We start from the raw sequence: 72089 nt of genomic DNA, 5'->3' as shown, positions 1-72089 counted from the left end.
AAATATGAATTTTTTAAGGTAATTTTTCTAAACCCACTATTTTATTCATTTTGAACATAGAACTAGTTTTAATTAGTTCTAGGTTGAAATGTATATTGGGCATTGCTTAGATTTTAGTTTAGAACTATAATCTACAACTAATTTCATCAAAAACACAAGATTTTTTTAAATGTTTTGAAATTTTTGAAATTAAAAAGAATCTAATTGTTGTTTTTGATTTATTTATGTTGTTTTCATAAAAACTATACGTATATTGATTTTTCAAACACTATTTTCAAAAATAGTTTTTTCAAAATTGCCCATTAGGATTATTTTTAGAGAACCTTGAAATAATGAGGACTCATTTGAGTTTTGAGATTGATATTATTGCATACATGTGTTTTAAAATTGCAGGTTAATCTTTTCTATTCCGATTTCCTAAGTAATGTCTCAAAAACGCCCTAGGACGGCCACTAGTCGAACAAACCAACCTCCTAACCCACATCTAAATCCACCTCCTATCCAAAAAATTCCTAATCTCAATAATTCCGTTATGACTATTCGTGATTCATGCTTCAATGAACCTGGTCGTAGACAAAATCTCTTCTTTAGATATTCTTTGATTCATACAAAACCTGGGAAGAACGAATTCCATCTCTTCAAGCTATGTTAGAAATAAACTTTAGATATCTTCCTACTCTAGAAGCTTGGAAGTTTGATAAACTTTTTCACCTCGAACAAGTTGTTTACCAACAACTTGTTCGAATTTTCTACTCAAATGCCGTTTGTATTCAAAATCGAGCTAAAATCAAAACTATAGGAATATGATCCTATCGTCTAGGTTGATTCATCCATATTGATGCTCAGTATATAGCAGACGCATTTGGTTTAGACAATGACGGCTTATACAATGAAAAAAATAGGTTTTCTTTATAATGTCAAGTCTAGTGCGAGTGTATTAGATTACCAAGATCGTTTTCTTCATTTGATGATCTCTTGGTGGTTTAGACCATCTGCAGGCAAATACTCCACTTTTAGAGCCTTAGACCTTTGGTGATTACATTGTATTCAAATAATAGAAAAATTAACCTACCTAAAATTATCTACTCTGAACTCGTAGAAACCGTAAACCTTGTTCCTAATAAGAAAGTCTGTGCATCTCTAGTTTACGGTTGTCTTTTAAGTAATATGTTTGTTAAAGTTGGGCTTAGGGTAAAGCTTGATGTAACATTTCCTCTCAAAAATCAAATTAATCTTATTTCCTTAACAAAATCGGAATGGACAAAGGATAAGAAAATCGGGCAATAAGTTCAATATGTTGAGAAAACTCCGGGAGCTAGTTCTTCAAGAGCTCCACCTCCATAGGCACCGGCTGCAGACGATGATCCAGAATTTCAACAGCTTATGCAAGACATTGACGATGTCCCCGACGATGAGTCGGAGCAGCACGAGGAACAAACATCGCAAGAAGATCAAATGCCTTCATATTTTTAATCTTTTATGGAGACATTTGACTTTCGATATGCATCCATGGATTCACGGTTTACTTCCATAGAGTCCCATTTATCCATCATAGGAGCTTAACAACTGGAAATTCTCCGGGAGATGCACGCGAACAACGAAACAACGAATGAACACATCAATGCGCTCACACATGAGATGACCACTATGTGAGCTCATTTTCCTCATCTCGATCCTCCTACGGATGCTTGAACCTTGCCTTGCTTTAGTTTTCTTGATGAAACTTAGAACTTATTGTTTTAACATTTTGGATGTTTGTGGATGTTAGGATTTGTTTCGGATGTTTGATCTTAAATGTTTATATATATATATGTTTGATTTATGTTTTGCATCATTTACATCATTTACATATTAGTAAAAATGACCAATTTACCATTTCACATTATTTTTGAATATTGAATTATGGAACTAATGACTAACAATTCTCTTGATTGTGATCTTAGCAGCTTACGCTTTATCTTAATCTATCAATTGGCTTAAATTTCAAAAATCTTGTTTAAATTCGTTTTAGAATCTTTTTTATTTAAAAAAAGGGGAGAAGTATTAGAGAATTTATTTTCAAAGTATTAGAGTAAGGGGGAGTAATTTCAAAACATGATTTCAAAAATGATTTTCAATTAGAAAATCTTAAAATTACTAAAATATTTTGTTATATCAAAAAGGGGGAGATTGTTGAAAACATTTTGATGTTTTGATATAACAAATTAAATGTTATTGGATTTCAAGATTTTCTAATCATTTTCAAATATATATTCGATCAAACTATTCGAATATCAAATTATTACTCCAAGTTTTTCAAATGTCAATGTCAATCCATAATCAAGTGAAAAAGTGTGTTTTAATCTTTTAAACAATTTTACAAAATATTTTCTTAATAAATCTTAAACCAAAAAACCAGATTGCCCAAAGGGTACCGATACCCCCCAAGAGGGTACCGATACCCTTTAAGAGGGTCCTGATACCCCTATGTAAGATTTGGCTCCGAGAAATAACAGATTGCTCGGAGGGTACCGATACCCCAGTCTTATAACAGTCAAAATATTTGAAATTTACACTGTAGGTACCGATACCCCCCACGCTCCAAGCTATTTTATTAATTATTTTTCACACAATAACGTCTCTATTGGCTCCACTAATGATCCCCAACGTTCAGAAGTGATCAAATGAGTATTTAAACAAGCTTAGAAGCCATTGATCAACAACAATTATCAAGAATCAAGAGAAAATCAAAGAGAAAACATTAAACCTCAAGTTTGAGCATTTTCAAGCCTATTTCATTCAATATTCATTTTTTCTTTCAAGAACACTTATTGTGCTAAATTGTATTATTCTTGAGTGTTCTGTCTTTGTTCTAGAATTGTACAAACATCTTACCTTGTGAGGATTTTCTTGTAAGTTTGCAAAATTTGTATTGTTCTCTTTGGGAGAGAGTGTTCTCAAGAATTTAGGGTATAATTCTTGAGGGATTTGTAAGGTTACTCTTTTTCCTCAAAAGAAAGACAAATTAGTGAATTTGTGGAAAATCCTTAGTGTGGATAGCTAAGGTAGTGGACGTAGACTTTGGTTGAGAAAGTTGAACCACTCTAAATCGCGGTGCAAATATTTTTAATTTTCTGCAAAAGCTTCCACCAACATTTTTATTGCCAATTCACCCCCTCTTAACTGATTTCGTCGATCGATTAACTCAACATAAACGTCTTCACAACTATAATCTAGTCCATTTTACATATATGTTTTCGCTTGTACGTTGGGTTTGAAGTGGGTTTATACTTTGTCTTGGAGCTTCGTCCTCAAAAACTATGTCCCTCAAGTGTTCTATGACCTATCTCAGTTGATGCCCCTACGGTGCTGGAGGCATACGCTACTCCTTGATGATTAATGGTGGAACGATCGTAGATAAGATTCTGCAACTGCATCATTTCTCAGATCAAATGATCTGTTTTTAAATCTTCGATGTCGTTATATTAGTCAACTCTAATGTGCAATCTTTATGTGAGCTTCCTCATTGTTCTCTAAGCTTTCATTAGCTATCAATGCGTGTCTCTATATGCAACTACTTGATTGAAATTTTTTTCCCCTTATGAAAATTTTCACTTAGATAGTTACTTATGGATCAACATATTTGCATTATGTCATGATGATCTAATGTAAAAAGATGAAAAATGACACAAAAAAAGTAGATGTTAGTACGAAGAAGATAATCGATGAAGATAAATATGTTATTCATAGATGAATATAGCACCTACCCCATCATGGTTCTACCCAAAATATTTTTATTAAATAGTAATCCTACTTGGACATGCCTTATATCTGACATGCTTTAATTTCAAAAATTTAATCCTAATCTCATGGTATCTAGTTCACATACTTTCATTCATAAATAATTTTATTTCATGAATTTTGAAGTGAAAGAGTAAAGTTTTAGAGTCATTCATCCTTTGTGTACACTTATTTCGATACCTACTGATGGATAAAGGTTTGACATGACTCTACCGAGGGTGACCATTCTATGGTTCACTATATGCATGGTTTTAGATCTAGAGGAAAGGGTACTCGAATTGTCCTTGATGTTTGTGCCCCCTTGAGATACCAAACCCTCGATCCTCACCCATTACAGAATTTAAATGGAATTCAATTAGAGGAGATCCACTTTCCTATACCCACACGAGGAAATAAATTCCCATGGAAATATAAGGCGTGTATCCAAGAGGTTAATTATTATAGCTCATACGGGGATTATATTCACCACAAAAGCATAGGTTCACCCTTTCTTAACCAGGACAGGGCTCTGGTATAGAGCTTATGTTATGCAATGCGTGTGGTGTATGAGAAGAAGCATACAAATCTTTGACCCAACGAAAGTTAAACACACAAGCATTTTTTAACAATATTTGATGAATCTGAAAACAAAGCAATAAACATTAGTATAATTATTGATAAATAATTCAAAATTAATTAATTAATATTGAATAAAAAATATCATAAGTTAATTATGGACTCGAACTTATAATAGCTTGACTCTCAAAAGTCCTCAGCGGAATCGCCAAGTTGTCATTACCATTTTTTGAAAAATTATCATTTAAAATAATTATGACTTTATTTTGGAAAATTTAGATTTTTGTTTAATTTGAAAATTTTAGTCGCCGTCGACCTTTGAGTTAGTCGAATACCTAAAAATTTACTTTAAAACGATTTAAAAAAAATCATTTTTAGACAAAAATTGATACCAAATATTAATTTTTAGGAGTTTAGGTGTCGATTTCACGTGGGGAAGGGTAAGCACATTCACAACACCCAAAATTAGTACCCAATCACTTATACTTTACCGTGACAATGGAAACCATAAATTCGATTAAAAAAATTAAAGTACGATCATTTTTATTAAAATTAATCAAGTTCACTTTTTTTAATTGTTGTCGAATCGCACCACTTCTAACAAGTTGTGTTTTTCACATGCATTCTGCGATAAACCTTCTTGAAAATACATCATGATAAAAAAACATAAAATATTTATACAAATAAAATGAGCATCTTATTTTATTATGATAAATGAAAGCGTAATTTAAATAAAAATAGAAAATATATATACATACATATAAAATTAAAAATATACCGAATAAATATATATGCAAAAAAAAAGTATATAAATGAATAGTAAAAATGCATAGACCTAAATATATATGAGATAAAACACACAAAATAACACAGCATGAACATTCGAACTTAAAATAATCAACATCTAAAACATGCAATAAATACAAGGATTAAAACAATTAGTACATGGACTGAAATCAAACAACCAAAACTATATATGGATTAAATCTGTAAATCAAGAAAAACTAAAATAAGGATTAGATATAAACTAATAGAAAATTACAGGGACAAATTAAAATATTAATCCAAGTTATTGGAAGCAAAAATGAATTGATCTAGTGACTATAATTTAAATTAAAGGGACCTAAAGAATAAATAAATCAACTTTGAGCATGTAATAAACAAAAGGGCTAAAATATAATGAACTACAAATTAATAAGAAAAATCAGGCATTAAACCATAACACAACAGTAAACAAATAATGACTAAAATGAAATCGTAATAAAATTCAAAGATTAAAACATGATAAATCAAAGCTTGTATTTAGTGACTAAAATGAAATATTATAAAACCAAGAACATTCCTTACGTGGATAAACCATTTCCTCCCCTAAATGGCGTAATTTTTTTATTCCATATATAAGTAAAAATATAGGCTAAATTTTAGCCTAAGCATTCATTTGTAAGTCTTACCATTTTTACCCAAAAAACAAACTCTCCAAACTCTTTTCATTTTTTTTTTCTTTAGGTAGAGATATACCGACCGGTTGCCGCTCATCGATGCCAGCAGCCATCGTTGGTCATCGTCGACGGTGGTCGGAAAATTTAAAATGAACCCAAATGCCCTCTTTTCTCTCCTAAACCCAACTCCTATGCCATTTTTACCTAAAACAATTTCCAAAAACCAAGATCTAACAAATAGATCTGAAGAGTCTACCTTCTTCCATCACAAAAATCACCGTCTGATGGAGCTCTTGTATAGGTATGTTGCTTCCTTTTCACCAATGAATGCTTTTACCAAAGGGATCCTCAATCTAAGGCTTTGAACCAAAGTAAAGGTTTTTTTTCTTTTTCTTTTTTTTTTTGAATCTTCTATTTTTTTTATCCCCTTCTTTCTCTCCTCTCTATTTTTATTATGGTGAATCTCTACCAGTTGTTTGGTGGAACATGAAACCTCATTGTAGGGAAATGATTTCCCTAAACTAAACATTTTAACATCCCAGATTTCTCAAGATTTTTTTTTCATGAGTTGTAGGATAGATTTGATTTTTTATTGGTTTCTCATTGTTACTTTCTTTGATTTGGTTGGATTTGTTGATGTCAGCGACTTGACGTCAATGGCGATGAGAAGTCTAATGGCCGCAGGAGTGGTTCCCCTTTCTAGCGACGGTGGCGGTAGGTGGCTAACCCTAAAATTAGAATTAACCAAAGTGTATTTAGGTTGTGAGCTTAGGGTTTTGTAATTTGGCATAGGTTTGAGACTTGGGCCGATTGAACCTTTGTAATTGTAATGGACCCTCAAAAAAATAAAAATAAAAAAAGAAGTATTAATAATAATATTAAATAAATAAAATAATAAAAAAGCCCGAACGAGAAGAGTGTCAATAATTTTTGTTTTTGTTTTTGTTATTCCACATGTGTTTTAATGATCAGCATCACCGTTACACATGAAAATGTTGAATATTAACGGGTCAACCTTTTGATTTCTACCATCAAGCTCATCAACATCCCATCTTTATCCTTCAACAATTCTTTGGACCTCTCTTAGGAGAAACGAGAGTTCAGAAAGTGTCTCATGATTCTCTTTAGAGTTATCGTCGGCTTTTATTGGAGAAGGAACGGGGGAAGCCAGAGAGAGATTTTGAGCCAAAATATTGGCTTCATTTTTTGAAGGGGTTTTCTATTTCTGGGCTCTTCTGCTATTGTTTCTTGATTTCTTGGGGACAATAACGAGTGATGTTGCATCAACTATTGCAGAAAGGAGAAGAATATTACTAATAGATAGAAAAATTTTCTTGGAGATATGAAAGGTCGGTAAGCAACGAGTTTCTTCAACATCACATCCTGTTCCTCAACTGAGCATCATTGGAGGGTGAGGCAATGGTGACAAATGATAAGATCGACTGGAAAAATCATTTGGGGAGGAGGTCATTATCGTGGTTGTGGACGGAGAGAGGCGGGATCATTTGACCGATGTAGAAAGACATCCAGGAAATGCTGCGATTTTTCTGCTTGCTTAGTTTGTTGTCCGTAGGTGGGGATCGTGGAGAAATCAGCCATCATCGGAGATGATTGAGAAGCAGTCGCTTAGTTTCTTCCATGTTAAATCGTCTTTTCTGGTACGGTTGTCATCATCGATGAATCGTCGCTGCGGTGGGGTGTTGACTGGTGTTTCTTTGGAATCTCTAATGTTTGTCACACCTGTGAACAGTCGTTCTCTGGTGGTTGTTGGAATTCCATCTTTTGAGGGTTCTTAAGCTACTAGCGAAAATAAAATATTAATAATAAATGGTATTACTATATGGGATTCAAACGAAAACACACATGGAATTTAAAAATGGAAAAATATTTAAACGTTAATCTTTTTCTTAATAATTTATCGACAGAGTATCGAAACGAAACGAAACGAAACGAAATGAAATGAAATAAAATTTAAACGTCAAACAAAATTTAAAAAATAAAAATTTTAGTATTAAAACAAACTAAAACTAGTAATTTAAGTATTAAATGCATAATTTTTTCAGTCTATCTTATTTATACCAGATGATTATCAGTAAACTTAACAAATTTTAAAACTTAAAATTTACTGGTGATTAAAATTTTTATTATTATCGATTCTTTTTCTTTTTTGAAATTGTCCTTACTTTTTTTATAAAAAGGTTTCAATTCTTCTTTTGATATACCTGCATTTATCTTTTTCCTAAGTTTCTTTTTTCCTATTTTTTTATATTTTTTTGCTTAATTCTTCGAAAATAGGAATGTCAAATTGTTGGGAAATAAAACGAGAACGAGTAATTTCCCTATAACCAGATTAGTGAGAATGCGAAATAAAAGTGAAAAAAAAATAATACATGAAATTGATAACGGAGTTCAGCCAATTATGTCTACGTCTCCGGACTGCTGCAGATCTTTTACTAAAGAGAGAAAATTTACAGGTATTTACAAAACAATCACAACTCATAAGAAAACTCTCTAAACTCTTTACTATTGGGAGAAAGAAATGATTTGAGATGATTTTGAAGCTAAATGGGTTAGGGTATTTATAGTTGAAGCTTAAAGACTAATCTTGTAAATACCCTAAAGTGTGTAGGGACTAAAATGTAATTAACTCTATTATATTTTCAATAAAAAACTGGGGCACCGAATTTGGTTCCCTCTTTGTTGAAAAACACTCCCCCCTTTTTTTGACTTTCACGTTCAACAATCTCTCACTTGAAGACTGATTTTAATCTTTCTTCACACCTCGATCAATGCAGCAGCATTTCTGGTCTTGTTACTTTAACATGCCAACTGAAGCTGAACACAACTTCAGTTTGTCCGTAGTCATCGTCTTTGTTAACATGTGTAACACCTTCAACCCGTATCCAACCCGAATACAAGTCTGAGGTGTCACATTGACTTTTCAAACTTTAATTTTTTGAAGAAAACCAAAGAAATTTAAAACTTTTATTAAAATAACATTGTTACTGTACACGAGTTAGCCAAAACAAGAAAAAACTGATCAGAGCATTTGTAACTAACACTTTTCTTACATGCCAATACACTATTCACCATCAAAATACATACTTTAACAGTTACTTCTGATCTGATCTTCTAGCAATGCTGCTGTTCTGGCCACTCCTATTTTTGTTCTTCCCGATTCTTGGTACCTACGTGTAAATCACTTACACATTAAGTCACAGACTTAGTGAGGCAATAAACATATAATGTAACTTTAACTAGTAATCATACATAAACAATTACTACCATCATTTCACACCACTCATATACTTTTACATGTAACAAGTACATACATACATATATATCATTATCATTCATATCTCCTATTCCTATGATCTTTTATATCCAAATCATATATCTTATAGATTTGTTATTATCTCATTATGTCAATCAATTATTCCCATTCACATATACCTTAACATGTACTCACGTATACCATATAACATATATATATCATGTCATGTAAAACATATATCCTATCGTAATTCAAATGCACACAAGCAACTATATCATCATCTTCATTCTTATCGCTATCATTGATTCCTTTTATCATATAATCTTATAATTACCATTTGTACCATTATATATCACACATAACATTTCACAAAGAAACAAACATATCATCATATCCAGTTTATTAATATTATCTCTATATTAGCCCATGGTACACATGTGAGAACTGTAGATACGTGAGTCTATTGAGGTTGTGCACCACTATGCTATCACCACAACTCATATAAATATCCCAAAGGACATATCCAGAGGTCATAAAGATCCTCGGTAACTATCCAGAGGTCATAAAGATCCTTAGTAACTGTCCATAGGTCCCGAAGAACCTAGGTAAACTGTCTATATGTTCCTTAGAACATAGGTAACCCTTGACTCTTGGCATGCCAACTATATCTCTATCTCTCATATCACATATCATGGGCATTATATTCATATCACTTCTCTTATGATCACATGTTCCTTTTTCTCTGTCACATACCATATGTATGTGTAGAACTCTATCTCATATCATGTAATATGTAATACAAGTGCATGTAATTACGTATTAAATATAATCAAGTATTAAATGTGATCACATAAATCATATCACTTAGTCTTCTCTATATGCACATATCACATTCATATTTCATAGTCATATAAATTCATAAATTTATATACATGTCTATATCATGTATCATTCACTATAACATATAAACACATATGCATATAATCATCTATCTCATATTCTACCACACAAGCATGTGAGTACATTCATATGAATCATATAACATATGGTAAATCATATGTAAACATCTATAACTTACGCACATTTAATCCAAACTATAATATATACACGTTCATACTATTATACTATGACATTTATCTCGGAAATAGACTTATCGCAAGTCTTATTTCCATTACCTTATACTTATATTATACACTTACCTTAGCCTTGCTTGCTTTGACTTGATTCTAATCCTTCGATTGTTCCGGAACAAGATTACACTCTAAATCTACATAGTAATACATTGATACATATCAGTATACTAATGGATATATTCTAAACCATCACTTCTTAGGCTAAAAAGAAAGCCATTTTCATCTTTTAATGAAGGCATGCATCGATGCACTACACCATGTATCGATCCATCCCTTGACAGGTGCATCGATGCACTATTCATGTATCGGTGCATAAATCCTATTCGATGTTTGTATTTTAAGCAGGTGCATCGATGCACTCCTTATGCATCGATGCACTAATTGCATTCGATGTTCATTTATTTGAGAGTGCATCGATGCATATTGAAGATGCATCGATGCACACAACCCAAAAATGATACTTTGAGCAATAAAATCCCTTCTTTATTCTCTCAACTCTTCATATTTCATCCCATTTTTCTATTCTTAACTCTTATACACCTATTTAAACTAATATATACTCATTTATTTCATCTTAAACCCCAAAATCCTATCCTCCTTATGAGATTCAAGAATTATACCAACTTTGCAACATGATTTAATTCCACTTCTAAAACTTTATATGTCTTAACTAGATTGATGACAAGTCAAATCCAACTTCCAATTCTAATTATCAACTATATATCAAAATTTCGTTCAAGAACTCAAAATCTTTAATCTTCCCTAACTCTTTTATCTTTTGATTTTAAGATAACTTAAGCTTTCCTTAAGCTTATTTATCATCTAACGATCAAAACCCAAACTTTAAATTAACAAATAATCAACAGATCAGAAAGCTTACCTTTGCTTGGCTCTCTTTCACGTATGAAGAAGAAGAAGAAAGAAGAAACTTCTGGAGAAATCTTTCCTTCCCACGTGTATATATTCTTACCATATCCCATTTTTAATTCATTTCTTGGTCAAATGACCCTTTTGCCCTTTAATACATTTATAATTACTAGCATCTTTAAGGCAATATTTCCAAATAAATCATTGAATTTTCAACTATTCCCTTTTAATCACCAAATCCTGAATATTACAATTTGGTCACTAACCCGATATTGAGGATGTTACAACATGTCTGCCGTATTTTGAGCTCCACTAATCTTTTCAAGTTTCAAAATCCCATCTTCCAGAAGAGACCGGATAAAATGATATCGTAATTGTATGTGCTTCGTCCTAGAATGAAAAGACAGATTCTTCGTTAGATGGATAACACTTTGACTGTCGCAATAGAAGACATTGTTTTCTTGTTTCTTGCCTAACTATTCCAAGAAACTTTAGAGCCAAACCATCTCCTTGCTGGCTTCCGTAACAACGACATATTCTGCTTCAGCTATAGAGAGAGCAACTATCTTCTGTAGTTTAGGAACCCAACTCACTACGGTTCTTCCTAGAGTATAGACATACCATGTAGTGCTTCTTCTGACGTCAACATTTTTGGCTAAGTCAGCATCTACATAGCCTGTTAGTATCGTATCTCCACCTTTGAAACAAAGTGTTTTGTTTGTGATATCCTGCATATATCTGAGGTTCCATTTGACTGCTTCCCAGTGTACCTTGCCCGGATTATTCATGTACCTGCTAACAGCTCCCACTGCATGAGCAATATCGGGTTTAGTACAAACCATGACATACATAAGACTTCCAATTGCTGAAGCATACGACACCTTCACCATGTGTGTACGTTCTTCCTTCGTCTTCGGTGACTGTTCTTTGGAGAGTCTAAAATGAATACCTAAAGGTGTACTTACTGGTTGAGCATCTTGCATGTTGAACCTAGAGAGTACTTTGTTGATGTACTCAGTCTGTGATAACATCAAAGTCCCCGACTCTTTGTCTCTCTTGATTCTCATCCCAAAAATCTGCTTTGCAGCGTCTAGATCTTTCATTGCAAACTACTTCGACAATTTTTGCTTCAAGTTTATAATCTCTTGCATGTCTGAGCATGCAACGAGCATGCCATCAACGTACAATAATAAAATAATGAAGTTATTGTCGAATCTCTTGATGTAGCAACAATGATCTGCTTGGCATCTCGTAAAACCACTGCTACTCATGAAGTTATCGAACTTCTTGTACCACTGTCTATAAGCTTATTTTAAACCATACAAGCTCTTCTTTAACCTGCAAACCAGGTTTTTCTTGTCTGCCTCTATGAAGCCTTCTGGCTGCCTCATATAGATTTCTTCCTCAAAATCACCATGAAGGAAAGCTGTCTTTACATCTAACTGCTCAAGATGTAGATTTTTTGCTGCTATAATTTTCAACACCAGTCTGATTGCAGACAACTTCACGACAAGAGAGAAAATTTCATTATAGTTAATACCTTATTTTTGTTGAAAATCTTTGACAACCAATCTTGCTTTGTAGTGTTTGCTCCCATCGTGCTCTTCTTTGATCATGTAAATCCACTTGTTATGGAGCGCTTTCTTACCTAGTGGTAATTTAACTAATTCCCACGTCTTATTTGACATAAGCGAGTTTATCTCATCTTTCATGGAAGACTCCCACTTGACTGAATCCTCCACCTGCATTGATTCATCATAGCACTCTGGTTCACCATTTTCAGTCAGCAACAAGTAGTACAAAAAGGTGAATAACTCTAGGTTGGTTTAGGAATTCTAGAGGAGTGTCTCAATTCTGGTGTGCCTGGTTCTTCTTGAACTACTTCAAGATTGATCTGAACATCATTTCCAGAAATCTCCTCAAACTCAGCAAATTCCTTTATTTTAGCTTCGGTTTTGGAGCTACTTGATTCTGCTGTTGACCTGTCTTTGTACATCACATTCTCATTGAAAATGACATCTCTATTTCTGATGATCTTTCGATTTTCATAGTCCCAACACCGGTAACCGAACTTATCACCACCATAATCAACAAAGACACATTTGTTGTACTTGGTGTCAAGTTTACTTCTTTCAGCAGAATTTATGTGTACATAAGAAATATAACCAAACACTCTTAAGTGTGAAAGGTTTATTTCTTTCTTGCTCCAAACTTCCGCTGGTATTCCACCATCCGAGGGAACTGAGGGCCCACAGTTGATCAGGTAAGCTGCAGTGTTGATAGCTTCAGCCCATAGTAATTTTGGCAAGCCGACATGTATCCTCATGCTTCTGGCACGTTTATTCAGAGTTCTGTTCATGCGCTCTACTACGCCATTCTGCTGGGATGTTATGGGAATTATTGTCTCTACCTTGATCCCATTGTTTGCGTAGAAATCTCTGAATCTACTATTTTTGTACTCTCCTCCATTATCAAACCTCAACGTCTTGACTTTCAAACCAGTCTCATTTTCCACCATGGCCTTTCATTTTCTGAAGGTATCAAAGATTTTTGATTTCTTCTTCAGAAAATAAACCCACATCTTCCTTGTAAAATCATCGATGAAGGTGACATAATATAGTAAGCCTGTAAGAGATGGAACTGGATATGGTCCCCATACATCAGTATAAACCAACTCTAACTTTTCTGCCTTGGGTGTCTTGCTAGTCTTTGCAAAACTGACTTTCTTTTGTTTGCCAAAGATGCAATCCTCACATAGTCCGACATTTATATTCTTTAGATCCGATAGCTTCCCTTTTGACAAAAATGTCTTCATCCATTTCTCGCTCATATGGCCAAGCCTTCGGTGACATAGGTTTGATTTACTATCAGCATCTGTTACTGTAATGATATTCTCTAAATTTGAGGTTACATAGAGAGTACTAGTCTTCTTACCACGAGCAATGACGAGTGCTCCTTTGGTAATCTTACATTCACAGCCTGAAAAGGTTGTACTATATCCTTATCCATCAAGCTGTCCTACATAAATCAAATTTCTTTTGAGGCCAGGAATATGTGTCACTCCTTTCAGCTTCCAGGTGGTCTGGTTTGGAAACTTTAATCGGATGTCTCATTTTTCGACGATCTTTAAGGTTTCATCATCAGCTAGATGAACCTTCCCAAAATCACCACTGACATAGTTCTCCATGATTTCTTGGCATGAGGTCGAGTGGAAAGATGCCCCTGAATCCAAGATCCATGTTTCAATCAGACTGTTGACGCATAGAATCATGGCATCACCTATCTCCTCTGTCATGTTGGAAGATTCATGTACGCTAGTATCTTTCTTTGGTTCTCGACAATCTCTTTTAAAGTGACCCTTCTTGCCACAATTATAACAGGTAAAATCTTTCTTTCCCGTTATTGATTTTCCCCTTCTGGATTTCAATCTTCCACGATTTGAATTTCTTTCTAAAGTTCTTCCTCTAGACTCCTTGTGCAAGGCTGAGGAGGTTGATGCTTCACCCAATTCTCTCCGTCGAATTTCTTTACTCAATACCAGATCCCGAACATTGTCAAATTTCAACTTGTTGTTTCCCGACGAGCTGTTGACTGCTGTAACAATAGCATTCCAACTATCTGGTAGAGATGATAAGAGAATTAAAGCTCGAACTTTATCATCGATTTCAATTTCCACTGAACTCAAATGGGTTGTGATTGTGTTGAGTTCATTTAGGTGTTGGGCCACTGATGCCCCTTCCGCCATCCGCAAATTGAATAATTGTCTCATCAAGTGAACTTTGTTTGAGGTTGATGGCTTCTCATACATACTAGAGAGAGCCGCCATAAGACCTGCAGTGGTCTTTTCCTTTGCTATGTTGAAAGCAACATTGCGGGATAACGTCAGTCGGATAACTCCGAGGGTTTGTCTGTCGAGAAGAGCCCAGTCTTCATTCTTTATGCCCTCTGGCTGCTTTCCTGAGAGAGGTTGATATAGATTTTTCTGGTACAGAAAATCTTCAATCTGCATCTTCCAAAAGCCAAAGTCCGCACCATCGAACTTCTCAATTTTCACCTTCCATTCGTCTGCAGCCATCGCTCCCACTCGAATCTGGCTTCGTTTAGATCGTTTGTGACAATATCCACAAACCACCGTGTATTAGAACACCTCCGTCGACAAATTCGTATCGCCGAAAAAAAATTACTATTCATAAAATTCACTATTCATATGAATAGTAATCAATAGTAACCTCGTAGAAAAACCGACAAAATTCACCACCAAAAGCTCTGATGCCAGTTGTTGGGAAATAAAACAAGAACGAGTAATTTCTCTATAACCAGATTAGTAAGAATACGAAATAAAAGCGGAAAAAATAATACCCAAAATTGATAACAGAGTTCAACAAATTATTCCTACGTCTCCGGACTGCTGCAAATCTTTTACTAAAGAGAGAAAATTACAGGTGTTTACAAAACACTCACAACTCACAAGAAAACTCTTTAAACGCTTTAATATTGGGAGAAAGAAATGATTTGGGATGATTTTGAATCTAAATGGGTTAGGGTATTTATAGTTGAAGCTTAAGGACTAATCTTATAAATATCATAAAGTGTACATGGACTAAAATGTAATTAACTCTATTGCATTTTCAATAAAAAAATTCCCTTTTTTTGACTTTCACGTTCAACAATGTCAAATAAGATTTGATTTTTTTTCATGTCATGTGTATGGAATCTTAACCTTCCCCCTATAAGATTATACTAATTTGAATGAAATTAATTTTAAAATTATGATTAACATGACACAAAAGTTTATTATTATTTGTGATATGAATACTAACGCCTTCATTTTAAAGTAGTAATTTTACTAATGATATAGAAACATTTTTCCTACGGTTGTGAATTACGATTGGGTCACCATGCGAATCCATACGAGCTGCAATGAATTACTTTATACTCGACTCAAAAAGCTTACAAGTAACTCGACAAAAGTAATATACTAATGTTTTATTTTTAAAATATTAAATTATTAATAATATTAACATTTATGTATTGATTTTTAAAGGCATTAGAAGGTTTTCATATACTTAAGGTTCAAGTTCATGTTCGAGTTTGAGTTTGATCTTTAACCGAGTTAAGTTTATTGTTTTATTTTAAGATTTTTTGAGCTTCAATTCATGGTTTCAAATTCGAGTCAAGCTTGAAAATTTTAGGCTCGCGAGCTTTTGAGTCGATTCTAGCTTGGAAATTTTAGTGTAACACCCCAAATCTCGGGTTAAGAGTTTTGGGCTAATCCGATAGGGCCTTGGAATAAATCTTTTAGCTTGTAGGAAGTTTAGACCCAAGTTTGGGTGGAGTTGGGCTTGGATTGGCCCAACATGAGTTAAAAAAGTTATTTTTAATTTATGGATAAATAAAGAAGGAATAGGAGATCAATTACCCCCATAAACTTTTGAAAGGTTGAATTTTCTTTAAATGAATTGAGGTCAATCGCTGACCCCCTCTTTTTCCTCTCCATCATTTTGTCATCTTCTTCCTTCATCTTTCTCTCATTCTTCCTTCCTCTTAAAATCACCGAAGATGATAATTTGGTGGCCTTGCAACCCTAGTTGGGCATTTTAAAGGTAAGATTCATAACCTCCATCATCAGAGATTCAAATCGAGCCCTCAACCACTCCATTTCACCCAGGTAGGCAAATATGAGTTTTGTGGTGGGGGTTTAAGAGACTCAAGTGTTTTAATCCATTTTCAGGGAGTTCAAGCCTTAAAAAATTGTTCTTAATCTCTTTCTAACCTCTTAAGCAAGTTAGTAACACCTTCTTTGATCTTTTTCTAGTGAAAGAAGTTGAAGAAAGCTCCAAAAATAAAGGGAAAGAAAATGTGACTCTTGGTTGAGCCTTGTACACTTCCAGCAACTTAGAAATTCAAGTTAACTCGCTTCTAACTCAACTTTACCACATGTAGATCACTAGGTGTGTTTTGTTAGGTTGCATGAGTTATGAAGCTTGTTCATAGTAGATCCATCTTTTGGTGTTTTTAGCTTGTTTATGAACCTATTATAACCCCTACTTCCATAAATAAAACTCTAATAACATTTGGGAACTCAGTATGACTCATGAGAGTGTTAGAGAGGCATTTCTATGTTTGAGTATCGATATTGGAAGAATAATATTGATAATGTTCTTTAGCTAGCTAAAATAAGGTGTTTTGGGAAGGAATATTGATACTCACCCATAGAGTATCGATACTATTGGTTAGGTTTTGATACTCTTAGGGTAGTATCGATACCGAACACACTTAACAAATTCTAGTAGACAAATTTGGTATCAGTACTCATGGGATTATCGATACTAGGGGTAGAGTATCAATACTTAGAGTAGGGGTATCAATACTAAGACATTTTTTAAAACATCGAAGTAAAATTTGGTATCGGTACTTAGAAAAGTATCGATACCATAGTCCAAAAGTATCATAAATTAAACTAGAGTAGCAATATTACCCGTTCTATTTTAGTTCTTAATATTCAGTCGATATCGATACCCAAAGGATAGTATCGATACTTAGGGGTCAATATCGATACTGAAGGGCTTAGTGTCGGTACCCACGAACAATTTTAGGTAAGAAACCCAAGGGTTTTAAGAGATATATTTGAGGGACCCAATAATACCAAAATACCAAGAAATAAAACTACACGTGATAATAATAATAAAAACATAATAGTTAGAAACAATAACGGTTAGGATCACATAAAACTAGCCTTGTTTGATGCTCGAAAAATAATTAGGACACCCGAGTTACCTTAACATATAATGAGCATATCGTTGGATATATCTCATTCAGTTCCAAGGCACTTTAGTTGCTAAATGAACGCAGATGCCCCAAGACTCGACGGAGTAAATTAGTCAGGTGTAAATTTCCAATGCAGTTCCAGATCTCACCCCAGATACCCAAAGGTATTTTACGAAGGCTAGAAGGGTGTGAGCTCTGAGATGCAGAACCCTTAGCCATACCATGATGCCTATTTTAGCATGGCATATCATCATCTCTATGTCTTCATACCTATGCCACTAGCATGCTCATTTAGTTAATGTATGTAGTACATTACAATTATTAGTGTGGAATTGAGCTCATAAGCTTAGTGTTTAGAATATGTTTTCGTGTATAGGTTCTTGGAAGATCATCCGTGGATCGTTATCATCATCAGATATTCCAATTCAGTCGATGCTTCAGAGTACATCTTGATTTATGTTAGAGGGCATATACTATTATATACCCTTTTTGTATTATATTGTAACTCTATTTTTGTATTAAACTTAATATTGTTATTATTTTGGATATTTGGGAGCTATTTTATATTTGTAAAATCAGATTTATTACATTTTTATTTTATACTGGTATGGATGACTTTTTATATAATGGTTTACAATTGTTTTTTAAAAAATATTTTAGGTTAGTCACTTTGGTGGTCTCGTGTGAAATCATAATCCATCGATCTTTGGGTTAGACTGGATTAGGGTGTTAAATTTAGTGGTATTAGAGCATCAGATTTAGTCGTTCCTAGGATTTATGGGTTAGAATCAGCTAGCATATTTACATATACATGCCTATAGAGGGTCAAAGGTACTATAATGACTGAAATGATGATAATGACTTTCTGTTCTTCTAAATTTAGGAAAAGAACTCATGGTGGATGGATCAACATACAATCAAGATGATAGGGAAGAAAGTCATGCCTCTTTGGTAGTTGATACTGATGAAGAGTTTATCCCAGAAATAGATCAGTACGAGATACTAGTAGATGCAGGGGTCGACAAGGCGAACTTCTTTAGGGGCCTCACCTTGAATCTTAGGTAGATCGTTAGGGCCATACCCAGTACCTCAGCTACACCACCTCCCCCACCCCTCCAACCCAACCTATTGTAGTGCCTTAAGAGACCCTAGTAGAAAGGCTCCATAGATACAAGACCACAAACTTCTATGGTTTTAGGGAACGATGATTAGCTCATGGAGACTCTTCGTACATTTCGATAGTTGCATATTACCCTAGAGGGTAAGCTCAAGTACGTCACTGTCCTACTCAAAGCTGATGCTATTGATTGGTGGGAGACGATAGAGTTGGTACTAGTGCTAAAGAGACCATCATAAGAGTAGTTCCTATCTAAGTTCAAAAAAATACATCAAACAGGTCTATACCAATGATCTAACGGAGTATTTCCTTCACTTAGCTCAAGGGATCGTGCTATGGTGGAGTATAAGATAGAGTTCCTTAGGCTGAGTAGGTACACTCCAAAGTTGGTTTCGACAGATGACCACCATTGTCGGAGGTTCTGAGATGGATTGCACATTGACATCCTGTCACACCATGCAGTCGACCCTCCTAGGGTCTTTACTGAGTTGTCCCGCCAGGAAAAAGTTATCAAGAATATCCTAAGTAGGAGGGCTAATCAGTCTAGTGAGACTGTGGGATAGACTATGAGAGCTATCGAGCCAGTGAAGTCATCGAAGACTCCGACCAAGAGGGCAAGAGATAGTCAGTGTTGATATAGACGTTTATCAGTGCAGTCAAATAGAGTTGGACAAATTTCAGTTATAGTGGTTAGATCTGAGCCAAAAATGAGACCCTTGACGTTAGTCTTTAGGGTGAGTGCTAGTGTCCCGAAGAGAGTATTCACTCATCCTATTTGTTCTCAATGCGGGAGCAGACACCTAGGGACTTGCCAGTAAGGATCGAGAGATTGTTTCAGTTGTGACTCCTTAGATCATTTCATAATAACTATCCAGGGACCTATGGAGTGACTCTAGCAGTGACTCAAAGGTTAGCATCATCTGTGCAGAAAGGTCAAGGGCCAGTGAGAGGTGGTAGTACTATATATGGACAACATAGTAGAGGGATAACCAAATTGGTGGCTGGTGTAGAGCTGAGGGTAACCTCCAGAAATTATGCAGTGAGAGCTCGAGAGGAGCGTGATGCAACAAACATGATATCAAGTACATTAATAGTATTTTCCATTCAAATTACTACACTGATAGACCCTAGTTCCATGCACTTCTATATCTGCTCTGCCCTAGTTCAAGAAATAGAAATCCCAATCAAATACTTAGAGGTAAGAGTTTGAGTATCGAACCCTCTAGGTCTAAATATCCTAGTAAAAAAATTCACCAGCGATGCCCAATAGAAATTCAAGGTTCGACATGATTTTAGGTATAGATTAGTTATCCGAGAACGATGCCAACTTGAAAAAGCCATACAACTTAAGCTTAGTACGGAGGATGGTACTAAGTTAGTAATGACTAGTGATAATTCAGGCTAGTCAAGGATCGTGTCAACAATAAAAGCTCAGCGGATGATTGATCGGAGATGTGAGGCCTTCTTGGCTCAAGTATTCGACTCCCAAATTTTAGTTCTAACACTCAATAATATCTGAATAATGCAAGATTTCCCTGATGTAATCCCAAAAGAATTAATGGGTTTATCGCCCGAACATGAATTAGAGTTTGGCGTTGAGGTAATATCGGTTCAACTTTGGTGTCTATTTCTCTTTATCACATGGAACAGATAGAGCTGAATGAGTAAAAGGCCTAGATTCATGAGTTGCTAGAAAAGGGCTTCATCTGACCGAGCATCTCTCCGTGAAGAGCACCAGTCTTATTTGTCAAGAAGAATGATGGGTCGATGAGGTTGTCATTGACTACAGGAAATTGAACAAGTTAACTATCAAGAATCATTATATGATTCCTACGATAGAAGATCTCTTCAACCAGCTGAGAGGAGTGCATATGTTTTCCAAGATCGACTTTTGGTCAAGTTATTATCAATTGAAGGTGAAGGATAATGATGTAGTGAAGACAACTTACAGGATGAGATATAGTGATTATGAGTTCACGGTAATGTCGTTTGGACTCACCAATGCCCCAACGAAATTCATGGACTTGATAAATTAATTTTTTCACCCATTTCTAGATCAGTTCGTAGTGGTGTTCATAAATGATATCCGTGTATACTCTTGATCAGAGGAAGAGCATGACTAGTACCTTTATATCATCCTACAAACGCTTCGAGATCGACAATTGTATGCTAAGTTTGGGAAGTTTTAGTTTTGGTTGCTAGAGGTGCACAGTTTCTTAGTTCTAGCTAGGTACTATCTTCAATTTGTTCAGGGCTTCTTGATTATAGATGCCCCACTGAGCAAATTACTTCAAAAGGAAATCCCCTTTGTGTAAGATGAAAAATGACAAAAGGGATTCAAGCAATTGAAGACCATATTAACTCAGGCCCTAATATTGACTCAACTGGAGTTAGGTACGACCTTTACAGTTTTCATTGACACTTCGTTGAATGGTCTTGGATGCATCTTGATTTATGAAGACAAGTTCATAGCTTACGCATCCCGTAAACTTAAACCACATGAGTGTAATTACCCCAACCCATGACCTTGAGCTAGCTACAGTGGTGTTGGCCTTGAAGATTTGGCGGCACTACATGTTTGGTGAGAAATGTAACATCTTCACTAATCACAAAAGTTTTAAGTATCTACTCACAGAAAGAGTTGAACTTGAGGTAGCATAAGTGGGTCGAGTTGCTTAAGGACAACGACTGTGTGATAGACTGTCAGTAAAGTAAAGCAAATGTTGTAGCAGACACCTTGAGTAGGAAGTCGATATCAAAAGTACAAGCTCTCCTAGCACGTTTGAGCTTAACCAATGACGGTGAGTTGTTAGATGAGTTACGAGTCAAGCCAGATTTAGTAGGAGAAACCAAGAGATTAATAGAGTTCAAACGATCGGTTAAGGTCCTAGGTTGAGCAAGTCTGCCTGGGTGAGAAACCGTGTTTTGAGTTGTGTAATGAGGGTGTATTGTACTTCAGGGGTTGATTGTGTGTACCAGCAGACACTCAGTTGCATAATAAGATCCTTCATGAGGTACACTGAGTCCACTCTCAGTCTACCCAGGTATTAACAAGATACACCAGGAGCTTTGACTGTTGTACTAGTGGTCGGACATAAAAAGAGAAGTGTCAGAGTTTGTCGTTAGATGCTTAGTGTGTCAGCAGGTAAAAGCTGAACACCAGGTTTATTTAGGGTTACTACAGCCTATTTAGATTCCTCATTGGAAATGGGATAGAGTGACCATGGACTTTGTGAATGGGTTACCCATTATGAGACAAAGACACGATACAGTTTGGGTCATAGTAAACTGTTTGACCAAATCAACTTATTTCCTCCCAGTTCGGATGGATTATACCATATAGAGATTAACTCAATTGTAATCTGTGAGATAGTGAAACTGTATAGAGTATCGACTTTCATCATATCTGATAAAGATCCTCGATTCACTTTCTGATTCTAGAAAGCTCTTCATGAATCCTAGACACCAAGCTAACCTTTAGTACCACTTTCCACTCTCAGACAGATGGTCAGTCAGAACATGCCATTCAGATCTTAGAGGATATGTTTAAGTGCACCATCATAGATATCGGGGGTAGTTGGGAGGACCATCTACCATTAGTGGAGTTTGCGTACAATAATAATTTCCAATTGAGCATTAAGATGGCTTCATATAAGGCCTTGTATGGGCGCAAGTGTAGAACTCCACTTTGTTGGACAAAGCTTAGTGAGGGTAAAATAGTGTGTCCTAACTTGATCAAAGAAACTAAAGAGAATGCTCGTTTAATTTTAGAGTCGGTTGAGAGAATCCTTAAATAGGCAGAGATCTTACACAAATCTGAAGCGTAAGGATATTAAGTTTGTAGTATGAGACAAGGTGTTCCTTAAGGTTTCCCTATGGAAGAAGGTGCTTTGTTTTGGACACAAGGGACATTTGACCCTGTGCTTCATAGGACCTTATGAGGTACTAGAGAAAGTTGGAACAATGGCTTACCAGTTAGCTTTCCACCGGAGTTGGAGCATATCCACAATGTGTTTCATGAATTCATGCTTAGGAAATACTATTCCAATCCTTCTCATGTCTTACCCCTAAAGTAGGTCAAGCTGAGCCTGACATGACCTATGAGAATAAGCTTATCAAAATATTAGCAAGAGACATAAATGAGCTAAGGAACCAAAAGGATTCCTCTAATAAAGATGTTGTGGAGTAAACATGGCATTGAGGAGGGAACTTAGGAAATTGAGGAGGATATACACATTCAGTACCATCACCTCTTTTATCCAATTAAATTTCGGGGATGAAATTTCCTTCTAGGAGGGGAGAGTTTTAATGCCCCAAATCTCAGGTTTTAAGTTTCGGGCTAACTCGATAGGGCCTTTGAATAAATTATTTAGCTTGCAGGAAGCCTAGACCTAAGTTTGGGTGGAGTTAGGCTTAGATTGGCCCAACATGAATTAAAAAGAGTATTTTTTTATCTAGAGATAAATAAAGAATGGCTAGGACTCACCCCATAAACTTTTGAAATGTTAAATTTCCTTTCAATATAGTGAGGTCACACACTAACCCCCTCTTTTCTCTATCCATCATTTTGTGATCTTATTCCTTCATCTTTCTTCCATTCTTTATTCCTCTTGAAATCATCAAAAATGATTGATGCTACGAAACTATTAGAGCATTCAACACAAGTAAATGTGTTATAAATAAAATAATAAAGTGGAAACTAAAACTTCGGATATCAAACCCACATAGAGCAAAACAAATTAAAATAGAGTTATTTTAAAGATTTCAAAAGCTATACAGATGAAATGATATGACTAGCAAACATATAAGAAATTATAGTAATCAAAGTGATAAATGTCAGGAAGTGCTATAGCTTTAAGGATAACATTAAGTCAAGGACCGAATAAGTTAGGATGATCTTTGGCAGTTTTTACTATAATCATGCAATAAACCATATACTCATTAATCTCACAAAGATTAATGGCATTTAATCAACAGGAATCAATCGTCATCAATTCAAGTTATCAAATTATTAACAATGCTAGATAATTGGCAGCATATATCTCAATATGCAAACTAGCTTCTTGTCAAAACCAATGCTAAAAAAAAGTACCATGAATTATCAATGATCTCATTTCTAAAAAAATCATCAACAAACATACAAGAAGATAATTATATTTCTAAAATTATCTCTAGTAGTGCAACATCTTATAAGCATAAGGTAAAAGCATAAATCGTAATAAAAACATTCAACAAACGACTAATTTCCAAACCAAAATATCATCCCAAGAAACTAATTAAAACATCCAAATCTACTAGCTACTTCCCTATCTCAAATAAAGAGCAGTAGTAGACATAGATCTTCTTAACTGCCGTTACTATACAGTGAAGCTCCCAATCTGCTACAGCACTCCCAAACAATGGACTTCGGCAATCATGACTGGTTGAAAGATAAAATATGGAGAAAATATTTAGAGGCGTCAAAAATCTCTTCTCCATTGATGCAAGGAACTCTCCTATTTATAGGCTAAGAAATTCAGCCCTTCACTAATGAGGTTTCTCCATGTTTCAGGTGATTTCAGCCATATGCCAGCTATCCCCGCCAACTGTCCTTTGCAGAAGATTCCCATAATTGTCTAGTTACTTATCAATTGCTACAGCTTAATCACAACATCTTCTACAACTTCAAGCAATGCCATAGCATTAGTGTATCGGTTTCCAGCAATAAAATCAAAATCTGCCCAAAGTTTCTCAACTAACTCTCATGATGCAATATGTATAAACATATTCACTATATGGTCTTATTATGCTCCTAATAATGCTTAAGTTCAAACTTAACCTAGGTAAAAAATCCTAAATGATAACTCTTTTAAAGAGTTATCACACCCCCAAATAAAAAAACCCATTCTTTTTTAAATTTCAAAATAACCCCCAAACCCTAAAATCTATAATTTCAAACACATTTCCAGCCGTCGTCAGTTATCTCCAGTTAACTCCGACCACCATCTCTATGCCGAAAAGTCACTTACTTATCATCGCTCCCATTAACCAGTAATTACCTTTGACATTACCTAAAATCCCTAAATACTTAAACCCCTCAACCCTTAACCATAATCCTAACCCTAAATTTAATTATCATCATTGTCAATATTGCCATCGACGGTCGTTATTGTCATTGTCGACAACCATCTTTCCGTTGTCGATAACCATCTTTCCATTCTTATGCTCAATTATGGAATGAAGAATAGAGGAGGGGACTGTTTGGATTTTTTTTAAATTAAAAATAAAATACTCAGAGCGTGAAACATGTCAGATAACAATTAAAGTTAACAATCGTTACGGTCCAGACACCTAAAAGTGTAACGTTAGGTACCTGTTATTAACAAAAAAAAAATTCTTTAAACATCAAATTATATTTTAGACACTAAAAAGTGCATCAAACCTTTTTTATTAACGAATATAATAATATTTTTAGGGTAAACCATACTTGACATACACTAAACTTTTAAACTATTTTTAATTTGTTCATAGAATTTTAAATTTTACATTGAAGTTATTTAACTTTAAGATTATCTATACTTGATGTGACATATCTACGTATAATATTTAACTATAATTGAATCAATATATCACATATTTAATAACTTAATATTTCTAAAGAGAGAATATTATAATGTATCACCACCTTATTGGTCAATAAATACATTACTCTTTTAATTTGTTTCATAGAATTTTAAATTTTACATTGAAGTTAACTTAAGATTATCTATACTTGATGTGACTACGTATAATATTTAACTATAATTGAATCAATATATCACATATTTAATAACTTAATATTTCTAAAGAGAGAATATTATAATGTATCACCACCTTATTTGGTCAATAAATACATTACTCCATCTTTTATATTCAAATGGTTCTTTATTGTATATCAAAAAAATGGATCTTTATTAACCTTTTTGTGAAAAATATTCAACTTTAATTTTCTATTATTTAAAATTTATTATTAATAAAAATGTAAAAAAATATTTTCAAAATCTTAAGAGATAAATTTTAAACGTATACTTTATAAAATTTAGTTATTCAAAATAATTATAATCAAATTTAAAAATTTTAACAAAAAACATTTAATAAAGCAAAAGAAATATTAATTTATCAAAGAAACTCTTACCCTATGACATATATCAAGGCTGCTGAAAAGAACATACAGGCAATTTCAAGTTTCAAACTCGAATCATATCTTTAGATATCAGATGTTAAGATTAGCTCAAGATGTTCAACTAAATTTCTCGATGGCTTCTATAGCGGTGTTGGTTCCCCATATAGTAAAAACTAAAAACCAATGAACTTAAAGCCATGGATGTCTAAGAAACATGACAGATACCAGATAAGAGTTTGTTGACCAAGTTGATGAAGGATGGGCTGGGGAAGTGGGTAAGGGTTCCCAAAGCCATGCATTGCATTTCAATAGCTCTTAGAGAAAACTCTCTCCTGCAAAAAAGGATGATATGTTGTTAAACTACCAAACAAGACATGAACACCCAGGTTGAAAACATGCACGACAAGAATATCATTACGATAACTTATACAAGAGAAAGAAACAGATAGATAAATCGAGGTTGAAAAGTTAAAACGAAAAAGAAAATCAGCATGAACAGCAAAGGAAATACAACTACACTAATCAACAACGCTGCAGAATAATGCCATCAAACTAAATCAAGAATTCAATTTTATTTTTCAGCCCTCAGAATATTGTAGCACAATATGTACAACATACACATGATCTCAAATTAGTGAATGCAATATTAAAATCAAAATCAACAAAGTGTAATAGTGTGCAGGCTAGGTGTATCCAACCAATACTTAGTTAAATTATAAAAAAAGTTCCTACTCAGTTAATGATTTTTTTAATTTTGTAGCAATCATCCTAAAACTAATGTTGAAGCATTCCAACTTATTGTCTAAAAAAACTGTGGGATCCATTACTAGTTATTCCAACTTATTTCCTAAAATGTTGGAGCCATTACCAGCTATTCCAACATATTTGATTTTCTTTTTTTTTAACACTAAGATTGTTATAGCATCTAATAAAGATAAGAGATTTAAAGTTCAAGAATTTCTAATGTCTCTAAGTATTGAGAACATACACCTAAAGTGTTAAAAATTTCCATGGACCCTATTTTAACAAGTTTCTACAACATTCCCATAACATTTCACCATTTTACATTTTTCATCATAAGGCATTATTTAAATTTACTAAAAACTTCATTGGTTTTAAGACATTAATCATGTAGCATTACAAATTCAATTCCTAAATGTTGTAAAAAAAATGCTAATATTATAAAAACAATGTCAAACAAATATTTAATATCCTAAACATCACAAAAGAACACAAACGGATAACACACCCCCAAACCTAAAGGATAAATTGTCCTCAATCAATGCAAAAAAAAAAAAATCAACAACAAAAAGTAAATAACACGAGAGAGATATAAACGAAACTCTCCTAATTGGGTTTCCATGGGCTCTTGCATGAGCCGATCAAACTAGGTCGGACGTGCTTGGCATTCACCCTGGCCTTTATCGAGCTCTTACGCTTTTGAGTGGTTGACGTTGATGTGACTTTCACCACAGCAACATCAGGGACTGGAGTAGTAGATGTTGCAGCAATATTTTTCACCTTCAATGCAGGTATAGGTGTTTGACTTATTGGCTCTTCTATGCGTCCCTTAGCACTGTCAATCTTCTTAGCTACAGAGCTTTTAGGTGGACTGGTTGCACCAGTTTTCATAGTCTCAACAACAATATTGCTAGTAATCTGATCAGAATCCAAATTAAGCTCCTCAGTAGCTGCAGCCCCATCCGCAGCTTGATCATCATTCAAATCCAGCAAGTGTCGATCAGCTTGCTTCTCCAGGTTTTTATCTAGCTCCAAACTCTTTTCCTTCTCTTGGTGACTAGTTTGCTCCTCATCATCTTTGAGTATGTTGACATCCTCAGAGTCAACAGCTAGTGGCTCTGTAGATGCTTCCGAATAAGTCACCTTGTCATCCTTCTCATCATCATCATCATCAATGTCTTCCTCCTCCTCATCTTTCTCTGCTTTAACATCTTTGTAATCATCATCCTCATCTGTTTTTGTATCCTCCTCCTCAGTGTTGGCCGCACTGTCTTCTTCAGTTGACATTGCTGGTTGGTTAAGATCATTAAACACTTGTGTTGGAAAAACTGGAAACAGTGCCACCCCGTCTTTAAACATTGTAGAGAACATCGTTTGAAGTGCTTTGTCATACTCTTGAGCGTATTTCCAGTATTACACTTGAGCGTTATGCATCTGAGACAATACCCTTCTGTTTTGCTGCAACAGATGCTATAGCACTCTGTAACTCTAGGATGGCAGAGCTAGCTTGTGATGCAGACGGTTGAGCAGCGTCAGTAGTTGCACTACCCTCAGTAGTGCCTTCCTTTCTTTTCTCTATGTCCAGCCCATCATTAATCAGTGTTCTTTATATAGAAGCGGGCGTGATGGCACTACGTTTCTCAAATAACTAGTCAGAAGACAAAATAAGCACTTGTGCTTCTTTACATAGTGAGGTGATTAGGGATGGTGAAAACAAATATCATGTAGTCTTTTGGGCACAAGAATATAACTCAACAGAAATAATTCTTCCAACATCAATATGTCTTCCAAGCAAGATTGAATGCAAATGTAAAATTCTATCCTTAGTAATAGTTGAATAATGTATTGTAGGCATTAAACGAGCTCTAAGGAAAGTGAACCATACCATTGATGGTCGATGAAGATCTAACCTATTGATGGTGTATACTCCAATTGTAGATTTACACCAAGTATGTCCAGGAAAACACACATCAGTCCCGATTTGCTCCAGGGCATCGACCGTGAGGTTGTTAACAAACTCGATGTGTTCACATGCAGCCTCCTGAATACCTAATAGCATGTTAATAGGTTTTTCCCACTAGTGTACCATTTTTTCTCGAACGGAAACCAAAGGTTTATCTTCATTCGTAAGGTTGCTATAGAACTCCCAAATAAGCTGTTGAGCAATCTCATCGGGATAGGTATAAAAGATTTCTCATTTAAGCCTTGCAATGGTGTCAGTGATGTACACAAAGGTATGCGGGTCATCCACAGAAGACAAGTCAAAGCCATGTTAATAAAAAAAAAACTCGCAATTGGAGAAATCTTTTTTGTACCTGCGTTACTGCTCAGCTTCCACAAATTGCATCAGGTTTTCACTGAAAATGGCTAATGGTTAAAGGGAAAATAAAAAGGTAAAGTAAAAGAGCTTTTAGGTTCGTGAGAGTATGAATGGTGGTGTGTACAAATGGTGAAAGGATAAAATTTAATTTTGAATTTTAAATGGTCGTGTAAAGAGATAAATTGGAGAGATGGATAAGTTGGTGTGAAGTAAATGGATGATGGTGATTAGAGAATATAGGCGGTGATGATGGTATGGGTAAAGAGTAGTGAACAACTTATTATTACCTTTTTACCCTTTAAATTTTTTACTGTCCAACTGTCTATTACTGCATGCATTGTATGTTGCATCAAATACACAAAATAGGGAAGATTGTTGTGAGGCAAAGTTTGGAGAAGAACGGAGATGTAGCAAGCTAATATGTAGCAATACATGTACAAAAAATAAAAGAAAATTAAAATACTAGAAGAAAAGAAAATATAGCTATGTCGAAGTTATTAAAAACTATAAGAAATTAAGAAGGAATAGGCTTGCTTAGTATAATGGTAGCAATGTGTGGGCTTTGTTGTTGGCAATAATGTTACAATCGTTGCCTATTGACATTGTATGTACTTTCATCCACTAAGTTTTTCAACAGCACTACTCTATGTGGAAAAACATCAAGTAATTCAAATGGATTTGACCAACAAGATCGAAGCTTCTGAGGAAATCGCTTTAGACGAGAGTTAAATAACAAGACATGTTGTCCAGCATTAAATTGCCTTGGCAAAATATATTTGTCATGCTAGTTCTTGCTCTTATCTTTGTAAATCCTAGAATTCTCAAAAGCATTATTTTTTAGCTTTTCTAATTCACTGAGATCCAGCATCTATTTTTCCCCAGCAATATCCAAATCAAAGTTTAGTTTTTTTAAAGCCTACATAGCTTTGTGCTCCATCTCCACAGGTAAATGACAAGCTTTTCCATATACTAGGTGATAGCGAGACATGCCTAGTAGAGTCTTGTAAGTTGTCTTATAAGCCCATAGTGCTTCATCAAGGTGTAATGACTACTCCTTCCTTGAAAGATTTACAACCTTTTCAGTGATTTGTTTTATTTTACGGTTAGAAACTTCTTCTTGATCATTTTTTTGCGGATGATATGTTGTAAAAATTCATGTTTTACTCCATATCTTTGCAATGCCTTAGCCACTTACGTACCAATGAATTGGGAGATTTCATCACTGATGAATGCTCTAGGTGTTCCAAAACGAGTAAAAATATTTTTGTGGAGAAACCTTAAGACCACTTTAGCATTTCTTGTGGGAAGTGCTACAGCTTTGACCCATTTGGATATGTAATCAACAGTGACTAAGATAAAAATATTTTCACATGATGATAGATATGGACCCATGAAATCTAACCCTAAGACATCAAATAATTCGATCCCTAAAATAGGATACATTGGGATTTCATTGTGGTGAGAAATACTACCAGTTCGTTGGCATCAATAACATTGCTTGATAAAATCATTGGCATCCTTAAACAACAAAGTCCAATAGCAACCACATTGAAGGATTTTTGCTGCAGTACGCATTCCTCCAAAATGCCCACCATATTGTGCATCATGACAATGATGAAGAATACTTTGATGTTCATATTCAGGGGATGCATTTCCTTAAGATCGGATAATTGTATTGCTTAAAAAGGTAAGCGGTGGTTGCTAAATGTTATAGCTTTAGTGCAAGTATACATAAATGCCCAAGTAATAAGTGGTAGCTCAAAGAGCTACGAGTATCGTATCCACAGGGAGCAAAATGTTCTTCATTAAAGTATAAGTTTTAAAGAAATTATGGGTATATAAAAGATGTTATTTAAGTGAAATAAAAATCAGAGTATGAGAAACCAGGTTATGCTATAGCACTACAGATAGCGTTAAGTCAACTATCGAATCGCATGGAGTGTTATCATGAAAATCACATTTTAAGTAAACAAAGCATACTACTTTATGTGATTAGCAATTATTAAAACCCTTTCAACTACTCTAATCAACTTTCATTAACTACAGAATTCAAAGTATATTAACAAAGTTAAACAATTGGTTTTAAAATTTTCAACATACACATTGTTGCTCGGCAATACCAATGCTATCAAAAGTGCACAACAAATCAATCAAATCTATTTATAAAAAATTAATCAAAATACCATACGTTTAATTACTACTATTTCTAATAGTAATCATAAAGCAAACAGTACATAACAGTAATAGAAAACAAAGCATAAAGTAATCAATCCAAAATATCATCCACAAAGTTTTAAAGACATCCAAAGTCACTCCCTCTCTCAAACAGTAAGCTTCGGATGGTGATCTACTAACTGCTAGATCTACTCAGCAAGCTCTCCTTATATTGCAACAGTCTTTGGCATGGGGCTTAAGCTTCCAAGGCGTATGACAGAATAACATGGAAATAAGTACTTTTTAAATGGTTTTCCAATCCCCCCTTTAGCTTGCAAAATACTCCCATTTATAGTCTTGAGGAATTTTTCATCCTTTAATGGAATGCTTCCACTTTCAGGTGGTTTCCAGCACATTGACAGTTGCCCAAGCCAGCTGTCCCTTTCCAAAAATCTTTCCTCACCGTCTGGTGATTCATCGGCTACTGCAACATCCACTGAGCATCTCCTATAATGCTACAATATCAGTGTAACAATTTTGTAGAAATAAAATTCAAATTCAACCATTGACAACCCACTAAATTCTTAATATGCAAAATATGTAAAATTAAAAAATTATGCTCCTAAATTGCTCCTAAAAATTATCAAGTTCAAACTAAGCTTAAGTGAAAAATGCTACTAAATATAACTCTTTTGGAGAGTTATCACACCCCAAAACTAGATGTTTGTTTGCCCTCAAGTAAAAATGCAAGGAATGCACAAACAGTAATACCACAGAATAACTTTATGAAATCAACTAAGCATGTAAGTTTCTTTTCAGCCCTCAGCCAATGTTGTATACAGGGTCGGTGCTGGGCATAGGCCAGGGGGCGACCGCCTAGGACCCCAAGCTTGGAGGGGCCCATTTTTAAAATTATTTTTAAGTTTAGTAATTAAAAAATATTTTTAAACATATTTTTTTATTTCAAATATTTTAAAATATGGTAATTTAGTGTGCCCCAATAATTAAAAAATATTTTTAAACATCATTTTTTATTTAAAAAACTCGAAAATATGATAATTCAATGGGCCCTATTTTAATGATGGGAAAAATCTAAGCATAGGCCCCACTTATCTTCTTGTCCTCACCTTTCGGCCTAGGGCCCTTAAAATGTCAGGACCGGGTCTGGTTGTATAACATAGATATATACTCGAATTAGGGAATGCAATTTCATTTAATCAAAATTAGAATCCTCAAAGTGTAATGTATGCAATTTAGGTGTATCTAATCAATACTCAACTAAGTTAGAAAAATTTGTACATACTCTGTTAAAGATTTTCAATGCTACAACAATATTCCTCTACCAATGTTAGATTTCCAACTTATTTCTCACACTATGTTGGAGCTATTACCAGTATTACCCAACTTATTTCCTATAGCTCTCTCAAAATTATATATATATATATTTGCACAACTTTACTATAGCATTTAATAAAGATAAGACTTTTACAACTTAAAATTTTCTAAATTATCTAAGTGTTGAAGACATACACCTAGAGTGTGCAAATTATTCCTAAGGGTCCTAATTTCGATAAGAGTCTACATCATCCCATGGCATTTCATACTAAATGGTTTTCATCATTAGGTATCACTAAAATTCCCTTAAAAACTTCATTGATTTCCACAAAATTATCCTACGACTTTACAAATGCAATACATATATGCAAAACTATATTCCTAAATGCAATATTTAACTAACAAACCCCCAAACTTAATGGATACATTGTCCCTAATGCATGCAACAACCAAAACACAAAGCCAAAACTAACACAATAAACTAAAACATGAAAAAGGGAAGTAAAACTCCCTAAGTGGGTTTTCTTGGGCTCTTTATGGGGCTGGGAATGTTGGGATGGAGACGCTTCGTTGTTGTTTTGCCTTCACTGAAGTCTTCATTTTCTGATTGGCTGATGTTGATGTGGATTTCGCCACAGCAGTAACAGAGACTGAAGTGATGGATGTTGTAGCATTCAACTTTGGCTTCACTTCTTCTTCTGGTCTCTTAGCGTCGACAGATGGTACAATAGGAGTGTTCTCAGGTAGACTCACAACAGTTTCTTGCTCGACAATAGAAATGACCTTGTATATAACCTTTTTCGCATCAAATTCATGTTCCTCAATAGTTGTACCATCCTTCGTACCATTGTCCTTATTCAGACATGACAACTATACAGCAACTCTCTATTGGAGTATCGTCTCCTTCAAGGACCATTTCTTTCGGTTGTTGGCTTGCTATATAATATCATCATCTTCAGATGCCACTTCAAGAACTTCAGTGGAATTTTCCAACTTAACCTCTTTTTCACTCTTAACTCTATTCTTATCATCCTCTATTTTGTTCTTATCTTCATACGATTTTGTATCAGTAACCTTCAGTTATTCATCACCACAGGCTGAGTAGCTTCATCACTGTCAGTACTTTCTAAACTATGCTCAGCATCAGGCATGGCTGGCGGCATCAAATCCTCTAAAATCTTTGCAGGAAAACTGAGAACAATCCCTCTGCTTCCATAAACAACTAGGAAAACATTTTCTTAGCTGCTAGATCCCTACCCCGGGAAAATTCCTAATATTATACTTGCACATTATACATTTGAGATTGATTCTGAGGAGTCTGGCTCAGTAACACCATAATGTTATCTTGCTTAGCACTAACATATGCTATAGCACTCTTTAATTATTCCAAAATTTGGTCATCCAGAGGCAGGAGTTGCTTTGTAGCAATGGGAGTAGATGGATCTTCATGAACTATATTAGGGTATATTCCTTTTTTCAGGAATGTTTGCCTCACAACAGTATGAGTAATCGAGCTATGATTCTTTATGATATGATAAGAAGATAATGAAACCACTTGTGCTTAATAGCATAGTGGAGTGATTAAAGATGAAAAATATAAATATCCTAGTGTCTTCTAAGCACAAGCAAACATTTTAGAAGATATAATATGCCCAACATCAATTTTCCTACCCGACAGAATGAAATAACAATATCATATCCTTAGTAATGGAAGAAAAATCCATAATAGGCATTAATTGAGTTTGAAGAAAAATGAACCATAACCTAGCATATCAGTGAAGATTTAGTCTCTTGATGGTGCGAATTTCGGTGGTCGATCTTGTCCATGATCTCCCGGGTAAACACACTTCTCTCTTAACTTACTTTAGGGATTCTTTAGTCAAATTCTCCATAAATGCCGAATGCTTGACAAGGCTCATCCACAATACCCAACAGAGCATTTATGGGTTTTGCCCACCAGTGTACCATTTTCTCGCAAACAAACACCAACCGTTTTGATTGATCGGTGAGATTGTTGTAAACCTCCCAGATAACTTGTTGGTTAATATCGCTTGGGTGATTGCAAAATTTCTCCGATCTTAACTTTGTGATCATTTGTGAAATTTAATAAAAAAACTTGGGGCTCTTCCTCAATAGAGAAGTCAAAACCCTGGTGAAAGTAAAAATCACGTTCGAAGTGACCTTCTGTAGTGTAAACACTGACGGCGGCGGTGTTGGAATGCGACCAGACGGTTTTACACTTGCTTTCTTCTTTGGACCCATAGAAGATATTGGGTATAGGTTTAGTTGAGCAAAGTAGTTATCAAAGAGTCACAAAAAAGGAAGGAGAGTGAAAGTAGAAAAAGTAAATGGGTAACGTGAAAGTGTGGATAAATATAGGATTTAAAATTTAAAATTCAAAGGTAAAGATATGATTTTTGAACGGACGGCTAAGATTGGCTAAGGTGGACGGCTAAAAATTTAAGGAGGATAAAAATGGTGTACAACAAAATATTGTACAAAGAAACAAAAATAAGAACCAAGAAAAAATATCAAAGAAGTTGACTTATTTAAAATGTAAAGTAATTAAAAAGGATGAGGATCGCTTAGTGTAATTGAAGCAATGCTAGGGCTTTTGTTATGGAAATAATGCTTTAAAATTTTCCCATTGACTTTAAATGTGCTTCCATGCACCATGTTCTTTAATAACACCGTGACATGAGGAAACACTTCCAGTAATTCAAAAGGACCAGACCAATAGGATCACAACTTCCCTATAAATAACTTTAATTGAGAATTAAATAGCAGAACTTGCTATCCATCGATAAATTTTCATGGAAAATATATTAGTTGTGTTACTTTTTACTTTTATCTTTGTAAATGCATGAACTCTCAGAGGCTTTTTTTCTGAGCTCCTCTAGCTTACTAAGTCCTAGCATTCATTTTCTCCTGCAACGTCAAGTTTGAAATTTAGTTTATTCAACGCCCACATAGCCTTATACTCTAGCTCTATAGGTAGATGACAAGTTTTTCCATAAATAAGATGATAAGGAGACATTCCCAATAGATTCTTGCAAGCATTATTATAAGCCCATAATGCTTCTTCAAGGCGTTGTGACCAATCTTTTCTATAAGGATTCATAAGCTTCTCAAGAATTTGTTTAATTTTTTGATTGGAGACCTCAGTTTGCCCATTGGTTTGTGGATGATATGTTGTAGCAATCATATGCTTCACACCATAACGATGCAGTGCTCTAGCAACCCGATTTCCAATAAATTGAGATCCTTCATCGCTGATAAATGCTTGGGGTGTTCCAAAGCGAGTGAATATATTTTTTTGCAAGAATTGCAATACTGCTTTAGCATTGCTGGTTACCAAGGCTACAGCTTCCACCCATTTAGAAACATAGTTAACAATAACTAAAATAAATAGGTTGCCGCAAGAAGATGCGTAAGGGCCCATAAAATGCAGTCCCTAAACATTAAAAAGTTTGATCACCAAAATAGGTTGCATCGGTATTTCATTTCACTAAGAAATATTACATGTTAGCATGCAGCGATCACAATGCCTCACATATTCATTAGCATCTTTGAATAGAGATGGCCAGTAATACCCACAATAGAGCACATTTTCTATTGTACGCATACCACCAAAATAATCTCCATAAGGGGTGTTATGGAAATACTATAGAATGTTTTGTTGTTCACACTCAGGAATACATCACCGTAGAATTTGATCATTACATTGTTTGAATAGATACAACTCCTCCCAATTGCCTTACATCTCTCATGAATTTTTTTTCTTCCTTGATAGTTAAGATCGAGTTGCATTATTCCACTAACTAGATAGTTGGCAAAGTCAGAATACTACGGTAATGTTGTAGCAACAAGTAGTCCCTCTTCAAGAAAATATCCAAAATTACTAGTATGTTGGCATCCTCCCTACTAGATTCTAATCTAGATAGATGATCAACCACTTGATTCTGAGATCCCTTTTTTTATCCCTAATCTCAATGTCAAATTCTTAAAGTAAAAGAACCTATTGAATTAATCTAGGCTTCGTATCCTTCTTGGAAAAGAAATTCTTCAGCTCTGAATGGTCGGTATAAATGATTATTTTGATACCTACCAAGTAAGAACGAAACTTGTTAAATGCAAACACAACTACGAACAACTCTTTTTCAGTTGTGGTGTAGCTAACCTAAGTATCATTTAATGTCCTGCTAGCATAATGAATAACATGAAACACTCTTTCCTTATGTTGCCCTACCACTGCATGAACTGCAAAATCACTAGCATCATACATTAACTCAGATTGTATACTAAAATCTGGAGATATACTAACCGGAGCATTTACTAACTTCATTTTAAAACATTATATGTGCTTCCACATTCTTTCCAATGCTCCTACACAAATATATCAATTACATCAAGTGAGAAACATTGAGGACTATCGTTTATATAAGAAACATCATTTAAAACATTAAAAGTGATATGATCATTATTTTAGCATGATCGATTCTCTTTTTTCGACATGAATTAAGGCTCAACCAATAGAAAGGAATAGGGGACCAAGAATAATAGGAATATCTTTGTCTGCTTCACAGTCCAAAATGATGAAGTTCATAGGAAAAATGAACTTATCTACTCTCACAAACATGTTTTTCATAATTCCACTAGGATGCATGGTGGAACGGTCAACGAGTTGCAATATGATTCTAGTTAGTCTTGCTTCGTCACTCCTAAATTTCCTAAAAATTGATAATGACATTAGATTTACGCTAGCACCCAAGTCACATAAAGCTTTACCTATAAATTTATTACCAATATTGTAAGGAATAGTAAAACAAATATGGATCTTTAAGTTTTGATGGCAATTGACTTGTAGGAACAGCACTACAACCTTCGGTAAGAACGAAAGTCTCAAATTTTCCAATTCTTCTTTTCTTCTAAAGGACTTCCCTTATGAATTTGATGTACCTTGGGTTTTGCTCTAAAGCCTCAATCAATGAGATGTTGATTGTAAGTTGGTGAATGACATAAATGAAAGCTTTATATTGTTGATCTTCCTTTGTCTTTTTGAAACATTGTGGAAATGGTGGAAGCATCTTTGGTAGTTGTTACTGAAGCATTGAAGTTGGTGGAGCATCAGATGTTGCAGGTATTGCTGTCAACAATAAGTCTGATTTATTACATTGTCCCATGTCTGATGTTGTGGTATGGCTCATAGATGGCTCTAACTGAAATTCTTTGCTTCTTCCCTTACCATGCTTAGTAGCCTCTATATCATTTTTTTGAGGTTCTTCAACTGGCTCCCCAATATGAATTCCACTTTAGTCGTAGTGTTCCTTATAACTGATTATTTAGAGAATTTTCCATTTATCCCATTTGATTCTCTAAATCCCTTAACGATGTTGATTGACTCACCATGTACCCTTTCATCAAAGCTTCAAGAGATGTTGTGCTTATGGATGTGGCATTAGTTGTTGTTAATTATAATATTACGGCTTATAATGCTACTATTGTGGATTGGCAACGTTTTGGCTTCTCCAAGAAAGATTTGGATGATTAATTATATTAGTATTATAAGTGTTACCGAAAATGTTATCATTCCGTTGATAATTTCACACGTAGTAGACAAACTATGGATTTTGGGGGCATTCATCAAAGTTGTGATTATCTCCACAATAAACAAAAGTGATGATAGAAATAGCCTTGACCTCATATATTCTCCATGGTTTTTTCAATTTCTTAACTATATCTGTCCATGCTGAAATATAAGATGCCATAGAGTTAAAAGCTTTAGAATCTACTACTGCAGCATTGCTTTGGCCAAACATATTCCTTATATTAAGGTATTGGCAATCATTAGTTGATATCCTCTCCAGAATATCTATACATTTTATCTAACAAAGCTCCGTTTGCTGAAGCATCAACCACCATATGAGTGTGTATATTTAACCCATTGTAAAATATCTAAATTTGAGTCTAATGTGGAAACCCATGAATAAGACACTTCCACAACAATTCCTTGAATCTTTCTTATGCTTCATACAATCTTCCATCCTGTATTTTCTTGAATAAAGTTATATCATTTTGAAGTTTGGCATTCATATTAGGCGGGTTAAATCGTCGCAAAAAATTTTGTTCTAGCTCATTCCTGGATGTTATAACACCTGGCGACAGTGAACTCAACTATGCTCTTACTTTATCGCACAACGAATAAGGAAATAACTTCATCTTCAATGCTTCCTCAGGAACACCCTACTGAATAAACAAATCACAAACCTCCATGAACACTCTCAAATGTGCTCAAGGATATTTAGCAACGGACCCTCCATATTAGCCCATGGATTGTAGCATTTGGAACATGACCAGTTTTAACTTGAAGTTTGTAGCATTAATCATTAGCCTTACTATGCTAGGATGCAGATCATCTAACACTGGCACTACATGTTCTCAAATAGGTCAGTCACGAGCATCTATATTATAAAATGGTTGTTTCTTCCTATTGTCAACAGGCAACTCATCATCCTCTCCATTATGCAACGGGGGTAAAACATCATTCTCTCATCTAGCCATAGTTGTTAGGTTCCTTGCAGCTTCACGACTATGTCTCCTAAAATTACTTTCAATCTATGGATCAAACGACTTTAATTCTTTATAGTTGCAGGGCATAAAATAGTAGAAATAAAAACTAAAAGTGCATACAAAACAAAGTACAAAATGAGTGAATTAAAGAAAACTTTAAATCAAATCGATGTTTCTTGACAACAGAGCCAAAAACTTCGTGGCAATGGAGCCAAAAACTTCATGGCTGCTAAATGTTATAGCTTAAGTGCAAGTATACAACAATTCCCAAGTAATAAGTGGTAGCTCAAAGAGCTATGAGTATCGAATCCACAGGGAGAAAAATGTTATGTATTAGAGTCTAAGCTTTAAAAAATTATGGGTATGTAAAAGGTGCTACTTAAGTAAAATAAAAATCAGAGTATGAGAAACAGGTCATGCTACAACACTATAGAGAGCGTTAAGTCGGCTATCGAATCACATGGAACGTTATTATAAAAATCACACTTTAAGTAAATAAAACATACTACTTCTATTGGATTAGAAATGATAAAAACCTTTGAACTACTCTAATCAACTTTCATTAATTAAAGAATTCAAAGTATTAACAAAGATAAACAATTGATTGTACGATTTTCAACATACACAATGTTGCTCAGCAATACCAATGCTATCAAAAGTGCACAGCAAATCAATCAACTCTATTTCTAGAAAATTAATCAAAATACCATATGTTTAATTACTACCATTTCTAATAGTAATCATAAAGTAAATAACATATAACAGTAGTATAAAAACAAAACCTGAAGTAATCAATCTAAAATATCATCCACAAAGTTTTAAAGACATCCAAAATCACTCCCTCTCTCAAACAGTAAGCTTCGGATGGTGAGTTACTGACTATCGATGCTATTTAGCGAGCTCTCCTTGTGCTACAATAGTCCCTAGCATGAGGCTTAATCTTCCATGGTGTATAACAGAATAATGTTGAAATGCGTACTTTTTTAATGGTTTTCCAATTCCCCCCTTTAGCTTGCAAAGTACTCTCAATTATAGCCTTGAGGAATTTTTCATTCTCTAATGGAATGCTTCAACGTTTTAGGTGGTTTCTGGCCCATTGATAGCTTCCCAATCTAGTTGTCCCATTCTAAAAAGTTCTCCTAATCGTCTTATGATTCATCGACTGCTGCAACATCCACTCGGCATCTCCTGTAATGCTACAATATCAATGTAATAGTTTTGTAGCAATAAAATTCAAATTCAGCCCTAGACAACCCACTAAATTCTCAATATGCAAAATATGTAAAAAAATATTAAATAATTATTCTCCTAAAATGCTCTTAAAAATACTAAAGTTCAAACTAAACGTAGGTGAAAAAGTCTACTAAAGATAACTCTTTTAGAGAGTTATCAGTAAGGCTTGTCCATATGATATACTTTATCATCTCGTAAGAATTTATTTTGTCCTTCGTAATCTAAGTCAGGTGGCAACAAGTCACTCATCAAATAGTTAACAAAGTCCACATATCAAGGTAATGCCTCAACGACCAGTAATTTCTCATCGAAGAAAAATCCAGAATCTCTAGTATTTTTCCATCTTCAATACCAAATTCCAAGCGAGATAAATGATCAGATACTTGGTTTTTGGACCCTTTCTTATCTTGGACTTCAATATCAAATTCTTGAAGTAGTAGCACCCATCTTATTAACCTTGGCTTAATGTCTTTCTTGGCAAACAAATGCTTTATAGTTGAATAGTCAATATGGACAATGGCCTTAGTTCCAACAAGGTAAGGCCGAAACTTGTAAAAAAACACAACAACGAGTAATTTATTCTCGATTATGGTGTAATTAACTTGAGCATGATTCAATGTTCTGCTAGTATAATGCATAGCATAGAATACTTTTTAATTCTTTTGCCCCAGCACTACACTGATACCTTGGTCACAAGCATCGCACATAAGCTTAAATGTAAGACTCCAATATGGTGTTATTACAATATGGGGATTGAATAGCTTTAATTTGATCGTTTCAAAGGACTTCAACACTTCATCATCAACTAAAAATTTCTTATTTTGCTCAAGCAATGAACACAATGGTTTAGCAATTTGGGAAAAATCCTTGATCAATCTTTGATAAAACCCAGTGTGTCTTAAAAATTCATCAAATATTTCACATTACTAGGATGTGGTAGCTTCTCAATAACTCCACTTTAGCTTTATATACTTCAATACCTCGGTGAGAGATGAATGTATAGCACTATACCCTCGATCACTATGAAATGGCATTTTTTCTCAATGTAATAACAAGTTAATTTCTTCACTTCGCTTCAACATAGTTGCCAAATTAACAAGGTAGTGATTAAAATTTCATCTAAAAATAGAGAAGTCATCCATAAATATCTTAAAGTAGTTTTCAATCATATCAGAGAATATTGCCTTCATGCAGTGTTGGAATATTGCTGGAGCATTACATAGGCCGAATGACATTCTTCGGAAGACAAATATACCATATGGGTAAGTGAAAGTAGTCTTCTCCTGGTCTTCAAGGGGTATCTATTTGGTTATAGCCATTATATCCATCAAGGAAACAATAGAAAGCTTTTCTAACTAGTCGATCCACCATTTAATTAATAAACGGAAACGAAAAATGGTCATTTCTTGTAGGTTTATTCAACTTTTTATAGTCCATACAAATCCTCTAGCCATAGTGATTCTTTTTGTCACTAACTTATTCTTTTTATTGGTCACAATGGTAATGCCGCCCTTCTTTAGAACACACTAAATGAACCATTTGATGATTTCATTTCGAACAATTTTCTTTATAATTAGATTTAACCTTCTTTGGTGTGCAATATCTTGTGTATACAGAATACTGGACTAATGCCTTTGATATCAGCAATGCTCCATGAAAATTCTTGTTTATGTTGCCTCAGAATCGTAAACAACTTATCTTCCTGCAATGCTTCGAGCTTCGATGCAATAATTACCAGGAAAGTCTCATTATCTCCAAGAAATGCGTGCTTTAAATGCTCATGCAATGGCTTCAATTAAAGGGTGGGTAGCTCTTTAATTGAGGGTTTAGGGGCTTGAATAGGTCGATTGGGAAGTTCCAATGACTCAAAGTGTTACATGTAATTACCTTCAGCTTCCTCATTCTCGGTTAGATCCTCTATTGTCACATCATTGCTCGCAGCATTATCCATGTTGTAGCATTCATCCAATTGCTCCTGCACAAACACATCAATAACATCAATCCAATAGCATTCAAAATTATCAACATATGAAACATTATTTAAAACATTGAAATTAATGTGTTCATCATTCAAACGTATAGTAAGTTATCCCTTTTCAACATCAATCAATGTATGGCCGATAGCCATGAAAGGTCGGTCAAGTATGATAAGGACATCCTTATCAACTTCGCAATCTAATATGATGAAATCGGTAGGAAAATGAGCTTGTCCACTTAAACTAGCATGTTCTTAACAATTCCACTAGGGTGTACAATGGATCAATCAGCAAGTTACAAGGTTACAATGGTAGGCCTTGCATCTTCACTCCCAAATTTCCTGAAAATGGATATTGGCATTAGATTAGTGCAAGCACCTAAGTCACATAATGCTTTACATACAAATTGATCACCAATAATACAGGGAATAATAAAACTCCCTAGATCTTTGAGTTTTGGTGGCAATTGACTTATGGCCATAACATTACATCCTTCGGTGAGTGCATCAGTTTCAAATTCTTCAAGTCTTTCTTTTTTTTAAAGAACTTCTCGTATAAACTTGATGTAATTTAGATTTTGCTTCAATCAATGAGATATTGATGGTTAGTTGCTTAAAAACCTCAATAAATGCTTGGTATTGTTGGTCTTCCTTAGTTTTTTTAAATCATTGAGGAAATGGTGGTAGAGGCCTTGAAGTTGGTTTTCTTAACAATGGGTATGGTACTTCATTCAGTAGTGTTGTTACATTGTTGCTGGCAATGACCTTGAATTACTACACTGTCATATCTCTCTTGTTGTAAAATTAATATTAGATGTCTCAAAATCCACTTCCATGTTCTTGCCCTTATCTTGGTGCTCAAGCCTCTCATCATCCTTCTTTTTAGGTTTCTCAGTAGTCTTTCCAACATGGAGACCACTTCTAGTTTTGATGACCTTACAATGTTCGTTGCATGTTCCCTAAGTGTCTTTAGATTTTCAGTGTCACTAGGCAGTGTTACTTGTTGCCTACTTCTCAGAGCATTCACCAGTTCTCCAACTTGATTTTCTAAAGCTCTTAATGATGTTGACTGACTTTCCATGTATTGCTTCATTAATGCTTCAGGAGAGGTAAGATTGGTAGCTTTAGTATAATGTTGTCCTTTGTAATTCTGACGTTGTTGTGGTTGCGCTGCTTGTTGATGTAGTTGATGTTGAGACATCTTCTACTAATGAGTGTAATGATGATGTTGTGGATTGGTAATATTTTGACTTCTTCAAAATAAATTGGGATGGTTGCGGTAGCTGGCATTACAAGTGTTGCCATAGGAATTATCATTCATATTGTAGGTCCTCATATAATAGATGGATTTAAGGTTCTGTGATAATTCCTCATAGTTATGATCATCATCATAATACACACATGAAAGAAGATATGCGATCTTTACCTCGTACATACCCCCTGGCTTTTGCAACTTCTTAATCATGTATGTTAATTATGGGTGTTAAAATATACCTGATCCGGTTAACCCGATCCGACGACCCTAACTAAAAAAATTGGGTATTTTTCTAAAAAAAATACTCTACCCGACATTTTTCGAGTTGGGCTCAGGTCACAAAATTTCATTTCAGTTATAATTAGTTTTTACATATTATAATATTACATGTATTAATAATTTTACATATTAAATTAAACTAATAAAATTTAAAAAAAAACCCACCCACCCAATAATCGTATGTTTAATAATTAATATAATATTTTTAATAATATAATTTTTATTTTTTAAAAAAATAATAATGATTTAAAAAAGTAAAATCGGGTACCCGATTACCCAAATTACGGGTGCCCGTAAAATCTGGGTACCTTGGTACCAAATACCTATAACATCCGGGTCGAGACACGTGCCGAAAAATCTAATACCCGAAGACTTTGGTACGCGAAAATCGAGTACCCGGATTTGAACACTCATACCATTAGGGAGTGTTTGGTTCAAGGATCATGTTTGGTTGGCCGGGAATCTCATTCCCGGTAATGTTTTATTACCAATAGTAGATTTTTTGGGGTATATTACCGGGAATGTCATTACCTCTCTTCCCGTAGGTATTGTAACAATACCGGTGTTTTGGACTAAAATGCCCTTAAATTTTTATTTTTTTTCAAAAATATCCTTCTTCTGTCATTGAATAATAAAAATTCTACGAAGGCTAAATTACAAATTTATCCTTAAATTATTTTATATTTACAAAAAAAAAGTCTATAATTAAAATTTTATATGAAGTTCAGGAGTTAAAAAAAATTTACCCTTTCATTAAACCTTTTTTATATTTTTAATTTTGTAAAAAAAATTATATAAATATTATGAATTTAATTTTTTAAAGAAAATATATAAATATTTTACAATTTGTAATATTATACAAATATATAATAAGGACAATTTGGTCAAATATACATTCCAATAATCTTTTATTCCTTTAACCAAACACGGTAATCTTACATTCCTGCTAAACCAACCAAACACAAAATACAACATTCCCAGTAATCCTATTTCCTGGTAATCTTTTATTCCCACTGGTAATCTTACATTCCGTGAACCAAACGCACCCTTAATGTTGAGATTTGAGAAGTCATAGAGTTGAAAATATCAATATTTACTAATGCAATATTGCCTTTACCAAACATGTTCCTCGTATTCGGGTATTTATAATCATTGTTTGATATTCTTTCTAAAATATCATAAGCCTCATTATAGATCTTTTTCAGTAATGATCCATCGTCGTTATAAAATATTTTCATTTGTATTCAATACAAAAAATCGTGCATTGGGCATTTACGCAGTAAGTCCTTAAAACGATCTCATGCCTTATACAAGTTTTCATCCTCCAATTGCTTGAAAGATGTCAGATCATTCCTTAGTTTGGCATTCATATTAGGTGGATTGAATCACATCAAGAATTTTTGTGCTAACTCGTTCTATGATGCTATAGCACCAGGCGGTAGAGATTTCAACAATGTTTTAGCTATATCATGGAGCGAATAAGGGAACAACTTCAACTTTAATGCTTCCTCAGGTATGCCATGCTATACAAATGAGTCACTCTAATGGATGATATAAGATCTGCAGCCAATGAACCGCTATATTACCCCATGAATTGCAGTATTTGAAACATTACCTGCTACAACTCAAAATTGGCAGCATGAATGGTTGGTCGAACAATGTCAGGATACAAATCATCTAGTGTTGGCACAACATGCTCCCTAATAAGTCGATTATTGTCATCTTTATTGTAATATTATGGCTGGTTGAATCCATCTCTAGCCAACATTTCATTGTTATCTTCATGTTGCAATGGTGGTAAAGCATTGTTACCATTTCCAACATTCATGTTTGCTCGATTCCTATTAGCTTCTCTTCGACGGTGAAGAAATGTTTATTCTATTTCTGGATCAAAAGGTTTCATCATCGTTGCTGCGAGATATACACTATCACTAAAAAAAAGAAATAGGTACCTATAAAAGAAAATAAATAACTAAATACTAAAAAGACAACTTTAATGCAAAACCATTGTTTCACCGGTAATGGCGCCAAAAACTTGCTATAAAATTATTACAGCATTCGACGTAAATGCACATGTCATAAATCAAGTAATAAAGTGGAAGCTAAAAGCTTCGGATGTCGAACCCACAGAGAATTGTTTCTCTAAATGAAAGTGCAAGACCCTACTTGTGCAATTATTTACAGGTGAATTTTTCAGTTGCTGATGTGTATGGTTATTTGACAAAGGTTTGACAATTTGTATGGCTAGCATCATGATAGAGGTTGTTAATGGATTGTGGAAGGTGCTGAAGGGATATGGCCAATGATCCATCATGTTCAGTTTGTAAAGGATGCCAAGAGACAATAGCACAGTTCCCTATGGCGGTGAGAATATATTGATGCAAAGAATGAGCAGGGTAAGAAATGTTCATAAATGACTGAATCACGTGAAGTTTGGACTGCCTACTTAAGCTGCGAGTGAGTCTGCAAGACACAATCAACTGCAGGATGTTTATTACGAAACAAAGATGATATCTGGGTGTTAGGGTGCAACAGGAATGCCGTTTTATGTTTAGTAATTCAAGCAGAACTTTGATCATTCTATGATGGGTTGACCTCTGCTTAAGGTGGGTTTAGGATTGTTGAACTCGGGGATTTAAATAGCTTCCGCTATTGATATAGTGAACCTTATATATTTGTAAATGTGTCATCCAAAATCGTTATTGTTTGACTATGATAACTGCAATTTCTTCAATAGCACCTACTTTATCCGCAATCACAATAAAAGCAATTGAAAATGTGATCGCAATCGCTATTTAAATCTCTGATTGAATTTGAGTGTGATAATGTAGTTGTAATCCATATGCTTTGAGATGTGAATTGTGGGAAATACAACTTTCTTTGGCGAGGAGACTTAAAGAACATGGAAAGAGGCATTGGGACGTTAGAATATCTAATGTGTTTCGGGAGTCCAAATGGCAAACGGTGCAACAGAAAGTTACTGATACAGTGATTTTTTCGATCTCTACTAATTTTTTTCTATTTTTAGTGCTACTGTGTTTCTCGTTTCTAAGTTTCCGTCCTAATTTCACAAGGGGTTTTCCAAGTATATGTTGTTGTTCAATGGTATAATCAAAGTAATGGTTAAAAAGGTTCAGACGACATTTCGCAGCCATGATTTTCCATAGCCAAAGCGATTTTGTACAAGGTAGAAGCATTATACATAATACATTGCTACCTTAGCTTACCAATTACCGCGCTCTCTCGTAGGTTTTCAATTAAGATTGATTTACATAAATTTAAAATTCTGTTTCTCAACACTAATTATTATTATTTTTGTTATAACCACTTATATATAATCTATTGATCAACTAATCCGGATTCGGTATTGTAAAAGTAAAGGGACTCTCCTAATTCAATTTGTTCTATTTGCAATTATCAAGATTCAAATCCCTAACCTTGCTTAAAATATATAATGTCTCATCCCACCAGATCAACCGGTTGTTGGTTAATTATTATTTGTTTAACCGGTTTAATAGTTGGATTGAAGCCCTGCTCGAATATTTTGCACCTTCCTAAATCCCTAGTTTCTCAAATTTTGCAGAGTAGGTTGGACTCCATCCCCCCCTTGCAATAATATTTTGTCTTTCTTTTTAACTTTTCTTTTTTTCCGTTTTTGAGTGATTGATTATGTGACAGTTTGTATTATCTCTGATTGTATTAATGATTGTTTTTAAACAGAAGATCGAGGGTTTAATTGCCGAGAGTTAACCATGTTTAAAGGGCTTTTCGGGAAAACCAAGCCGGAAACAAATGCTTTAACCACGTTAGACAAATTAAATGAGGTATTTCCTCGATTTCTTTCCTTCAATTCAGAATTTAGTTTTTTTTTTTTTTGGTTTGATATCGTTTGTATGAATTGTGGGATTTGAGAATTGCGTTTGGTGAAGTTGGTGGGTTGAATTTATCAGCCATTATTTGGTAGAAGTTATGGGATTTGCTTGAAAGAATTGAATTGCTGGCAATTCATTTGGTGGATTCTTAAAATGTTTGATTACATTTTGGAAGTGCTGTCAATCGCTGAAAAAACAACTGAAGTGGAACAAAATTTCTTATTAAGAAGAAAAGAAAAGAATTTATCTTGCTGAAATAAATTAAGTAGAGTTCATCACTTTAGTTCATCCGTTCATGATTGGGAAGATTCGCTTCTTGTGGAGGATGGTATTTGTTAACTTTGTTTGATGACTTGAAGGTGAAAATGTTGCAATAGACGTCATAGTTTCGGTGCCAAAATTGACAGATAACTTTAATTTGTTTCTCATGCTTGTAACACAATTTATAAAAGGAAAGAATGTAATTCATTGTGGAGGACGGTATTTGTTAACTATGATTGATGACTTGAAGGTGAAATTTTTTCAATATACGTCAAAGTTTATGGGGTGCCAAAATTGACCAATAACTTTAATTTGTTTCTCATGCTTAATAGCACCATATATAAAAGGAAAGAATGTCATTCATTGTGTAAGCATGTATGGTACTATGATCATCTTTATAAGGTTAGAAATTTGGGTATATTGGTTGCAGATGCTTTCAAAGTCCAGAATGGTGTTTATAAAACTGATTCTGGTTTCTATTCCGTGTGTTGCTGCAAATTGCGTCTATTTAATTTCAAATAATTGGTTTATATTGTTTCTCTTCAATATTTTGATTAAACTGAACCCATATTGATCTCCATCAAGTAGACCCTAGAAATGCTTGAGAAAAAGGAAAATGTACTTCTGAAAAAGGCTGCTGCAGAGGTTGAAAAGGCCAAGGAATATGCCAAAGGGAGAAATAAGAGAGGTATTATTACAAAGCAATATGTTTATGCAAATAGTAAATGTTTTACCTTGGTTCCCATTTTTTCTCTGTTGAAAAAAATACTTGATCTTTTTATTCAACTATATGACTCTTGAGTCTTGACACTGAATTATAGAAAATATTTTGTTTGGTTTCTTAGTGCTTGTATATCAATATGTCACATTAGAGGATGTCAAATTCTATCTTGCCATCAATATAAAGTGATGGCTTCTAGTTTACTCAATGTTGGAGCTTCATTATAGTTATTCATAGGTCTTCAGTTTTTATATTAGTTATTTGGCGATTCCTCTATAACAATTCACCCTTCCCTCCGGGTTTTTCCCTTTTCATCCTTAAACTTTTGGTTCATTTCAATCCTCAAAAGGAAGTAAAGGTCAAATTAGATTGAAGATGCCCCTTAAGAAAAGAAAATAACACACAAAAATTACAGCATTGCAAGTTTCATGTCTGGGGTCTTTTGATTTCCGAATGATTGACCTTCAGACATCAAGTGATGTTCTGATGCAGACTTAACATTACTATGCTATGATATTATTCTTGAGTTTCTGATCTATTACGTGCTCATGTCATGTGATGTTTTAACTAGCAATAATCTTCTAGAATAAAAGTTTAAATAGTTACGTTTCTTTTTATCATCTGAACTGACTTAGTTTAAAAGTTAAATCCATTTTGCGCACTGTTTTGCCAGATATATATCTTTGACTCTTGGTTTTCATTATGCTACTCTTATGCAGCGGCTATACAGTGCCTGAAGAGGAAGAAACTATATGAACAGCAAATTGAACAGCTTGGGAACTTCCAGCTCCGTGTTCACTATCAAGTATGCTTAATTTTTTTAATTTAGTGTTTAACTGAGTCCTAGGAGGCTTTTTTTAGTGTCTTCTCCATTTTTGATGGTGCTGTTCTGATTGATCTGTATCAACTTCTACAGATGATTTTGTTAGAAGGTGCCAAAGTGACTACTGAGACTGTAGATGTGTTGAGAACCGGAGCAGCAGCAATGAAGGCGATGCAGAAAGCAACGTATATAACTAATATGTTTTTATTGTTAACCTAAATAGGCTTTTCTTCATCGTACATGCCCCTTTGAATTGCTATTTACCGCACAATTGAAGTGTGGTAGCTCGGCATTCGCTCTTATCTAAATCAGTGGTTTTTCTTCGATCTTCGCGAAGCACAGGCAGCGATTAAGTCTCACTGTTTTACTGAAAAGTGTCTTCTTTATAGGAATATAGATGACGTTGACAAAACAATGGATGAAATCAATGAACAAACTGAGAATATGAAACAGATTCAGGAAGCACTTTCAAATCCTATCGGAGCGGCAGCTGATTTTGACGAGGTTATTACTTTTTTTATCCGCTCTTCTTTTCCTTCTTACTGCTACTATCGATGTTTAAGGCATTTACATGCATCTAACAATGAGTTGATCTTTTTTGATGCTGTAGGATGAATTGGAAGCAGAGCTCGAAGGTGCCGAGTTGGAAGAGCAGCTTCTCCAACCTGCAACAACTACTCCTGCAGCTCTGGTCCAGGTACCTGCTGGCAGGCAATCGGCTCAACCTGTTCCTCAAAAGCGCACAGCTGAGCAAGATGAACTCGCTGCATTGCAGGCTGAGATGGCACTATAAGGTAATTCGTTCTAGTTCAGTTCACTCTCTGGGCGAATTACGTATAGAGCTCTAAAACATAGCCAAGTTTTCTGATGGTATAGTTCACCATCGCATGCATTATTGAACGACGAAAGAGAGGAGGGGGCATATATTTGTATTATTGACTCTAAATTTCTGTGCATTTAATGTTCGATGATGTACATAAAGATTGCAATAAACGAATCGAATCCCCCTATCTGCACTAAAAACCCCCTCCCCGGTCTAACAATTTACTAGTTCCAAAAAGTTTAAAATTAATATTCAACTCTAAAATAAATAATGTTATTTATGTTATGAATATATTATGTGGATGTCATTATTATTCCTTTTAATTATGTTGTTTTTAGTATTCTTCAATGAATTGAGAAGATGAAATGTCAAAGGACTTGACTCTTCATATGTATTATAATTATTAAAAAGTATTCATCACCCCGGGTTCATGTACTCATAAAATTGAAGAAAGAAAAATAAGAATAGATACATCTATCTCTATTTTCTCTCACATATCTCCTTTATTTTAAAAGACTTTATCGGCACGACGCTCTATCAAAGGGATTATTCAAGTAACCTAGTGGATTGTTTTGAGGAACAAAGCAAATGATCCGAAAATAGTGTTTGCCAAGGCTAAGCAAAAGTGAACCCAACGTTACCAATTTCACTCAAGTATGTAGATCTCTATAATCTAGCATCTATTAAGGTATAATATACTATCATTGTTAAAAATACATGTTACATGACTTCTTTTATTGAGATTTACTATTTAAGAGACTTTATAAAGAGATTTATGACTTTGCATGATTTGTTATAATATACAATAATACAAGTCTCTTGTTTGTAATAGTGATTTAATCTAGATATCTCATATATATTAGTTCATCTTGTAAAACATGTTTTGTTGTTTGACTTTCTTATCATCGACCATCAAGATTAGAGTTTATCCATGCTTTATCATTTTAATTATAATTTATTCATTTTTTTAAATTTTAATCTTATGTTTATAACAATTTTTTGTATGTGTATGAGTAAGTGACATTCATCCAATCGATTTATTTTTAATTATAATAGTGATCATGACAAATCTTACAAAGTTTGAATTTATGACCTTGGACATCACTGGAAAGAACTATTTATCGTGGGTATTAGATGCTGAAATTCACTTGGATGCAAAGGGTCTTGGTGAGACCATTAAAGAAGGAAATAAAGCAACAAGTCAATATAAGGCTAAAGCCATGATATTCCTTTGACATCACCTTCATGAAGGTCTTAAGACTAAATACTTGACTGTTAAAGACCCTCAAATCTTTTGGATCAATCTAAAGGAAAGGTATGACCACCAGAAAACTATAATTTTGCCCAAAGCTCGCTATTTTAAGATTACAAGATTTTAAATTTGTTAGTGATTATAATTCGACCATGTTTAGAATCATTTCACGGTTGAATTTATGTAGAGAGGAAATTACTAATGCAGAAATGTTAGAAAAAAACATACTCTACTTTTTAAGTAAATAATATTGTCCTGCAGACACAATATCGTGAAAAGGTATTTAATAAATATTATGAATTAATTTCTTGTCTCCTAGTGGCTGAGCAAAACAATGAGCTACTAATGAAAAATCATGAATTATGCCCATCTGGTTTTGCTCCATTCCCTTAAGCGAATGTGACAACTAAAAATAAGTAAGAATTGAAAGAAACAAACCATGCCAATGGCAGTAGTAATAGATGTGTCTGTGGTTGTGGTCGTGGTTATGGTTATGGTCGTGGACGTGGATATTGATATGGCAAGATAGTCATTTTAGAAACTCATATTCCCGTCGAAAGTGGATCGTAAAGATGAAAGCAAACATGAGAAAGAAAAGGAAAACAATGTGACCAATAAATGCTATCGTTGTGGAGGAAAAGGTCATTGGTCACGTCTATGTCATACTCAAAAGGATCTAGTTGATCTTTATCAACAGTCACTAAAACATAAAGGAAATAAAGTAGAGACAAACCTTGTGTATGATGATGGCGAACGTGATTTTGATGCTAACAATACAACTCTCTTGGAAACTGCTGATTTTTATTTTACCCCTGAAGAAAATAATTAAGTCCATAAATTTTCATTGATCATACTAAACTCTTTTAACTTTGTTTATTTTTAATTATCTAGGACACAATTTATGGACTTTATTGCTATGTTTTATGTGTTTGAGGGGTATTTTATTATTACTTTTATGAGACATTTTGTTGTTGGATATTTTAACTATTTGGATTTGGATATATGTTTTGGATATTATAATTGTTTTTGTGACTATTTTTTCTCTTTGAAGAAAATTATGAATACCTCTCAAAGGCAATTAGCATTAAACGATAAAGATTTATGTCAAGCAGATTATGCAACTACTCAAACCATACTTAAAGATAAGAAAAAAAGAAAGTGTGAGCATTATAGCTGGTAGTACAAACATTGTAAAAGGCTCGGAACGAGCAAATATAACATTGTTAAGTGGAAAAAAGTTTGAAATCATTTATGCGTTATATTCCCCTAATTCTGAAAAAAATTTATTGAGTTTTAAAGATATTCGCCAAAATGAATATCAAGTTAAGACTATAAGTGAAGGAAATCATGAATTTCTTCAAATTATGAGAATTACTTAAGACAAGTTCTTTAGAAGTTGCCTACATTTTCTACTGTTTGTATTACACAAAGATCAATTCAATAAAAACACATACTTTAGTAAACCAAAAGTTTACTGATAACTTTATTGTTTGGCATGACCGGTTAGGCTATCCCGGTTCAATTATGATGCGAAAAATAATCGAAAGTTGATGCAAACATTCATTAAAGAGCCAACAGATTATTCAAAATAATTTTTCATGTGCCGCATGTTCACTAGGTAAGTTGATAATTAGGTCATCACCTACTAAGATAAATTATAAATCAATTACTTTTCTAGAACGAATTCAAGGGATATATGTGGACCTATATAACCCCATGCAGACCATTTAGGTACTTTATAGTTTTAATCGATGCATCGACTAGATGGTCCTATGTATCTTTATTATCAACTCATAATCTGGCATTTGCGAGGTTACTTGCTCAATTGATTCGATTGTGAGCCCATTTTCTAGATTTTTCTATTAAGACAATTTGTCTTGGCAATGATGGATGATTTACTTCTCAGTCTTTTAATGACTATTGCATGTCCATTAGAATAAGTGTTGAACATCTTGTAGCTTATGTTCATACACAGAATGGTTTAGCAAAATCTTTAATTAAGTGACTTCAATTGATAGCAAGACCATTACTCATGAAGTCTAAACTCCCAATCACTACTTGGGGGGCATGAAATTTTACATGCAGCGGCATTAATTCGTATAAGGCCAATGGGTTATCATAAAATCTTCCCATTACAAATTGTTCATGGTCACGAACTAAATATATCACATCTAAGAACTTTTGGATGTGTCGTATATGTTCCAATAGCTCTACCACACAAAATTAAGATGGGTCCTCAAGAAGGTTGGGTATATATGTTGGATTTGGATCCCCATCGATAATTAAATATATAGAACCATTTACCAGGGATTTATTTACTTCTCGTTTTGCATATTGTCATTTTTACGAGTCTATTTTTTCCAACACTAGGGGGAGATATCAAACAACTGGTAAAGGAAATTAATTGGAAAGAATTATCATTGTCTCGTCTTGATCCTTGTACTAAGCAATGTGAATTAGAAGTTTAAAAGATTATTCATTTACAAAGTTTAGCTAATGAATTGTCAGACGCATTTACTGACCCAAAGAGAGTGACTAAGTCACATATACCAGTTGTGAATACTCCAATAAAACTTGACATCCCAGAAGAAAAAATTCTAGTTACTAATGGATCTAATGCACACCTGAAGCGTGGTAGACCAATTGGTTTCAAAGATAAGAATCCTCGGAAAAGAAAATGAGCAAATGATAATGATGGTCAAATCGAAGAAACAATAGTTTTACCAAGATCTCCAGAAGAGAATTTAGACATTATTGGGAAAATAGTTTCAGAAGAAACTCAAGTACCTGAAAATGAAGAGATCACTATTGATTATGTCATGTCCAATATTAAATAAAATCGAAATCAAATCGACGTCGATGATATTTTTGCATGCAATATAGCCCTAGATGTTATGAATGGCAAAGAGGATTATGAACCAGAACCAATTGAGGAATGTAGACTAAGAGACAATTTGCAAAAATGGACAGAAACAATTTAAGTTGAATTGAAATCGCTAGCAAAAAAAGAAGTGTTTGGACCAATAATTCGTACACCTACAGATGTTAAACTAGTGGGATACAATGGGTCTTTGTGCGTAAAAGAAATGAAAAAGGAGAAATTGGGAGATATAAAACACGTTTGGTTGCACAAGGATTCACACACAAAGACCTGGAATTGATTATGAGGAGACATGTTATCCAATGGTGGATGCAACTACATTTAGATTTTTTATAAGTGGCTATAAGAGAAGGGCTTAATTTACGCCTAATGGATATAGTAACAGCTTATTTGTATAGGACACTGGATATTAACATTTATATGAAACTTCCTGCGGAATTTAAACTGCCAGAAATGGTGAATTCAGGTTCTCGAGAACATTATTCAATAAAATTGAATAGATCCCTCTATAGACTAAAACAATTCGAATGCATGTGGTATAATCGCCTAAGGGAGTTTTTGTTAAAAGAAGGTTATAAGAATGATCATATTTGCCCATATATTTTTATTGAGAAGTCTGGAACTGGATACGTTATTATTGTAGTATATGTTGATGATTTAAATATCATTGGGACCCTTGAAGAGATTTAAACTGCAGTTGATTTTTTGAAGAAAGAGTTCGAGATGAAAGATCTTGGAAAAATGAAATTTTGTTTGGGGTTACAAATTGAGCACCTAAGAGATGAAATCCTTGTGCATCAATCAACGTATATAGAAAATGTGCTAAAGTGATTCTATATGGATAATGCACATCTAGTGACTATCCCAATGGTTGTAAGAGCACTTGAACCGAGTAAAGATATTTTCCGTCCTCGGGAATATGATGAAGTTTTTCTTGGTCCCAAAGTATAATAATTCAGTGCAATTGGGGCATTGATGTATCTTGTTGGTCATACCCGACCCGATATATCATTTTCTGTAAATTTGCTGGCAAGATTTAGCTCATGCCTAACTCAAAGACATTGGACTGAAGTTAAACAAATATTTCATTATTTCCAAGGCACAAAAGATATGTGTCATTTTTCCATAATAAATCCAAAACAGAGTTAATTGGTTTTGCAGATGCAGGATTTATGTCAGATTCTCATAATGGTAAATCACATATTGGATATGTTTTTACATATGGTGGTACAACAATCTCTTGGCGCTCCATATCTTGTAATCATGTAGAAATATTAGCAATCTATGAAGCTATTCGTAAAAGTGTATGGCTATGATCTATAATTCAACACATACGGAATAATTATGGTTTATCATATGGAAAAAAGTTGCTATTGTCTTGTTTGAATATAATACAACATGCATTGAACAACTTGAGAGTGGGTAAATCAAAGGTGATAGAACAAAACACATTGCACTTAAATTCTTCTTCACTCATGACCTTCAGAAACTTAAAGAGATAAAGGTTAATCAGATCAGTTCAAGTGAGAATTTGGCAAATTTATTCCCTAAGACACTTCCAACATCTGTGTTTCAGAAGTTAGTACACTACATTGGAATGTGTCACCTTAGAGATGTAGTCATAAGGGGGAGTAAATACGCGCTGTACTCATTTTCCCTTAACCTAGGTTTTATCGCTCTAGGTTTTCCAGACAAGGTTTTTTTTAATGAGGTAACATGTCAAACTTATAATTTTGTGTTTTTTTACTAGGTTTTTGTCTCACTGTGTTTTTCCTAGTAAAGTTTTAACGAGACAGAGTGTTATGAATATATTATGTAGATGTCATTATTAATCTTATTAATTAATGTGGTTTTTAGTATTCTTCAATGAATTGAGAAGATGAAATGTCAAAAGGCTCGGCTCTTCATATGTCTTATAATTATTAACGAGTATTCCTCACCCCTATATATATATATATATGTGTGTGTGTGTGTGTGGGGTTCATGTACTTATAAAATTGAAGAAAGAAAAATAAAAATAGATCCATCTATCTCTATTTTCTTTTCCATATCTCTCCTTTATTTTAAAAGAATTTAGATTTTTTTCTTCAAAAAACTGTTTATAAGATACGTTGACTACTGGAAAATGAGTACAAAAAATTATCCATGAATATATTTCAAAAACACGCGTACCATAACTGCACTGTGCCCATCTTTCATTCTGATATTATTACTAATATAATATGTTTTAATATGTTTTTGATGGAACACAATACTAATATTGATGAAAATATTACTTCGAAGAAAATTATAATTCAAAACGTTAAAGTTTTTGTTAGTTGGCTTAAATATTTTAGTTTAACTTAAATATTTTAGTTTAAGTAATTTTTAGATCCTTTTTTATTTTAAATTTAAGTAAAATAATATTTTAATTCTTTTTATAATTTTTTACATAAAATTTGTTAAATACTTGGATCTAAATTAAAAATTAGTTTTATTTTTAACTTAAGACGGATCAATTTTTACAATCACATCAAGAATTAATACATAAAGCAAATATTATCTTTTGGATTGTAGATTGTATTATTAATATAAATAAGATAATTGAATTCAATTAGACTTTAACACCTCAAACACAATTCATTATATGGACTTAAAATATCACATTCGACTAATGAAGTAATTGTTAAACTTAAAATATTTTCCCTTTCAGTTCAAATATATATATATATATATATATAGAGGTAACAAAGGGGACAATACAACTAGTGGAGGTATCTTCTACTCAACTTTGTTTGATCAGAGTTCGAAAGTGCGATGTACCTTAGTGGTTAATGTCTGCCGAACTTGGCAATACTATCAGCTAGTTTATTAGCGTCTTGAGAGATCAATTTAACCGTGATCGTCCAATCGCGGTTAAGGTGTTGGAAATATGGACTGTAAAATAACACTGTTAGCACTGATAGGAAAAATAAATAATAATTTAAAAGAAACATATTGATAAACCGTGTCGTGGTAAAACCACTTCCTTAGAAACGAATTCGCCCCGATGTGTGTAATCGTTGTAGTAGGCGGACCGTTCCCCTGATATTAACACGACTCCCCAAGAATTCGTACACCCGAAAACTGGAGTGAACTTGGTGGTATTGCTCTTCTCTCAACTCAAACAACAGTAAAAAGATAGGAGTATTTCAAAGCAAATGTTTGTTTGGGATATGTCAAAATGAATAAAATTGCTAACAATTTATAGGCTAAATAGTGAGGGCAAAATTATCATTTCCAATACTAGTGGAATAACCTAATTTGAGCATTATCATTATCAAAATTGAGCATTATCAAGATGTCGGAACCGTCTTTCGGTTGGGGCTCGGAATTGGGCTTCGACGTGAATTGATTGGGTTAGAGTCGTCACCGACCATTTTAAAACGAATTTAGGTGGGTCGTACACCATCTTACCTGATCTGCGTTGTACCAGAAACATGTCGGGTTCGGGAGTCGGTTACGGTCAAGGAAGGATTAGCACCCTTGAACCGCCTTTTCGGTACCAATTAATTTATCGGTTGTCTTTAATTGCGAAGATTAAAAATTTAAATTGAAATTTAAATTATTCGATTTGAAAAAACTTAACTTTGATCGATTGAAATTTTTAAAAAAGAGTCCAAAAATGTTAGGAAATAAAAAGAACAAATAGAAATTTAAATAAATTAAAGAAAAGACATAGCGAAAAATAATAATAAATAAATAAACAACAGAAAATCAAAAGGGAAGAAAAATATATATTAAATAAATCGAAAGAAATTGAAGAATGTAAAAATAATAATAAAGTACGTATATATATATATAAAAGATGTTAAAAATAAATAATATATAAAAAGCTGAGGAAAAATATAACAAAATAAAATGAGTAAGAACATGAAGGACCAAACAGTGATTAACCCTAAAAGTTCATGCCAAATTAGTTTCCAAAATGGAGGATACACAAATAGAAGGGTCAAATTCAAATATTAGCACAAAAACATAAAACATAAAAAATGGGACTAAAATATAAGTACTGAAAGTTTAACACTCAAAATATAATAAGGCAAAGGTTCATCAAGTGGCTATAAAATTAAATCACAAAGCATTAGGGACCCTAAATGAAATTTAACCTTACGTGAAATTACAGACGCAGTCCTCTGCAAAACGACGCCATTTTGCACGCGATATAAAAGGCCAAAATTAGGCCAGAAATCACACAATCCCTCATTTGTTCTATTTCTCAGCCGAGAGAAGAGAGGGGGAGAGAAGAAATTCTCTCAAAGGCTTGAACAACCGCCTTGCCACCGGTGGGTTCTCCGCCGCTTTGACCGTCGCAGACCGCTGGTCGCCGCCGTATGTCGGTGTCGAAAAATGGAGAGAGGGGCACTATCCGACGCGTCTTTCCACCCTCGTTGCAGATCCGGGGTTTGTTTCGCCTGGAAATTACCCAAAGTCCGTAGATCTATGAATAACTTTTCGTATTTTTTTGTTTTTCTTTTGCTTTTGTTCGAATGGCTTCGAGTTTCTCCTTGGTTGATTTGTGTTGGTATTTTGGCTTTTTTGGTGGTATTGTTATTGTGTGGTTTCGATGTTGGCTTGTTCTCGTTCCACTGTTGGTTTCGATTTGCTCTCTGTTGGTGGTTATCTTATACAATGGTCAAATGATGGCCCCCTTTGCATGGCCTCACCGGGGACTTTTTATTTCCCCGGTGTTGGTCGTTCTGGTTTCGAAATGAGCAGGATTGTGGTCGTTGTGATGCCGGTCGTCCCGAGATGGGTCAGTCCCAGGATTATCGGCTGATCGTTTCGCCCGTTCTTCAACCGTTTGACCGGTCACGTGCGCCCCTTGACTCTCCAATATGAGGCGCTGATTGTTTCCAGAAACCCTAGTCTGATGCTCGTACGGGCTGGGTCAAGCCCACTCTGGACTCTTGGACTCGACCCTGGGACAAAAACGAGAAAGGGAAAAAATAAGTAAAAATAAAATGAAATGATGGTAATTAATAATAATAATAATAATAATAAATATATTATAACATAATATAATAAAAAACATTTTTTAAAACTATATAATATATATGTTTAAAAAATAATTTTCAAAACTATATAATTTATATTTTCAAAAATTGTTTTAAAAACTTATATATTATATATATTTTTCAAAAACGTTTTTTTTTAAAATTATAATATATATATATATATATATATTTAAGTTTTTTAAAAATGTTTTAAAAACTATATAATATATATATGTTTTCAAAATGTTTTAAAAACTATATAATATATATACGTTTTCAAAAATATTTTAAACATTACATATTATATATTTTCGAAATGTTTTAAAAAACCATATATTATACATATTTTTGAAATGTTTTAAAAACTATATATCATATATATTTTCAAAATTATATATCTTATATATTTTCAAAATGTTTTCTAAATTATATAATATATACATATATATTATAAATAAAAAAATAAAAAGGGCCACAAATAAAAAAAATAAGCATGGACGAAAATGAGTGTCTACAGCTGCTCCTCTTTGTCCTTTTTCATGGAACGAAAAATAGGACAAAGATAAAAAGACACCAATTTTCGTTCGGTAGAGTTCAAGAATAACTCCTTGTCGAATTGAGTTGCAGGTGGCCCCTCCGTCGCGAAGTCGAGTCCACCTTGAAATTATATGGAATTGAAACCGTAGTTCGAGATTTGAATCGAAATGCGGCTTCTTGTTGTCCAATTGTAGTCAACCTCGGTCTTCTCCTCGGTTTAAAGACCTTGGTTAAAAATCCGACTGGAAAGTAATTATTTGACTCCACCATGTGGTTGATAGGCCCTTGAACTCGAAAGTCTTAATTGACAGATAACTTTTCTTGACTTAAGCTATACTGCTGGGAAACGGTTTCTTGTCACTAGGGCACGGTTAACCCAAGTTTTCTTCTCGACTTGAAAACCTCGACTGCGACCGGCAAGTAGAATGGAATCAAACTCGATAATTTTATTGACATATAGCCCTTTTTGCTTTGGGCTATACTGTAAATGATGTGCCTTGGAGCTGAGCGTAGTCAAACTCAAAGGTCTTTGGTGACAGATAACCCTTCTAGCCTTGAGTTATACTTTAAATGATATGCCCTTGAAGCTGAGTGTAATCGAACTCGGGGGTCTTTGGCAGATAGCCCTCCTCGACTTAAGTTATTCTGCAAATGATGTGCCGTTGAGCTGAGCGTAGTCGAACTCAAAGGCCTTTTGTTGGCAGACAACCCTTCTAGACTTAAGTTGTGCTGCAAATGATATGCTTGGGAGCTGAGCGTAGTCAAACTCGAAGGTCTTTGGTAACATATAACCCTTCTAGCCTTAAGTTATGTTGTAAATGATATGCCCTCGAAGCTGAGTGTAATCGAACTCGGGGGTCTTTGGCAGATAGCCCTTCTCGACTTAAGCTATTTTGCAAATGATGTACCGTTGAGCTGAGCGTAGTCGAACTCAAAGGTCTTTTGTTGGCAGACAACCCTTCTAGACTTAAGTTGTGCTGCAAATGATATGCCTAAGAGCTGAGCGTAGTCGAACTCGAAAGTATTTGGTGATAGATAACCCTTCTAGCCTTGAGTTATGCTGTAAATGATATGCCCTCGAAGCTGATTGTAATCGAACTCGGGGTTCTTTGGCATATAGCCCTTCTCGACTTAAGCTATGCTACAAATGATGTGCCTTGGAGCTGAGCGTAGTCGAACTCGAAGGTCTATTGTTGGCAGACAACCCTTCTAGACTTAAGTTGTGCTGCAAATGATATGCCTGAGAGCTGAGCGTAGTCGAACTCGAAAGTCTTTGGTGACAGATAACCCTTCTAGCCTTAAGTTATGCTGTAAATGATATGCCCTCGAAGCTGAGTGTAATCAACTCGGGGGTCTTTGGCAGATAGCCCTTCTATACTTAAGCTATGCTTCGACATGAATTGATTGGGTTAGAGTCGCCACCGACCATTTTAAAACGAATTTAAGTGGGTCGTACACCATCTTACCTGATCTGCGTTGTACCAGAAATATGTCGGGTTCGGGAGTCGGTTACAGTCAAGGAAGGATTAGCACCATTAAACTGCCCTTTCGGTACCAATTAATTTATCGGTTGTCTTTAATTGCGAAGATTAAAAATTTAAAATGAAATTTAAAGTATTCGATTTGAAAAAACTTAACTTTGATCGATTGAAATTCTTAAAAAGAGTCCAAAAATGTTAGGAAATAAAAAGAATAAATAGAAATTTAAATAAATTAAAGAAAAGACATAGCGAAAAAATAATAATAATAAAAATAATAAATAAATAAACAACAGAAAATCAAAAGGGAAGAAAATATATATTAAATAAATCGAAAGAAATTGAAGAATGTAAAAAATAATAATAAAGTAAGTATATATATATATATATAAAAGATGTTAAAAATAAATAAAATATAAAAAGCAGAGGAAAATATAACAAAATAAAATGAGTAAGAACATGAAGGACCAAACAGTGATTAACCCTAAAAGTTCATGCCAAATTAGTTACCAAAACAGAAGATACACAAATAGAAGGGTCAAATTCAAATATTAGCACAAAAACATAAAACATAAAAAATGGGACTAAAATATAAGTACCGAAAGTTTAACGCTCAAAATATAATAAGGCAAAGGTTCATCAAGTGGCTATAAAATTAAATCACAAAGCATTAGGGACCCTAAGTGAAATTTAACCTTATGTGAAATTACAGACGCAGTCCTCCTCAAAACGACGCTGTTTTGCACGCTATATAAAAGGCCAAAATTAGGCCAGAAATCACACAATCCCTCATTTGTTCTATTTCTCAGCCGAGAGAAGAGAGGGGGAGAGAAGAAATTCTCTCAAAGGCTTGAACAACCACCTTGCCACCGGTGGGTTCTCTGCCGCTTTGGCCGCCGCAGACCGGTGGTCGCAGCCGTATGTCGGTGTCAGAAAATGGAGAGAGGGGTAATATCCGACGCGTCTTTCCACCCTCGTTGCAGATCCGGGGTTTGTTTCGCCTGGAAATTACCCAAAGTCCGTAGATCTACGAATAACTTTTCGTATTTTTTTGTTTTTCTTTTGCTTTTGTTTGAATGGCTTCGAGTTTCTCCTTGGTTAATTTGTGTTGATATTTTGGCTTTTTTGGTGGTATTGTTGTTGTGTGGTTCCGATGTTGGCTTGTTCTCGTTCCACTGTTGGTTTTGATATGCTCTCTGTTGGTGGTTATCTTGTACGATGGTCAAATGATGGCCCCCTTTGCATGGCCTCACCGGGGGCTTTTTATAGCCCCGGTGTTGGCCGTTCTGGTTCCGAAATGAGCGGGATTGTGGTCGTTATGATGCCGGTCGTCCAGGGATGGGTCAGTTCCGGGATTATCGGCCGATCGTTTCACCCGTTCTTCAATCGTTTGACCGGTCACGTGCGCCCCTTGACTCTCCAATATGAAGCGATGATTATTTCCAGAAACCTTAGTCTGATGCTCGTACGGGCTGGGTCAGGCCCACTCTGGACTCTTGGACTGGACCCTGGGACAAAAACGAGAAAGGGAAAAATTAAGTAAAAATAAAATGAAATGATGGTAAATAATAATAATAATAATAATAATATTTTAATAATATATATTATAAAAACTTATATATTATATATATTTTTCAAAAACGTTTTTTTAAAATTATAATATATATATATATTTAAGTTTTTTAAAAATGTTTTAAAAACTATATAATATATATATGTTTTCAAAATGTTTTAAAAACTATATAATATATATACGTTTTCAAAAATATTTTAAACATTACATATTATATATTTTCGAAATGTTTTAAAAAACCATATATTATACATATTTTCAAAATGTTTTAAAAACTATATATCATATATATTTTCAAAATTATATATCATATATATTTTCAAAATGGTTTCAAAATTATATAATATATACATATATATTATAAATAAAAAAATAAAAAAGGCCACAAATAAAAAAAATAAGCATGGACGAAAATGAGTGTCTACACAAGAAATGACAATTTTGAGCATTTTTACAATGCTAGTTGAATGAGCATTATCATTATCAAAATTGAGCATTATCAAGAAATGACAATTTTGAGCATATTTACAATACTAGTTGAATGAGCAATATCCAATACTCAATTGAGCATTATCAATATTCTCCCACTAATGCGGAAGAATTCTTTCGTAAAGATAAGAGCAATGAAGTTAAAACATGAGAAGAGAAATAGCGAGATTAGTTGCTTAAGCATTAGTGAACGTATCTGAAACTAGTACATAGATGATAAGCAATCATTCTCTTAGATAAGTGAAACTAGTCTTGAACTTTCTAAGATGGGGGTAAACTCATAACACACAACTAACCCCTTCATCCACCAAAGTCCTCAATGTATCTACAAAGAGTATATAAAAAAGCGTATATATGTTTAGCCCTCTTTCCTCAAGATTCTAATAAGTGTACTAGAAAAACGGCCCAACGTTTTTCATAGAAGGTGGCTAATCCTTCTCACTTACATAGGTTATTTCATCAAGTTTATCTCAACATAAACCACTCAAACTGAGCTATAAAATAATTAAGAGCTTTTATAATAACTCAACCTCATAAAGGGTATGGTGACTTTCTTCAAGTTCATTAAAAATTAACCACCCAAACTCTGGGATAAGAAGTCATTAAGAATAAATATTCAACCTCATAATTTGGTGAATTCAATATGTCATTCTCACTAGGAACTCCCATTCTCTTGGGTTTGAATTCATTAAGAGTTTAAGAAAACTCAACCTCTTAAGCGGTAAGTTCATCTAGTCCTTCACGATTAGAACTACCCACTCAACTCTGGGTTATGAACTTATTAAGAATAGATATTTAGCCAAAATCGGTAAATTCATCAAGTCTTTCTCACTAAGACCACCCAAAGCATGGGCTATGAATTCATCATAGGGATATGCAGTAGGAATGTGCACTATGAGTCTTTCCATGGTTTCGTTTGACCACATGGAACTTAGATAACTAAGTTGGGTATCTACCATGAATTCCTCAACCAATAGAATTTAGACCTATCCCCCTCGACGAATCTAGGACTAGCTTCCTACTTAACTCTTTGGTGAGTGGATCTTCTAGGTTCCTTTCCTACTTCACATACTCTAAAGAGAGCACTCCATTCTTTATTAAGTGTTTAACTGATTCATGTCTTATGTGAATGTGTCTTTTCTTACCATTGTAAGCTTGATTTTTAGCCACACATATCGCAGCTTGTGAATCACACAATAAAGAAATCGAAGGAGTTGGTCTTCCCCACAACGGAATATCTGCTAACAAGCTTCTGAGCCACTCGACTTCTTGCCCAGCTAGGTCAAGAACTATAAACTCTGACTCCATGGTAGAACGAGTAATACAAGTCTGCTTTGATGATTTCCACGAGATTGTTGCTCCACTTAAAGTAAAAACATACCCTCTCGTAGAGCTTACCTGGTTATTATCAGAAACCCGGTTGGCATCACAATATCCTTCCAGTACCACAGGAAAGCCAACAAACTCAAGTTTCCAACCAAAGTACCCTTAAGATACTTCAGTAAGCGTTTAAGAGCAATCCAATGTTCACTACTTGGATTATGAGTATATCTACTCAGTCTACTCAAAGCATAAGCAATATCAGGCCGAGTATAGTTCATTAAGAACATTAAGCTTCCGATTAATTTAGCATATTCAGTTTGGAAAACACTACTTCCTTTATTCTTAAAGAGATGTATGCTAAGGTCATAAGGAGTTCGAACATGGATGACATCAAAACTGTCAAATTTCTTTAGCACTTTCTCTATATAATGTGCTTGATTTAAAGAAAATCCCTTTTCAGTTTTGGTAACTTTGACTCCTAAGATTACGTCGACTTCTCCCAAATCTATCATCTCAAACTTTATGGTCAAGAAATTTTTTTACATTGTTAATGGACTCAATGTTAGAACTGAAAATCAACATGTCATCAACATATAGGCTTATGATGACACATTCAGTGCTAAACATCTTCGAATACACACAAGCATCTGAACCATTCACAATAAAACCAAAACTAAGAATAGTTTTATAGAATTTCTCATACCTCTATTTAGGAGCCTACTTAAGCCCATAAAGTGACTTTTTAAGTCTACAGACTTTACCTTCCATACCAGGTGCTTCAAAACCTAGTGGTTGCTCCATATAAATCTCCTCATCTAGATCCCCATTCAAAAATGATGTCTTAACATCCATTTGATGTACCTGCAACTTATGAATAGAGGCTAGCGCAAATTATGCATGAATCGTTGAGATTTTCGTAACGGGAGAGTATGTATCAAAGCAACCTAAACCAAACCTTTGAGTGAACCCTTTGACGACTAACCTTGCCTTGTACCACTGAATCGAACCATCTGGCCTCAGTTTCTTCCAGAAGACCCATTTATTACAGATTGGTTTGAATCCCTTAGGCAAGTCAACTAATTCCCAAGTATGATTAGACATTATCGATTCTAGTTCATCATTAATAGCGCTTTTTGTAATACCCCAAAAAATTTAGACAATGACCAAAATGAAAATTTTAAAAGTTTGATGGTCAAAGTATAAAACTTGGGGAAAAGTTTAGGGAATTAAGTGATAAATTTCTTAAAAAGATTTTTATTCCATAAATATATGGTTTACTCTTGAGATTGGAGTTTTATGGAAATCATATTGTTGGATTGGGAATTTAGTAAAGAAAGAGTTAAAGCCGGTAAGGAATCGGTAAATTCCGATCGAATTGGAATGTTACAAAAATTTGAAGGATGTTATAAAATGGTTGGAAATATTATTGTAATATTTTAGATCAGAGAAAGTTGGTTTGGAAATGTGCAATTTTTTAGGTTTAACCGAAACAGTGGAATTTAGTGACTAAAACGCAAATTTTGAAAGTTTAAGGGGAATTTCGGAATTAAAAGTCAACATAATTCATCTTTGACTTTGAAAGATGATAAGGATGAGGTGTATAGGTTTTATGGTAAATATGGAATTTCATTAATGGTAAAAATGGAATTTCCTATTGATTTGAATAAAATATTTCATTATGCCATGTGTTGGATTATTTTATATTAGACTATCAATAATAGAGGAGTATTTTCATCTTCTTCCTCATCCAAGCTTGCCGTGGGTTTCTCCTAGGTAAGAGAAAATTTTCAACTCCATTTTTCAAGCAATTTCTTTAGGATTATGAGTATGATGAAAATAGAAAATGGTTATTTGCGAAAAACGCTATCGTTTGATATCAATATTGCATGATAATCTTGCTTGATTCAAATATCCCCAAATCTGAAAATTTGGGTTTATACTATGGTTGTTAACTTGATGATTATTATTGATGATTTTGAGGTTGTAAGAATTGATAAAGAATATAAGGATGAGGTTAAATAAAAACAGTGTAGATTTTGGGAATTACAGTAGGTTCAAAAATTCACCAGAAAATATATAAAAATAATTTGGAGGTTATTTTTATAAATTGTGTTCATATATGGATCTAGTTTCGTTTAAAACAAACGGGGATCAATTTCAAGTTGTATACAAATAGATATGAATTGTTAACTGAGGAAAGGTCAGAAAAGTCGGACAGCAGAATTCTGTAACAAAACAGATTCTGTTGGTGAACTTTGAAAATTCACCATAAATTGTACAGAATGAATTAGAATGATTTCTTTATATGGATAGATTCTTATTCGAGTATAGTTTTCAATGGAAAAAACGGAATTAAATTCCAGTGTGTGTATCAATACAGTTTAATGATTCTTTAAAGGTAGTACGAGTTGTCTAAATTCTGGAAAATTGATGGGTTATTGTATAAGTGTTGTATAATTGATGTACTATGCTGGAATTGTTGTTTGAGAATTGAAATGAGTGTTAAATGTGAAATTGATTATTTTGGGAAGATTGAAATGATTGGTGATTTAAGTACAACAATTGCATAGTTGGGGCAATTGTTGTACTTAAATGTATTTATGCATTTGTAAAAGCATTTGAATGGAAATAATTTCAATGTTGGAATTATTGGTATTAAGAATTTAAGAGGTAAAATGGTGAAGACCATTTTGAGTAAATGGGAAAAGTTGGTTCCAATGTTATAAGGAATTATTAAGAGTTAAATATTTTGATAGAAGATGAATTTCAAATATAGTATGGAGATATGATGGAATGTATTTATGTTAGTAAAATACTAACATATGGATTATTATGAATTGATGATTTATACAGATCATGGTTGATTTGCAATTGAAGCAAGTCAAGTATAAAAAGGGTATATTGTGGACAATAGTGAGGTACAAATATTTTGAAAGACATAAAGTGTCAAGGTGAGTGCAATACATGCATGAAATTATACTTGGATGTTTTATACATCATAAGGAAGACTTGCGATAAGTCGACCTTGTTTATATCGGCATGATTTTATATCATTTTTTATAAATTGACATTGAGATGTCAGAGTATGAAATTAAAATGCATTGATCATGAAAAAAAATGTGATATTTTACCATGAATGTTTTCGGGTATGAACTGCCCAATGTTAAATTTGATAATATACTTTGCCATGGATGGATCAAATAAAATAGACTATATGCCCAAGTAAGTCATTGAGGGACAGGGTATAGTTGGCATGCCATAGAGTATAGCAGCTGCAGGTTTATATTAGCACTATAGTGTGTAAGGACACTAAGTACATGCTTATATCCGGATTAGCACTATAGCGTATTCTTAGTATAGGTGGTGGGCACGACCTTATGTGTATTGTCCGGATTAGCACTATGGCGTAAGCTTAGTGCAGGTTTAGCACTACGGTGCATGTATTTTACTCGTATACCCAGGGTCCTCAGGGTGTTTTATTGGGCTATTGTCTACGGTTTATTAGCTATGGATTATGTTTTATTGGTTAATAATGGTAACCATGCAAATAAGCTTATGAGCTTACGGAATAATGGCAAGTATATTGAAAAAATAATACTAATAAGCTTATGAGCTTATGGAATTTAAATGGTAAGTATTTTGGTAAAAATAAGCTTATGAGCTTATGGGATGAAAGCTAAGAAATTTTATATTATTTTGATCATGGTAAAATATTGAAGATGCTATTAGCATGGTTTTATGGCAATGGATTTGAAATCTAAATTCATGCATGAATTGTATTGCACTATATATTGTTTTAATTGCCTCACTAAGTTTATACTTAGCGTGTGATGATTTTCACGCGTAGGTAAAAAGCAAAGAATAAGAATAAAGAGTTCAGAACGACATCAAGCATCGAGAGGTATATTTCAATATCAGTAAGACATCCTATTGTGAAATTTGATTTTAGATAGTGGCATGTAATTTGAAAATGTTCAATTTATTTGTTGAATTAATTTTGGAAATTTTTATAGTAATTAAATGTTAATTTTTATGAATTTATATGTAAATTTTTGGAAGTTACTGTAGCATGAACAGTAACCACGGTTTTTAAGCTAAATTTCCAGATTGTTAAAGGGGTACCGATTCCCCTGCTACAGGGAATCGATTCCCCCACTGTTCACTGTTCACTATTCGGGTACTATTCACTATTCATAATTAAAAATATTTTGAATTAAATTGGTTATAACGAAACGTAATTTTTATGATATGATAATTTTATAATATCATTTACTATTTTAAGAAAATAAATTTTAAATCGCTTTCGAATCGTAAAATGGTTTTAGAAAATACGAGTGACATCCGTAATCTGTATAGGTATAATTATACGGGTTATGGTGTTACACTTTTCCAGAAACTAGCATCGAGATCTTATAGATTCTTCACAAGTTTTAGGATCCTCATCTAACAGAAAATTTTGAGCTATAGGATCTGAAATGGAGTCTAAATCATTTATCTCAGAAATAAATGAAGTAATAAAGTCTGGTCCAAAAGAGGTTTCAACTATTTGCCTTTTACTACTTTTAGGCTCAAAAATAATTTGTTCAGAATACCTAGCAGGATTACTAGAAGAAGTAGATGTAATATATTTTATTTGTCTCAGTTCCTTTAAAGGAAAAGTATTTTCAAACAAAACAACATCTATTGACTCACAAATATAATAATCTTATAAATCATGAATTTGTATGCAACATTATTCGTAGCATACCCTATAAACACTGCATCAACGATTTTAGGTCCGATGGTGGACTTCTTAAAGTTTGACAAACCCACTTTGGCCAGACACCCCCACACTTTCAGGTATTGTAAATTTGGAGCGTATCCTTTCCACAATTCATATGGGGTAGAATCTAATTTCTTATGAGGAACTCGGTTCAAGATATGAGTTACCGATAGAATGGCTTCCCCGTACATGTTATCTGATAACCCTAAACTTATTAGTAAAGAATTCATCATCTCTTTTAAAGTTCTATTTTTCCTTTCGACTATACCATTTTTTTGGAAAATAGGGGGTTGAAGTTTCATGAATTATGCCATTCTTTTCACAAATATCTTTTAAGAAATTAGATCTATATTCACCACCTCTATCAGATCTAACCCGTTTGATTCTCCTATCTAACTAATTTTCAACTTCTGCCTTATAAATAAGAAAGAAGTTTTCAGCTTCATCTTTAGTTCTTAAGAGATAAACTTTTGTATATCTTGAATAATCATCTACAAAAGTTATGTAGTAGTATTTTCCTCCTTTACTTTCAGTGTTTCTAAAATCTTCTAGATCAATATGAATGAGTTCTAACAGCTCAGTATTTCTATTAGAAATAATCTTAAAGTGAGGTCTAGTATGCTTAGCTTCTACACAAATCTCACATTTGTTAAAGCTAGTTGTGTCTAGTTTAGGCAGAACATTCATATTCATTAATTTCTTTAAAGCATGAATATTCATTTGTCCTAATCTAGCATGCCACATATCAATGGATTCAACAATATAAGCAGAAGTGGTAGCTTTATTTTCATTAAATTGAGTTTCTATGACAAATAAATCATTGCTTAAAAACCATTTTCCAACATAATCACCATTTCGGGAAAATACAAGTTTATCTGCCTCAAAAACTAACTTAATGACTGCCTTATTCAAAAGCCCACCACTTATCAAAATTTCTATGCAAGGCAGGTACATACAAAACATTATTTAAAGCCAGAGTTTTACCAGAAGTCAGCTTGAGTAAAACCTTGCATTTGCCTAGCACTTCAGAGCTACTAGAGTTCCCCATGTACACACATTCACCTGTGTTCACATCCTCGAATTAGGTGAAAACTCCTTCATTGCGCAGAAATACTTTGAAGCGCCAGTGTAACATCCCAAATCAGGGTCAGTGACTAAATTGCAAATTTTGTAAACTAGGTGCTCGATTTCGAAATAAGTTAAAAGTTCATGGATTTAATTGAAGAAAGTTGATGTTGGATTTAATGATTAAGTTTGGAAATATTAAGGGTACTATGGTAATTTTTCAGGGAAGATTTTTATTTCCCTTTATAAAGGGTAATAAGCGTAGGAAGAAGAGTCCAGAGCATTCTTCAGTCTTCTTCTTCCTCCTCACAACCGTGAAGCCTGGTATAAGGTAAGTGGGACTTTAGTTGGTTAATTCTTTCGTTTTAAAGCTTGTTTTGATTCTTGGGATATTAAGAAAGATTAAGGAAAGCTTTAGGTGGCTTAAACCTCAAAGATTAACAAGTTATGAGAAATTAAGAAAAATGAGTTTTTAAGTGAATTTTTGATATGGAAGGAGATAGTAGATTGTGAAGTTGAATTTGACTTGTCAAGGGTTAAATTAAGAGATATGAAGTGATAGAATGGGTTTTAGAACATGTTGGAAATTTAGTGTGATTCTTGAATGCCATGTAAATGATAGAATTTTGAGTTTAAAGAAGTGATTATGGAGTAGAAATGAGTTTAAGTATGTGTATGAAAGTTAGGAATATTAAAGGGAATGAAGTATGATGTGTTGAGCTGAAAATGAAGGATTTTCGAGCTCAAAATATGATTTCTGGGCAAGGGGAATCGGTACCCATTCAAGGGGAACCGATACCCCTTCAAACGAACAAGAATTTCCAGTATGTCATGGGGGAACCAATACCCCCATAGGGGGAACCGATTCCCCCTAAAGGAAAATTGGGAATATGGGTTTAATAAGTTCGTTTAAGTTGCTAGTATCCAATTACAAGGTGTAGGTATCTAATGATTGTCTCGAAATGTACATTTATGTAGATTCTACGCATAAAGAAATTCCGGAACGTTTGGCAAGTAAGATCGATCAAGGGAAAGATAAGAGATTGGAATTGACTAGTGAGGCCAGGTGAGTGCATATTTAATAGTATATGATGTGCGATGGGAATAAGACTTGCGATGAGTCTATTTCCTAAAGTGTTACACATGAATTCATGATTAAAGGCATGAGTGGAATATGCATGTATGTATGTTTGATTATATGGATTGATCTATTCTTTTATGTGTTAGATGATAAAGTATGAGTAATTACATAAGAAAGGTTATGAATTATATGAGATA

General features: G+C 34.0%; 2 protein-coding genes and 2 non-coding genes across 5 annotated transcripts; 3 read left to right on the top strand and 1 right to left on the bottom strand.

The window, feature by feature from the left end:
• Positions 1-27421: 27421 nt before the first annotated feature.
• LOC120144728 (eisosome protein SEG2-like) lies at positions 27422-28874 on the bottom strand. The gene is made up of 3 exons (XM_039158725.1): positions 28676-28874; positions 28262-28390; positions 27422-28143 (listed from the first exon to the last, which is right to left on the bottom strand). The coding sequence occupies exons 1-3, from the start codon at positions 28872-28874 to the stop codon at positions 27422-27424; spliced, it is 1050 nt and encodes a 349-aa protein (XP_039014656.1).
• A 9727-nt stretch (positions 28875-38601) lies between these two features.
• LOC120144936 lies at positions 38602-38707 on the top strand. Its single transcript, XR_005518085.1, has one exon. It is a non-coding gene; the product is annotated as a small nucleolar RNA R71 (small nucleolar RNA).
• Positions 38708-45190: 6483 nt separating this feature from the next.
• LOC120144933 lies at positions 45191-45297 on the top strand. The gene has a single exon (XR_005518083.1). It is a non-coding gene; the product is annotated as a small nucleolar RNA R71 (small nucleolar RNA).
• A 2148-nt stretch (positions 45298-47445) lies between these two features.
• On the top strand, positions 47446-50636 carry LOC120144618 (vacuolar protein sorting-associated protein 32 homolog 2-like). Of its 2 annotated transcripts, XM_039158649.1 has the most exons (7): positions 47446-47524; positions 47657-47760; positions 48658-48757; positions 49510-49595; positions 49707-49798; positions 50003-50117; positions 50224-50636. In XM_039158649.1, the coding sequence occupies exons 2-7, from the start codon at positions 47689-47691 to the stop codon at positions 50404-50406; spliced, it is 648 nt and encodes a 215-aa protein (XP_039014580.1). In that variant the 5' UTR covers positions 47446-47524; positions 47657-47688; the 3' UTR covers positions 50407-50636. The 2 variants fall into 2 exon arrangements, with proteins under 2 accessions (XP_039014580.1, XP_039014581.1); XM_039158650.1 differs by lacking the exon at positions 47446-47524 and having other exon boundaries at positions 47572-47760.
• The last annotated feature ends 21453 nt before the right edge of the window (positions 50637-72089 follow it).

The sequence above is a fragment of the Hibiscus syriacus genome, unplaced genomic scaffold, assembly GCF_006381635.1.
Source record: "Hibiscus syriacus cultivar Baekdansim isolate YM2019G1 unplaced genomic scaffold, ASM638163v2 tig00110890_pilon, whole genome shotgun sequence".
Taxonomy (NCBI): domain Eukaryota; kingdom Viridiplantae; phylum Streptophyta; class Magnoliopsida; order Malvales; family Malvaceae; genus Hibiscus; species Hibiscus syriacus.
The sequence above is the reverse complement of the archived record's forward strand: the minus strand, read 5'-3'. Positions and strand labels throughout refer to the sequence as shown.

Coding starts and splice junctions, on each gene's coding strand:
- LOC120144728 (XM_039158725.1), bottom strand. CDS start 28,874: ATGCTATTAGGTATTCAGGAGGCTGCATGTGAACACATCGAGTTTGTT. Junction 28,391..28,675: donor GTTCACTTTCCTTAGAGCTC/GTTTAATGCCTA, acceptor GGCTGGACATAG/AGAAAAGAAAGGAAGGCACT. Junction 28,144..28,261: donor TGTTGCAGCAAAACAGAAGG/GTATTGTCTCAG, acceptor CACTGTTTCCAG/TTTTTCCAACACAAGTGTTT.
- LOC120144618 (XM_039158649.1), top strand. CDS start 47,689: ATGTTTAAAGGGCTTTTCGGGAAAACCAAGCCGGAAACAAATGCTTTA. Junction 49,799..50,002: donor AAGGCGATGCAGAAAGCAAC/GTATATAACTAA, acceptor TCTTCTTTATAG/GAATATAGATGACGTTGACA. Junction 50,118..50,223: donor CGGCAGCTGATTTTGACGAG/GTTATTACTTTT, acceptor TTGATGCTGTAG/GATGAATTGGAAGCAGAGCT.